The following is a 72,089-nucleotide window of genomic DNA, read 5'->3' as shown; positions in this document are numbered from 1 at the left end:
TAAACACTTTATAATCATGGTTTAGGGTTGAAATGGGCCTGTGTGAAGCTGGATCTGATAGGTCTTTACCCTCTTTAGGTATCACAGCTACCACCACTTTCCTCTTAAAATACTGTTTAACAAAACTTTCCAGATCTTTATCAGTTTTTTTCCCTCCTAGCTTCCAAACTTCCACAGGAACACTTTCTATTCCTGTGGACTTTCCTGTTGATTGGTTATACATTACTATTTGTATCTTATCACCTCTACCCTAACTATTAGTAATTGAGTCTCATCTATATGCAGCCTTGGCATATTTAATTCTTCCCTTAGCATTTCCATTTGTACCTTTTCTTGATCTCCATGTTTCTCTGCTGTATACAGACTTTCATAAATTTTTTACAAAATATTTGTAGTATCTCTACAGGGTCTCTTCTTATCTTCCTTGTTATAGGTGGCCTAAACTTGGTGACAACCCTTTCTAATTTCTGTTGCTTGAGCCATTGTGCTAAAAGTTCTTGCCTTTGGCATTATTTTCAAAAAACAGTTGCTTAACAGCAATCTTTCCAAACTCATGCATATTATCGAGGTAATCCCTTATTTTCTGCTTAACAGTCTGCAATTGCTCTTCTTCTTGTGTGAGATTCTCCCTAGTCTGCAATATTTTAACATTTGTCAGTCCTTCTAAATAATTATTGTTGTTTCCTAACCATATCTCTTTTTCTTTTATTTCCAACTCTATTTTAAAACTCCATTTTAATTTTATCCCACTCCCTAGTTATATTTTTAGAAGAAATTTCTATCTTCTCTAATAACTCCTAAATAATTTCCACTACCCATTCCTTAAATTCCTCCCTTTTTAACAGATAGATGGGAAAGTGCCAGTGTTTCATTTTAATTTCATTACTCTGCACTTTTATTTTAGTTATTATTGGCGCGTGATCTGAAATAGTTATTCGATGCATATAAAAACTTTCAATTAAATGCACATGTTCCTGTGAAATGTAAGTTCTGCCTAGCTTAGCCAAATTTTTGTATCTTGAGGAATAATATGTAAATTCACTATGAACTCCTACTACTGAATTCACATCTTACATGCCAAATATTTTCACAAATGTATTCAAAAATCTTCCATTTGTTATATTTTACCTTCTAGGCCCCCCAGCCATATCTTCCCTGCTGCAAATCTAATACCAGTCCCCACCTATAACTAATATTCCCTGCCGAAAATCGATTATTTCTCCAAGAATTTTCTCAAGCTCCATTATAGCAGTTTTAGGTGGAATATAAATGCATGCAAGTATAAGCCTCCTCACTTGCTAGTAACCCCTTAGTACTTTGTATCTTCCATTATTATCTTTTTTCCTCTTCTATCACTATTCAAGCTCCTCTTGCAATTAATATAAGTATTCCTCTTTTCCTTTGTAACCCAACCACTGGGGATGCACAAGTCAGTGCATTTCTTCATGCCAGTTCCAAGCCCGGATAAATGGGGAGGTTATGTCAGGAAGGGCATTCGGTGTAAAACTTTTGCCAAATGATATATGCAGACAACAATACAGATTTTCATACCAGATCATTTGAGTCCCAGGTTAACAGCCACTGGTACTGTTGGTGGAAATTGGGCTACTGTTGGCCGAAGGAGGAGAAGAAGAGGGGGAAGGCATGTCCAAAGGCAGGAGAGAGAGGAAGGTTAGGAGTGTGGTAGTGAGGGTAGGAACTTTGAATGTTAGCAGTATGACTGGTATAGGGAGAGAGCTAGTTGATATGATGGAGAGAAGGAAGGTTGATATATTGTGCGTGCAAGAGACCAGATGGAAGGGAAGTAAGGCCAAGTGTATTGGAAGTTGGTTCAAATTGTTCTATCATGGTGTGGATGGGAGGAGAAATGGGGTAGGGGTTATCCTGAAGGAACATTATGCCAAGAGTGTTTTGGAGGTGAAAAGAGTATCAGACAGAGTGATGTTTATGAAGCTGGAAATTGATGGTGTAATGATGAATGTAGTTAGTGCATATGCTCTGCAACTTGGGTGTAAGATGGATGAGAAAGAAACATTTTGGAGTGAGTTGGATGAAGTGGTGATGAATTTATCCAAGGGTGAGTGCATGGTGATTGGAGCAGATTTCAATGGGCAGGTTGATGAAGGGAACAGAGGGGATGAGGAAGTTATGGGCAGGTATGGTGTTAAGGAAAGGAATGCAGAAGGTCAGATAGTAGTGGATTTTGTGAAAGGGATGGAAATGGCTGTAGTGAATATGTATTTTACGAATAGGGAGGAGCATAGGGTGACCTAAAAGAGTGGAGGAAGATGCACACAGGTGGATTATATCCTATGTAGGAGGCCAGTCTGAGGGAGATTGGAGACTGTAAATTGGTGGCAGGGGAAAGTGTAGTTAGGCAGTATAGGATGGTGGTCTGTAGGATGATGTTGGTGATCAAGAAGAGGAGGAGGAGTGTGAGGGCAGTGCCAAGGATCAAATGGTAGAAGTTGAAAAAGGGTGATTGTGAGGTGGAGTTCAGGGAAGAGTTAAGACAGCACTGGATGGCAGTGAAGAGTTACCAAATAGCTGGATAACTACAGCGGAGCTTGTAAGGGAGACAACTAGAAAGGTGCTAGGTGTGACATCTGGACAGACGAAGGAGGACAAGGAGACCTGGTGGTGGAACAAGGAAGTGTAAGAGTACACAGAGAAAGAGGTCAGTGAAAAAGAAGTGGGATTATCAGAGAGATGAAGAAAGTAGACAGGAGTATAAGGAGATGAAGCATATGGCAAAGAGAGAGGTGGTGAAGACTAAGGATAAGGCGTATGGAGAGTTGTATGAAAGGCTGGACATTAAGGAGGGAGAAAAGGACCTATATCGATTGGCTAGAAAGAGGACCAAGTTGGAAAGATGTGCAGCAGGTAAGGGTGATAAACAATAATGAGGGAAACCTACTTACAAGTGAGGAGAGTGTGTTGAGCAGATGGAAAGAGTACTTTCAGGGGCTGATGAATGAAGAGAATGAGAGAAAAAAGGTTGGATGATGTGGGGATCATGAATCAGGAAGTGGAACAAATTAGCAAGGAGGAAGTAAGGACATCTATGAAGAGGATGAAGAATTGAAAGGCTGTTGGTCCAGATGACATACCTGTGGAAATATGGAAGTATTTAGGACAGATGGCAGTAGAGTTTTTAACCAGATTGTTTAATGAAATCTTGGAAAATGAGAGGATGCCTGAGGAGAGGAGAAGTGTTTTGGTGCCGATTTTTAAGAATAAGGGTGATGTGCAGAGCTGTAGTAACTACAGAGGGATAAAATTGATCAGTCACAGCATGAAATTATGGGAAAGAGTAGTGGATGCTAGGTTAAGAAGGGAAGAGATAATTTGTGAGCAGCAGTATGGTTTCATGCCAGGAAAGAGCACTACAGATGCAATGTTTGTTCTGAGAATGTTGATGGAGAAGTATAGAGAAGGTCAGAAGGAGTTGCATTGTGTCTTTGTGGAATTAGACAAAAGCATATGACAGGGTACCTAGAGAGGAATGTATTATATGAGGAAGTCGGGATTGGCAGAGAAGTATGTAAGAGTGGTACAGGATATTTATGAGGGTAGTGTAACAGTGGTGAAGTCTGTGGTAGGAGTGACGGATGTATTTAAGGTGGAGGTGGGATTACATCAAGGATCATCTCTGAGCCATTTCTTATTTGCAGTGGTGATGGACAAGTTGATAGACGAGATCAGACAGGAGCCCTGTGGACTCTGATGTTTGAAGATGACATTGTGATCTGTAGTGAGAGTAGGGAACAGGTTGAGGAGACCAAGGAGAGGTGGAGATATGCTCTGGAGAGGAATGAAGGTCAGCAGGACTAGGACAAAATATGTGTGTGTGAATGAGAGGGAGGATAGAGGAATGGTGAGGATGCCGGGGGTAGAGGTGACGAAGGTGGATGAGTTTAAATACTGAGGATCAACAGTTCAGAATAGTGGTGAGGGTGGAAGAGAGGTGAAGAAGAGAGTACAGGCAGAGTGGAGTGGGTGGAGAAGAGTGTCAGTAGTGATTTGTGACAGATGGGTACCAGTAGGAGTGAAAGGGAAGGTCTACAGGAGGGTAGTGAGACCAGCTGTGTTATATGGGTTGGAGACAGTGGCATTGACAAAAAGGCAGGAGTCAGAGCTGGAGGTGGCAGAGTTAAAGATGTTAAGATTTGCATTGGGTGTGACAAGGAGGGACAGGATTAGGAATCAGTATATTAAGGGTCAGCTCAGGTTAGACGGTTTGGAGACAAAACCAGAGAGCCGAGCTTGCATTGGTTTGGACATGTATTGAGGAGGGATTCTGGGTATATTGGGAAAAGGATGCTAAGAATTAAGCTGCCAGGTAAGATGAAAACAGGAAGGCCTAAGATAAGGTTTATGGATGTGGTGAGACAGGACATGCAGGTGGTTGGTGTGACAGAGCAAGATGCAGAGGACAGGAAGAAATGGAAAAAGATGTTCCACTGTGGTGACCCCTAACAGGAACAGCTGAAAGAAGAGGAAGACTCCTCTTTTCCTTTGTCCCAGGTATTTCGCTGAATAACCATTCTTTATCAAATTCACATGTTCTGTTCTTTCCATATGTGTCTCCTGTGGGTCTATATTACTTCATCAAAGTTTTATTTCTGCTAATACCTAATCATCGACCCCTTTACATTGAACATCTATTCACAGAATGTTCACATCAGTGAACGGTTTTCACAGGGAAGGGAATTGCTTGTCCACCACAGTGATTGTCACACACACTACATGATTTCAAACCCACCAAGGTGGGGGGCTGTGCCCCCCACACCACTAGTTATATGTACCAACTCTGAGATTGCACTACAATGGGGAAAAGGGCAAATTTCTAATGATGGTCAAGTAACAACTCCCTTCCCTATGAAAACTGTTCGCTGATGTGAACATTCGATGAATGGATGTTTGATGTAAAGAGCTCAATGATTAGCCATTCACAGAAATAAAACTTCGATGAAGTAATATGTCTCCTGTAGCATAGCAATTTGCATGCTACATTTTTTAATATAGTTCACTATTCTTTCTTTTTTTTATATAGCTGTGAAACCATTCAGTTTTAAAGATAATATTGAAAGGCTCATTATGTTAAAATGTATTATTCCCACCTTTTATTTGTAACAGTTTTTTTGTTGGAAATTTTGAATTGACAACACCACACTAAGTCAAAATACCATAAATGCCTTTGCTGTATTTTTAACATTGCTTGAAATGTGATGCACATGTTTCTTATGTAGTGGCACTATTTTAGTACTTTATTCTGCCTCTCTTTATCACAGTGCTGCTCAAGAAATAACTTACTGCAGTCTGACTTCTCTGTATTTTGCCAGACTTTTCCAGGATTATTTAGCACTGAAGGTCCATAACATTTCTTAAACAAGAAGGCTTTGTGCTTGGATAGTGATGTGTCATTGGAAATAGCTGCTAGACGTTTGCAATTCTTTTTTTTTTATTTGGTAAGGGCAAACAATATTAGTTTGCTGCTGTCTATTTGGTTCTTATTTTCAATAGCTTCTCACAGTGTGGGCAGGCCGGTTATGTCTGTGCTGAGGCATGCAAACTTTCATGTGAGCTTTTTTGCAGGCCCTGGCCTACAGTACTTGAATCGGTGTAATTCTAACACATGATAGGAGTTGCTGAAATGTCAGGGCCTGGCAATTCTTCCTCTCGAGAGTTAATAATCTACTTCTATAGTGCTTTTATAACTTAATCCTAATGATATCTCTGGCTGTCTGAGGTTGATGTTGAATCTGACTGATAAATGTTCCAAGAGATGCTTCTCTGCTGGAATAAAAGCCTAACTTTGTCATGCTTTGCTTTACTTTATCATGCTTTATTTCTCTTTTTCTTTCATTTGTTTTCGTTTACTCCAAATTACCCCTTATAATGAAACCCCACCACCATGGCAGACATAAACTGTCTTAAGTTTCAGACTATCGGCAGAACATGTAGTGCACTGGTCCCCAACCAGGCACTCGACTGTTCCAAAAAAAGTGTATGTGTGTACGTATGTATGTGTATGAGTGTGTTTATGTTTCTGTCTGCATGTGTGAGTGAATGCATGTATGAAAGCAGAAGAGACTGTGTGTGTGTGAGAAACTGAGAGAGAGTGAGAGCGATCCTGTGTAACTGAATGCATGTATGAAAGCAGAAGAGACTGTGTGTGTGAGAGATCAAGAGAAAGAGTGAGAGAGATGCGATCTTGTGTGAGTGAATGCATGTATGAAAGCAGAATGTGCGTGCGTGTGTGTGCGTGTGTGTGTGTGTGTGTGTGTGTGTGTGTGTGTGTGTGTGTGTGTGAGAGAGACAGAGAGAGTGAGAGTGATCCCTGGCAGCAACAGTGTCAGAGGTTTGCATACCTCTTGACCATGCCTCTCAACCTCTCCGCACAAGAAATCTGGACAGAGCCACAAATAATGAGGGAAAAATGACTAAAAATAAGGACAGATTTTAAAGGTTAACCTTCATATGTGTGTGATGCACATGGGCGATTACAAGAAGGCTGAAAGGAGGTTCCCAAATTTTCACAAACTTGAAAAAAAATTGTCCGAATGTGCAATGAGTGAATGCACATTGGCATTCGCTCATTGCAGATTTGAGATTTTGGGTGCAGATTGCACTATAGCGGGGATCAGGAAATGGTCCCTTTCCCCACTGTAGTGTGATCTTGGAGTTAGTATATTAAAGTAGAGGGGTGTGGGGGGTGCATGGGGGCTTGCCCCCCTGCATTACAATGTGTATTCGACTTTGTAGTTTGAAAATCATCAAACCTGGTTTTCCATATTTTGATTTTCGAACTTAGGTGATGTTCAGCGTTACATTTTTCTTGTTTTTCAGTCGCACAATAGTGCATTTGCATATGTAATTTAAGGACATATGAAGGTAAACCGATTTTAAATATTGGTATTATAACCTGAGAAAAAGTTTCTAGAAAAATAGGGTTTCTGCATGTATTATCTGAACAATATGAAGTCTGAAACTCAAATGCCTGTAATTAATTACTTCAACCCCCAGTTATTTGCCAGAAAACTGCACATTTTATGAGGATGGGACCAAACATACGAGCCAAAAATCTAGACATTCTGCAAAAATCTGGAGAGTTGAAAGGTATGCTCTGTTGACTCTTAGCTCAAGATATCTGGATAAACCTAAAATAAATCGGAGACAAAGGCTCAAAATAGGAATATATTTTCTGAAAATGAGGTGTGCATGAGAGAGTGAGAGCCACAGTAAAGAGGTTTGCATATCTCTGGACCTTTCAGCTGAAGAAATCTGGATAAACCCTAAAAATAAAGAGGGAACAAAGGTTAAAAAATGGGAACAGATTTTAATTGCTGCTCTTATAAAATTACAAACTTGCTTAAATAAAAGGATTTGTGTTAATATGAATTTTCTGAAGAAAATAATAGTCTGAAACTCAAATGTATGCCATTATTTACTAACTTCAATCTCCAATGACTGGTAACAAACCAAACATTTTAGGAGTAAGGGATCAAAAAATAAAGTAAATGCCTGGATATTTTTTAAGTGTTATATTTTGGATGTAAAATGCTTCCTCCAACAGTAATACCATTGACATATACATCAACTACAGCAAGTGTGACACATTATTAGGAGGAGGAAATATTTTACATCAAAAATATATACAAAAATAATATAGTACTTAAAAAAATAAGTACAACACAACAATTTTACTGAGAGACTATTCTCTAAGCACAATAATGCCTCATAACACCACTGGACGGGCATTAATTACACATTATACAATGACTGCCCATTAATATTTGAAACTGAGCATGCTAATTGGCCAGCCCAACCAGTGTGCCCATTGTAAATCCCAGAAGAATTTACCAACGGAAAAAGATCCAGTCACCCAGACTAATTTCCGTTCGTATATTCCATAAATTTTATTTATTTTTTTAACAAAAAGTAAACAAAATGTATAGTCTGGACTCCGGACATACCAGAGAGGCATCATAGAGGAAATACAAAGAAAATTAGGTACATTATTTAAAACTAAACACACGTACCTGATTTTCTTTGCATTTCCTCTATTCTGTCTCTGTCTCCTACCCCTAAAGTAGCTGAAACCTTTTTTTTAATAAAAAAAAAAAAAAAAAAAGAAAACAAAAACAGAGCAACAGAGACTTTCTTTTCTCCGTTGCTTCCTTTTCAAAGTAATGATGTACTGGGTATGTGTGGGAACGCAAGTCCCATATGCATGCACAGTACATCAAAATAAGGCAGCAGGATACCACCAGCCATGGCAGGACAGTACAGTGCTGTTATACAAAGACATTATTTAAGAAAAGTGAGTATTCTTTTCCATAAATAATGTCATTATATAATAGCAATAACTGACTCCGTGGTTGTGGTGTACTGAAATTTATCCATGGTTGGCTTTATTTAATCACTCGGGTTTCACCCTCGTGATTAAACCATGCTAACCATGGGTAAATTTTCAATATACCACACCACGTCATCAGTTGTTGCTTAATTAACACAGACCCTGTTGGGCATTATTGCTTGCTTATTATGCCCATGCGATGGCCAGTCCCTGGAAAATTGTCTTACATGAAACTGGTCCGTGGTGCAGAAAAGGTTAGAGATCACTGGTCTATACATTTCAGTCTAACTAACCAGATATAGGGAGGCAATTTATTTTGGGGACCGTTGATGATTCTCTTTTTTTAACATAACACACTGGCAGGGTCAACCAGATCGTAGTGGTCTATATGTGTTTTGGGGGCTGTTGATGACTTTTCTTATTTTTAATATAATAATACAATATAATCTTTTAATATAATATTCTGGTGCAAAGGAATGTTTCCTTTGCTTTGCTGGTAACTTTGCTTTGATTTGCAGGTAAAATGATATGGAATAAAAAAGGTAAGGATATTGGGAATTGGAAAGGCATAGTGTACTGTACCTGTTAGCTTGATTTACTTGGGAAGAAGATTCTGATGTAGTGTGAACTGTAGTATATGTGCGATTTCTTTTCTTTGTTTTTGGATTATATTTAGTCGTCTTACTGTAACATGCACAATAATCACATGGTAGTGTGGATTTTTCAGATTTAGACTCAGTTACATCAGCTGTGCTCTGTACTTGTTTTTTTCCTCTGATAGCATCACTTTCCTTTTGATATTGGTAGTCAATGGATGCTAGAAATGCTCTGACTGTAATGTAAGTTTTTGTTTTGGAAGAAACAATTTGTTGTTTTATCAGTATGAAATAAACGTATTCAAGGCAGGTACTTATTTCATACTTGTTCTCTTTGCTGCAGTTGTTTGCTTGGGCTTGGTATTTTTGTCTGCTTCTTGTTTAATCTATAGCAGCAGACCCAGGCTTTTTTGCAGCCTAGCTAAGTGTATGAAATGGAATATTTGAGTTGTGAGAGTAAAGCTTATTAACTGTATATCCTTGTATTTCTTTGGATATGACCAGCATAGTCAATGAGTTTGTTGGCTGCTAGTGGCCAATTTTTGATTCCCCATTAGGTGTTTTGTGAATGAATAAATGACAGGACAGAGAAGTATGCATGTGTAAGATGTTTTACTTAACTGTTAACATTTTACTGATTCAGGAAATGATCATGCAGTGATGGGCTTCATCACATCATCATGCTGTAGTGTAGAAAAACCTGTGCAGTTAACCTGTTTGTAGTTTTTGTTCTTCGTTGCTTGTTATACGACACTCTATATGACTGACATTTACTTGTATCTTTTATTTGTTGCCATTTAATAATATCTGTTTATGTTCATTCATGCAAATTTGTTAGTATTTTTCTGTCTGCTGAGTTCTATGTCTCCTTATTTATTTTTTATTGTTTTTTTTCATTTTATTCTGTGTCCAGGTCAAGGCTGAAAAGGATCCAGAGGAACAGTCCACTTAGTTTTTTACTTTTAAAACAGAGAGTTTGTTGCTGAGTGTTTTGCTTTTTTCACTTTTAATACTGTACACATGAAGACATTGAAGAGGCAATGGGTTACATAGAAGTTACTGTAAAGTGCTATATTGGTGGCAGTTGTGGAACAGAATAATAACTCCCTTTTGACCTGCCTGGGCTGCATTGAGTCTTTTTGTCTTGGGGCTGCATACTGGGGCAATCAAATAGAACTCCTGACTCTACTGTAGGTGCTTTCAAGCAAGGAAATTAACACAGCTATACAGAACTGTTGCTGTTTTTTTACTGGTGTATAATGTGAGTTGGACTGCATTTATCTTTCCAAATCCTTGTTTAAATTGGTTGCTAACTGATTAATGTTTTTATTCATCATGTTTTCAACATAATTTCAAATGAAAATAGAGCCAAAAAAAAGAAAATTGCAGGTGAAGGAAGTGTTCAATGGAAAATGAACAGATGAGTACTATTTTGTCGAGACAAATACTAAGGCACTATGTTTAATATGTAGGGAAATTGTGTCAGTTTTCAAAGATTACAATTTGAAAAGATATTGTGTGCAATAGCATGCTGCAAATTCAATGCATTTCAAGGAATCTTTCATAAAGAAAAAGTAGCAGAACTAAAAAACAGACTTTCATCTCAACAAAATATTTTTAAAAAAGTTACAACTCAAATCAACTCTATTATAAAATCTAGTTATGTGATAGCAAATCTGATTGCAAAAAATCAAAACAATTTAGTGATGTTGGCTTTATTAAGCAATGTATGGAAAATTTGGCAAATATAATTTGTCCTGATAAAAAAAAATGGAATTTTCTAAAATCAGTTTGTCTCACCAGACTACAAGCAGGCAAAGTGAAAAAAATAGGAAAATCTATCAAAAGAGATTTGGAGAGTAAAATTGCTAACTTCAAATTTTATGCTTTGATGATACATGAAAGCACTGATATTACAGATACAGCTCAACTTGCTATTTTTATTAGAGGTATTGATAAATATAATTTCACTGAAGAAATGGCTTCTTTGATGCCATTAAAAGACACAGCTAAATCTCTTGATTTGTATGAAGCAATAAAAATTACTTTACAGCAATTTTCTTTAACCTTTGGCAACATATCTGGTGTAGCTTCTGATGGTGCACTGGCATTTGTTGATAAAAAAGAGGGACTGATAAAATTTATAACAGAAGAAGCAGTTTCAGCCAGAAACTCAGGTTTGATGAAATATCACTTGCATTGTACATCAAGAAAATGTATGTGCAAAAGCTTTAAAAATGGATAATGTCATACAAACCGTCATCAAAAATATGAATTTCATAAGGGCCAAGGGATTGAATCATTGCCAGTTCCAGGAGTTCCTTAAAAGTATGGATGCTTATTTTGAGGATATTATTTATTTTTCTGAAGTAAGGTGGCTAAGTAGGGGTAAAATGCTGAAAAGATTTTATAATTTGTGAAACAAAATCAAGTCATTTATGAAATCAAAAGGAAAATTTGTGCCAGAACTTGAAGATGAAAAATAGCTCTCAGATTTATCATTTTTGGTGGATTTAACCACTCATTTAAATTAGTTAAACATGTGTCTTCAAGGTGAAAATCAACTTTTCTGGGCTATGTTTCAAACCATAACAGCATCTGAAATGAAACTTAAATTATTGAAAGCTTAAGTTATGGCAAATAATTTTATGCATTTTGCTACGTTGGCTAAACACAGTCCTTTAAACAGCGAAAAATGTGCAGCCTTGTTTTTCATTTTGATAGAGGAATTTCAGAGAAGGTTTCAAGATTTCCAAAAAAATAAATTTTTTGGTATATTTGTGACTCCATTTTCAATTGACATACATACATTATCTGCATATTTTTAAATGCAATCTATAGAGCTGGAATCAGACATTCAACTCAAAAAAAATTTTATCTTATCTCTTTACTAGACTTTTATAAGACTGATTGTCACTCTTCTTATGTGCATTAAGAAAATGTTGAGGCTTGGGTGTTCGTTTAAGTAGTTTATTGTAAACAAATACATCAGAATGGATGGCAGGAAAATTAAACTTAAATGAACTATCTAACTAACTGACTGACTACACATTTGCATACTCATACTCTGGCTGCTCACTCAAAATGGCACTCTTGCTTGCACATGCTCAATACTTATATGCATGTGCTGACTCAGTGGAAAGCTTCTTAAAGGTATATCACACACACTGATCTACACCTATCTTCCCAGAGAAAAATATCCCTTGCTTCAGAATCACACCTTATTCATGTCATTACTATTTAGCAGTATGTACATCTGTGAACAACTATTTTCAAGGATGAAGTACTTGAAGAGCAAAATTAGATCAAACATTTCTGATGAGCACCTTGAAAACTGACTAAGAATTGCAACCACTTCTATCGAACCAGACATTGATGCATTAGTTTCACAAAAACAAGGTCAAATATCCCACTAGTGATGACACACCTACTGCAATGGAATTGTAAACACAACAATAACTGTCAATGAACGTGAAAGAAATAAAACACCACCAACTGCCGATGATTAAATGGCTGATTATAGTCTCCTATGGGTTTATTTATTAATGGCCGAACATAAATCATAATTAAAATATATGGCTACTTGGACATGCATTCTGGACAGACATAAGGACATTAAGGACATGACAGAAGGCTTGGACATCTTTAAGCAGCCAGCAAAATCAAGAGGTATGATCTCTTGAAAATGAAAGGCTTCCAGGGGTCGGAACATACTAGATATTGTTTGTGTTCGCAAAGAAGTTATTGTAACTTCAAGTCAAGTTTTACCACCATTGACATGCAGTGAGCATGAGGTTATTAAGGTTAATTTGTCGCTAGATAATTCTGCTAAACTGAAATCTAAACCAATGCATAGAAGGTTAATTACAGATTATAGGGAAGCAAAACAGTTACTATATAAAACGTGGAAAAACTGCAGATGGAATGTGAAAAATTTTGAAAGAGAAATTGAGTGCTAAAAAAAGAAAAAAAAAATGTTTAACATCAGGATCTAGGCATACAACATCAGGGTGATATATTTCCATATGAACAAGATATCTGATTAAGGTTAGAGACAAAAAAATATAAGAAATGGAAAATAGATCGAACTACAACTTTGAAAACTGAAATAAACAAGCTGGACAAACAGATTAAGCATTGTGTGAGACAACATCAAGAAAAGTTTGAAGACAATTTATATAAAGATATTGAGCATAATAGGACATCTTTTTATAGATACATAAGATGTGGAAGGAGTAAAGACACACAAATTGATAAACTTTGTGCAGATTCTGAAATTCATTCTCAGACACAATAGATTATAGATATATTTACAAAATCTTATGCAAAGCAGTTTGGCTCCACAAAAGTGGTGATAAGTTATCCTAGTGACATCCAGGTAACCCCAGATACTGGAATCAAATTATATTATATCAAAAAAGAACTGTACAAACTGGATCCAAAGAAAGTGCAGGAAGGAGGCAGAATTAGTAACAATGACCTAAGAACACTTTAGCAAGAACGTACACTACCATTATATCTATTATTCACTAGGTCATATAAATATGGGGAGATTCCTCAAGACTGGAGACATGTGCTTATTAAACCTGTCTTTAAGGGAAAGGGGAGTAGGATAAACCCAGAATCATACAAACCCTTAAGTCTACTTTCATGTTGTGGAAAATTAATGGAGAAGGTAATATTGGATAAGTTATTGTCAGAACTGGATAGGTTGGGACTAGAAACCATATATCAGCATACATACGTTAAAAATAGATCTATTACCACCTGTAACACGATATTCTATAACGATATAATAACAGCTATGAATGAAAAATTGTGCTAAGATGTAATTTATATAGGCTTAACTTCAGCATTTGACAGGGTCATACTCAAAACACTGATCAATAAATTAGTACAACTAGGTATTGATGTAATCCTGATAAGATGGATAGCTGCATGGCTTACAAATAGGACATGGCAAGTATCATACAGCAACTAGACAGGTGAAATTCTTGGTTACAGTCAGGGTGTCCCACAGGGATCAGTCCTAGGCCCTTACTTGTTTAGATTGTATCTTTCAAACCTAACTTTTTCATCTGAGGTGTTCTACAGTCTATACGCAGATGACCTGAAATTAGGTAAACTGATTAGAAGTGTTACCGATAAGGCAAGTCTACAAAATAACTTGACTAAATTGACCATTTGGGCACAGGAGAATAATATGTTGATAAATACATCAAAAACTAAGCATATGATATTTGGGAGAATAAAATGAAAGGTGAATATTTAATACAGCACACAGTGACTGAAACTGTAGACTCATTTAAGGACATGGGTATATGGGTAGATTCAGCTATGACTTTTTCTAATCATATCAACCAATTGGTTAATGATAGCTATAGAACTATAGGTTGTATAAAAAGATTTATAACGTCTAGGCATTTAAAAATAATGAAGTAATTGTTTGTTAGTTACATTAGATCCAGACTTGAGTATGGATAACAATATGGAAACCCTATAAAAAGACAAGCATGAGTACACTGGAAATATTACAGCATTAATATACCAAGGGGATTCATGGATGTGAAAATCTAAGTTATTATGAAAGACTAAAATATCTGAACTTGTACAGTGTCTCTTACAGATATCTAAGAGGAGATCTTATTCAGGCATATTGGGCATTTAGGGACAGCTACCTCTGGGAATGTTTGGGGCTATCAAAAAGTACTAGAAGATCAGCAGACAACCTGTGTAGATGATTCTATAGGAATGAGAAGTGTATTGATTGTTTCTGTGACAGAGTAGCTGATGCATGGAACAGACTACCAAATTACATTAAAGTAAGCACTAGTTTAGATATTTTTAAGAACAGACTGGACACATGTGTCAAGTAACAAAACAAGTGTTTTGGTATATTGGCAAGCTAGAAGAGCATTTATGCCTGTGCTTGAAATATTTATATGTAAGTATGTATATTTGTTTATCTGAAAAAAATATTAACTAAGATGTTAGAGTTAACTGTTGGAGAATTAGAATTAGAATGAGAATTACAATATTAAGGCATTCATTATTATATTTATTCATTGCTTGAATGCACAGAAAGTAGAGCCATGAGGTCGACTTTGGTCATCCGTGACAGGGAAACAGTTAACTATATGATATATTTTATATGCGGACCCAAGACAATTCCTCTTCATTCAATGCAGCCCAGGCAAGCCAAAAGGTAGGACACCCTTGCTTTATAACATGCAGACATAATGCACTTTACAAATATTACTGTTAAGAACAAAAGTTTGTTTTACTTACAGTTAACTCTTTCCTTCCTCTTCCCCTCTCCTAAGTGTTCCTGCAAACAGTAATGACATGAAGTAGGGCATATGCTTTAGAGTCCCCTACAAGTTTAGCATAGTCAAAAAAGTCCAATATTTCCAGTTTTTCTTCCCTGTGGTTCTTATGTTTAGTCAAACACTCTGATTGTGCTGTGCTGATGAGGTCATAACAAGGCAGAAGTATGCATATCCACAGCTAGTGGGGTTTGGCTTTATTGGCCTGAAATTGTCCATTGAAGTAACTTAAAAATAAATAAGTCATGGGCATTCAGAATCGCCATATAGCTGAAACACCTGATGTTTATAAGTGTCATTTGCATATATCACATGCGCCTCTGATACAAGAGGTTTGAGAGGTCACTCGGTGGAAGTTCTAGTGTGGCTGGAGTTTTCATTTAGTTTTTACTGATTGGTTTTACTGTGTGACCTTCTCACTTTTTGTTTTAGTTTGTTAGTTGGGATATTTTGCAGACATCCTAATGGTAATGGACATCAGCTGGGTATAACAGCCCTGTGTTTCTTATACTTATTTAAACACTCTGCTTGTAATGTGCTGATGAAGTGATAACAAGGCTGAAATATGTATATCCACAGCTAGTGGGGTTTGGCTTTATTGGCCTGAAATTGTCCATTGAAATGATAAGTCATGGGTATTCACAATTGCCATATAGCTGAAACACCTGATGTAAATAAGGGTCATTTGCATATATCCCATGTGCCTCTGATAGGTCACCCAGTGGAAGTTCTAACTTGGCTGGAGTTTTCATTTAGTTTTTACTGATATGCTTTACTGTGTGACCTTCTCACGTTTTGCTTTAGTTTGTTAGTTGGGATATTTTGCAGACACCCTAATTGTAATGGACATCAGCTGGGTATAACAGCCCTGTGTTTATTATACTTATTCAAACACTCTGCTTGTGCTGTGCTGATGAGGTCATGACAAGGCTGAAATATGCATATCCACAGCTAGTGGGGTTTGGCTTTATTTGCCTGAAATTGTCGATTGAAGCGATAAGTCATGGGCATTCAGAATTGCCATATAGCTGAAACACCTGATGTTCATAAGGGTCATTTGCATATATCCCATGTGCCTCTGATACAAGAGGTTTGAGAGGTCACTCAGTGGAAGTTCTGGCTTGGCTGGAGTTTTCATTTAGTTTTTACTGTTCTGTCATGTTTCACAAATATAATTAATGCTTTATAATCCCAGATTTATTTGTCAATTTCTGAGTTGCTGGTTTTATTCCTGTTTATCTCCATCTCCCAGATCCAGTCTCTGCTTCCTATCCAACATACTGTCAGTTCTTCTAGTCAACTCTTGTGCTTTTTTTCTGTCTCTCAAGCATTTTCTGTTGAAACAGTGGAAAAAAAATCACTGGCACAGTCTCTCTGTGGTCTTTATTACCACAAGAACAAGAAGCAAAAACTCCTGTTTCACAGCTCACTTTTTGTTGGACAAACTTTTGTATTTTCCCCTTAGCATGTTCTGCATCAAAAAATGATTTTGTCCCTCCAGAAAAAAATATTCTGAAGATAGCTGGATACAGCCATTTGAATCTTATGCCTGCTTCTCAACCTTCCCTGATTAGTGGAATAAATTTACTCCTCTTCTGCCTGGTGTCCAGTGAGTAATCATGTTCCACAAATACTCTACTGTCTCACACTTTTAGCAATTTGTCCTTCTTCCACAGTTTTGTCAGAATCAACTCCTTCTGCTGGTAGGATTGCATCTTTGCTATTAAAGGTCTAGGTTACTTTTTCATGCCCAGGTTTGGAGCACACACACAATGTGCCCTTTCAATTAAAAACTCCTGCTGTGGAATACCAGTCCAGTTGCTTATTTCTGCTTTCATAAAATTAATATAGTCTGTTCCTTCCAGCTTCTCTGGTACCACAGAAAATCTCAGGTTTTTTTCTGCATGCTCTGTTCTCTAATTCTATTATTTTTTGAAACATCTATTTTTAAGCAGTCTCATATTCAGCCTTTTCTTCATTTCAGCTTCTGATTTTTACAGTTTTATCACCTTATTTGAATATCTGTTTAAAGCTTCTTCCATGTCATCTGAGTTGATATACTCCATCGGTATTTCATTTATTTTAATCAGCTCTGAGTACACTTGACTTATTTTTTTCCTCTTGGTTACTGGAAGTCATATCTTGCATCAAAGCTGGAGATTAAGCTGCTTTTTGTTGAACAGCTGCCAAATTCTTTCCAGTCAGTGTTTTTCCTCTCCTTTTGTGGTTGATTTTCTTTCCGGTTCTCTGTATTTCTTTTTTATTGACATCCAGGGAGTGCACTTACTAGCTAGTAACTGAAATTTACTCAAAAAAATGAGTTCACTGGCTCTCTCTTCTGAGTTTCTATTTTCAGACTGTGAGAGCTGAAATTAAGCTGTTACCCAATGTGCAGCCATCTGGTAAGTCAGCCATCTTGTCATTGATCTTGAACATAAGCCCCTTTTCTACTAATATTGCTGTTCTCCTTCCTTCTAGTCCCTGTGTAAGCATATCCAGCTGTCAGTTTAAATTCTTTCTTCTCTAACTTGCCATACTTCTTGAGTGTTAGATGGCTTCACTTCATACAGCTATATCTGGCTTTTATCTCCTGAGATTTCACAATATTCTATCCTGTTTAACTGGGCTAGTCAGCCCGTTAACATTCCAAACTAGGATAGTTATTCATCCCATTTAAATTAACTAGATGTTCCTTCTGGACATGATAGGTCTGTTAATGTTGATATCAACATTATCCTTGTTTTGTATTGGGCTATTTATTGTCATATTTATTGGAGCCGTTGTTGTTTCTCTCTGTCATGTTCTCACTTTATTGTCTGCCCATTTCTACCTTTCTAGCCACACATCTATTTCCAGCACATTTTTAAGACTGAAGCAGAGCAGTTAAACAATAACATATACCAGAACCTTTTAGTAAAAGTGTGAGATAAATTTATATACATTGAGTTGAACCAGTCTTCCAAAGAGTGAGTTCCCGAATTCATCTCCATACACACAATCCTGATTTATGTAGCCCTGCAGCTGAAATGAAGATTATCAGTAGGATTGTGTTGGTACCCCCCTGTCAGTCCAATTTAATATTTGAGATTCAGTGGACATCTGCATTATTTGTTAGGAAAGGCCAGTATTTCAATATCATACATGTGATACCCTAGATGTACCTGTTAAAACACTTGACAAAACGTGAGTGACCACAATGCCTTGTCACTATGAAAATCAAAGGCCTAAATCTCAAAAGATGCACTGATTGTCTCAAAGCCAACTCCCTCTTCTCAGTACCTGGTATAGTACTGAGGGTTGAACTTTGCCTCACTTACAGAGCCTTTACTGACCTCATCCTTTCAGATTTACTACATATTCACAACTCCAATAGTAGCAGAAACATCCGCTTAAGAGATTTCAACCTCTTTTGCAACTTAAATAGAACATGATGGAGAGATAGATATGTTTCACAGTCAATACCACTTCTCCGGAATTATCTTCCTCTCATTGTAAAGCAAAGTCCAATTCTTACTCTAGCCAAGCAAAATCTAGATGACTGGATGGGAAAACATAAGTTCACCTATGGACTGACATCCTTGTCCTAAATGGACCAGGGAAATATATAAAAGTCAGCCTGCTGTCTTGGTTATTCATACTTATAAGACAAAGGTCTCTGGGTTAAGCATACTTAAAATACTAGGGCTAGAAACATATTAGTAATGCATGGCTATGCTTCTGAAGATCCTCATGGATCATTAGCCTAGTAAGTGCCTATGAATTTGTAGATTACCTTCTTATAATGTTAGCATAAATTGTTAATACTACTTAAGCACAATCTTCGCATTTTCCATCACACATTGTTTAGACTAATCAGCTTTACTAGAAAGGCTCACCCAGACTCTGCTATACTTTGTTGTGACGGAAAGGTTAGTTTACTTTTTATTTGTTGTATTACTTTATTGCCTTTTTCTAGTTTGAGTACTGTGATTTGTTTTATTTACCTTGTGTTTTACTTGTATTCTGCTTTTAACTACATATTAAAACTTGAAAAGAGACCACAGCTCTGTCTCTTGTGAGTTAGGCAAAGATTTTTCCCTACCTCCCACCTGGTTACTATAGTGTTCCTAAACACCATTATCTTTCTAGTTGCCTTCCCCTTATGTTAATTTGACCATAGATCTCATTTCATCTCTGTTTCTACTGGCTTGTGTGAGTAAGCACAAAATTATCATTTTGTGAAATCACTCCCCTTCAACTATTTAAATTTATTGGCCATCCTACTGTATTCCATAGAACCAGAATGCAAAAGTGACCACCCCCTTTCACTCTATCTTGCTGTTTTAAAAATAGTGACTCTCCACTAAACCTTAGCTTTTTAGACAGGTAAAACTTAAGTTACCTACTTTCACATCTAAATCCTCTAGTGCACACTGCAGTGTTTAGGATAAACCATTTTTTCCATCTTACCTTTAAGCATCCCTGTGACTAGCACTTGCTTTAAAACCTGCTGGAAAGCACTAGGAAGTCTTAAACTGATACAAGCACTAAACTCTCCTTGTTAATAAGGAGAACTTAATCATAGGCACTAAACAGCCTATAATCGCAAAGTACCTTGCTAAGGTAAGGGAAAACAGCTCTTGTACTTTACAAAAAAAAAAAAAAAATCACCAAACCAGGCATGTCCAAGGAAAAGCTTCCAATGATTTCTCCTGTCCACCTGGTGAATCTGGGCATACTGGGGCAATGCAGCAATTGCCTCATGTACACAGACAACCCTCTCCTCCTCCCACCTACACTACAACCTGTGAGAGATGCACTCACATAGCCAAATTGGAAGCAAAGTTCTCTCCATCCAAGATTGTGCTAGACAGTCAAGAGGAGAAGGTTAACACCTGCACTACACCTCAAGCAACACATAGCCCTTCTAAACCCACACCACCAACACCCACACATAGCAACACTAAACCCACATATGTGGAGGCCCTTAACAGTAACCTGCCCAAGCAACAAGGACCTCCAAAGCTGAAATGCAAACAAACACCAATCACAACCAAAGTATCACATAGCTCACAACACCAGTGTGCCACCCAACAACAGGCCCCTAAGGCAAGACAACTTATCCAACACTTTAGTCATAGGTGACTCTATAGTCAGGCACCTTGATGTCCCACTCACCAGGCTGAACAAAGAGAAAATTAGTCAGCTGCCTGTTGGGTGCCAGGATCTGCCACATAACACATGCACTCAAGTCACTCCACAACAAGTACAAATATGACTCTGTCATTGTCCATGTTGGAGTGAATGACTTGAGACGTACCTCTGAAAAGAGACATGGAAGAGCTCTCGGATCATATGGCTCAGGCAGGTACGTCCCTAGCCCGGAGTAGCATCCTGCCTTCATCCAGAATGATACCACAGTATAAGGACAAAATGATTGACTTCAAAAATTGTCTAAGCTTCATTCAAAGGGGATCCAGTATCTGTCTACCTTGGATGACATGATTGACAGACCACAATGCATTGCCAGAGATGGTCTGCACCTGTCGCCCCTGGGTTTTAGGTTACTGGCTAAGGCTCTTTTCATCCCTATAGTGCCTTTTTTAGGCAAAGTTCAGAGTACAAAACCACCACCGTAACAGGTACAAGCATGCAAAATCTGAAGGTAATGTTACTCAATGCCAGAAGTCTAAATCTCAAAATGCACTCTCTCGAGGCACTCCTGAAAATGGAGAATATCGATATCTGTGCAGTAACTGAGACCTGGTTCAAGGGTCCAGAGAGCACCCCTGCAATACCAGGCTACAACTCTTATCACACTTTTTGGCCACCAAACCAGGACCGGAACACTAAAGGTGAAGGAGTGTCCATATTCACCAAGGATATTCACAACACCAGGCTAGTTGCCCAACACAATGTGTCTGAAATCTCCAGGTGCAACTAACAGTAGGTAAGACTGCAATCCAAATTGTAGCTTGCTACAGATCCCCCACCATGCCCCAAGATTCTCACTACACCTTTCTAAACATATTGGAAAATATTAAGCTACAACCAAACACTCTAATACTGGGTGATTTCAACTACCCTGCCATTAACTGGAAAAAATACTCATGTACCAGCACCTTTGCCCAACAGTTCTTGGAATTCATAAATTCCAATGCCCTGGATCAACTAATTCTTAGTCTTACCAGGGGCTCCAACATCCAAGACCGGGTCATTACCAACATGGGAAAATGATGCTCCACACCTACGGTCACCCCCTTGTTGGTCAGGTCTGACCATACGCTAGTCACCCTTGAGATCCACATCCCACCCCCCAGTGAGGAAACCTCCATAAAAAACTTCTCCAAAGCCAACTTCATGCTACTGAAGTCAGAAGTGACAAACTTCATGATACCCCTGCAGATGGGAACTGAAAGTTTGACTGCTGAATCCTACACTAAGGCACTGTATGAGCACATCCACTCATGCATGAATCATGCCATCCACAATAGAACCAAGACACTCTCCTCCAAAAAACGGAAGCCAATCTGGTGGTCCCCTGCTATAAACAAACTATACAACAAAAGGAATAAACTGCTGCAGAAAAGAGGAAAATCTCAGGATGCAAAAAAACTCCCTTATCAGCCTCAGTAAGAAGTTGAGATCCCTCATAAAATCCTCCAAAGTTAGTTACAAAAATAAAATTGCCAAAGATTCCAAAGACAACCACAAGGCATTCTATAGCTATGTCAAGAAACTAAATGGCAATATTCAGATCTGCTCTGAGCTACAACAGAATGGCATTAAATATACTGATCCCAAGGATATTGCCAATATCCTGGCAGACCGATTCAGTGCAAAGTTCACCCTCCTCTCACCCCCTAAAGGGCCCATCTCAATACCAAAAGATTGCCAAATTCCGGTAATAATGGGCATACAGGTAAAAAACGCACTCTCCAAAGTTAAGAATACAGCATCCATGGGACCAGATGATATCCCAGGCTATGTACTACATGAACTACAAAATGAACTGGCACCTCACCTAAGTGTCATGTTTAATCATAGCCTCACCTCAGGCTTCGTGCCCACTGAGTGGTGCACAGCTACTACCACCCCATCAGTCTGATGAGCCTGATCTGCAAGGCCATGGAACGTATTATCATGTAACTTATAAACAAAGACATTAGCAACCTTCAAACAATGGACCCATGCAGTTTGGGCTCATGAAGGACAGATCTTGTCTCCTGAACCTGACTGACTTCTTCAAATCAGTCTCAAGAGCCATAGACAAGGGTAAGGTGGCCCACACAGCCTATCTGGACCTCACCAAGGCCTTTGACACCATCCCCCACTCTGGAATCATAGATAAACTTACTAAGCTGGGCATTAATCCCTACATTACTCGATGGGTTGCCAACTGGCTTACTGACAGAACCCAGACTGTAAAAGTAGCCGAATCCAAATCCAGCTCCAGACAAATGACAAGTGGACTACGTCAGGGTTCATTCATGGGACCGTTCTTGTTTAGCATCTACTTCTCTGAAGTACAGACCAACTCTAAAGGACTCTGACTAACAAAGTTCACAGATGACTGCAAACTGGGAGCCATTATTAAATCCCCAAATGATGTGGATATTCTACAAAAGGGCCTTACAGAAACAGATGCTTGGTACCAGAGCCATGGGCTCAAGTTCCGTACCAAAAAATGTATAGTTATCCCCGTTGGGAAAAAAACATGTACCCGTGAATTACCACATAGGTGGCAGTACACTAAACACCAAAAGTGTGATAAGAGACTTAGGGACACAGGTGGACAGTGGTCTCACCTTCGATAACCATATTGCCACAACAGTCAGGAAATCCTTCTATGTGGCACACCTCATCACTAAGGGCTTTTCATCCAGAAAAAAGAAGGTCATTGTCCCACTGTAATCATCCCTCATTAGACCCATTATAGAATACAATGCCCAGTTTGGTATGCACAGCTCAAGACATCTGCAACAACTGGAAAGGCTGCAGAAATACCTCACTAAAAGAATCACAGGCCTAAAGCAGATGCCCTTTGCTGACCATCTAAAAAAACTCCACCTATGCTGTGTCGCATATCATCTACTCAGAGGCGATATCTGCTTAACATACAAGGCCATGTCAAACCCAGAGATGTTGGACATACTACATTTAAAGAAATCCTAATCCCTCAGAGACACACACTCCAGGGATTTAAACCTTGTCATCACAATGAACAAAACATGCTGGAGGGATAGGTTCCTGACCCAGAGACTCCCCAGACTCTGGAATAGACTGCCCATAAATGTCAAGCAGAGCGCCTCTTTGGCCCTCTTCAAAAGGAACCTTGATGATTGGATGGGAGATAGGAAATTCACCCCGGGGATCACATCAGTTGCCCTGCTAGACAAGGGTCCAGGGAAGTAAATACCGTGGAAAGAAATATCCAGGGAATTGTTATGGTTAGGCTTGTATAGGCCCTAGGGCCGATAGCCTAGTACCAACCTATGAACCTATGTGTGTCATACATCCATTATGGTTTGTTGTAAATAATACACGATCCTGTTACTTCCTTTTAGTTCTTTTGACACACAAATATATTCAGTAATACTTCCGTTAATATCAGAGGCATATCTTCTGCTTAATTTGTTGCCCCTTCTTCTCGATGATTGCTATGTTGTCTGGGTATTTCCAATCTTTCTTTCAATGCTTAAACTCTTTTAATCAAATGATCAATTCTTCCCTGGCTACCTGTAGGACCATCTTGCTCCCCTTGGTTATGTGATGCATCTTGTTCCAACTTGGTGAACTGTACAGCTGCAGAGGCCCTCTCTGAACCCATCTCTTTTCCCTCCAGACACCTGAAAGCTTCTTTCAGATCTTGTGCTGTTTTAATATCCTTCTGTAGGAACACCTTGCAGATAGCTGAGTAAATCATCTTTGTGTTTTGCTAACTTAATAACAGGAAAAATAGCAACTCATTTCTTCCATTTCTCAGAGGAAAAGTCCTGGTTAATAAAGATCCTGGTTTATAACAGACCTACTTGGCTCCTTAGTTTCTAAATGAGAGAGAACTCTTTCTTTCACTTTAGAGGTTCCAAAATCATTTGTTATTTGCCCTGGGTAACAGTTATTTTCATGTGGCCATCCTGTCCTATGTGTCTGCTTCAGTATTAAATCCTGTACCAGTATCTGAGTCTGTTCTGCCAAATGGTTTGCTATAAGCAGTGCAACAGTCTCTTCTCTTAACTCTGTCTGGGAAGCTATTGAAATAGATATTTTTCCTTATAGCTCAATCTTACTGGTCCCTTAAGATTTCCTCCACAAGGTTCAATGTGAATTCTGTGGCATCACCTTGCAGCTCTAGTTGTTCAGTCTCCTGTATATTAAGTAAATTGGGTGGTTGTCCAACACTCCATTGAACTCTTGTGTCCTGATTAGTGTTTTAGACATGAATTTTCCAGCACTGCATTTATTTTTTTTATTTCCACAAGGATGTCTTTAAGGATAACCTGCATGAAAGCTTCTGGTTCACCCAAGCCACTCATGTTCCACTTCTCTTTTTCCCATCCATTGGTTATCACTACACTCTGAATATATGGTCTTGTGTTTACTTTCTACATTTGGGAAACACGCAGGAGGTCATTCTACCAGTCTTGCTTCTGAAGTACTTAAGATATATCCACAATACCTGAAATTTAAACTTTTAATGTTTACAGTACTAGTGGATGAGGAGAAGATGCCTTCCTGTGCATAACCACACCCAAAGTCTTCTCCATCATGGTCTTAACCACATTTTCATGTGTCTCATTATAGTATCATTCTGAAGTCCAGCATATTGACATTTTCCCATGATTTTTTTTCCAAAACGTATTTTAATTCTTAGATACTATATCAATACATGGTCATCTATCTTTCATTCCCCAATTTATACTTCATTTGCCCTTTAATGGACAACTCATTTACCAATAATCTTCAAAAAAATCTGATTTTCAGTTAGTTTTTAAGATCTTTTGACTTTCTTTTATTGTTTTTCCTTCCCTTTCACTTAACCCTTTCCAAGATTTAATATAATTTTCATCCATTATTGTTTTATATCATTCTTTCACTTTAACATTCCAGTCTGATTTTTCTCACATATTCATCTATCAAACTTGTATCATACTTCATCTTTCCTTTACTTGTTTTCATTTCTATCCAGATATCTTCATATGTTTTTCCAAAACATATTCTCTACCACATCTTTTCATTTCCACCATATTTTATGCATTACCCAAAATAACTGCAGAGATGCATCATATACCACGAGGTTTGTTAAAGCTAACCCCTACCTAAAACATAAAAATGTACTACTTTTCCATATATGACATTTGAAAAGCCTACAGCATGCAGGATATATATTTTATTTCTGTCATCACTTCTCTTTCCTGTTCCTTTGTTATTTCTTGTTTTCCAAATTTAATCCAAAAAACACTTAACTTCCTTAGTGAAAAATATGCTACTCCTATTTTCATGGTGTCTCCAAACCCTTTACTGTTTTCTTTGCTCAGCTTTAACCCAACTGTCTCAAACTCCTCTTTTACATTTATTAGTGCTTTGTTTGATTTATACCACATGTTTTATTGTTAAAGTAATGTTTTGTCTATAAGAAATAAGTAATCACACATAAATTCCTTTATATATTTCCAGTTTGCCTCTTCTAGACTTCTCTAACAATTCATAATGACTGCATTCATCATCATCATCATCATCATAAACAAAGTCTCACTCATTGGATATCCTTATTTAATCTGATTTTAAACCTGTCTGCTTTAACCCTGCCATCCATTCACCATTACTTTATCCCATTTATTTTTATATATTGACTCTAAAACATATCTTGCCTTGTTACTTACACAGTACCCTTTCAATATGCTCATACCACTATGTTCTAGACTACAAATGCAAACTAATGCAACAATGCAAACCACAACCTTACCATACTTCCTTTGTCAAGCAGTATCAATCACTTTTTTCATCACAGTGTCATATCTTTTACTTGATTTCCCTTTATTCTATACAGTCTCTCCTACATTCTTTTTTCTATTACTTCATTAAATCTTTTCTATAAAAAAATCAGAAACATTTTATTCTATGTGTTTCCCTTCACAATAGGTTGCCAGTTTATCATATATTCTTTTCCCCATTTTCTGTCTCCTTATTTTGTGACCGCCATCATTTCAGCATCATTTCATTTGACTTTGATTTGCAGTCTTCTGCTTGTGTTATGTATATAAGCCTTAAATGTTTAGCCATAAAGTATCCCTGCCATTCTGGTAATCTTAAGCCACCTTGTTCTGTGGGACAAACAACTTATCTCACTTAACTCTTGCCCTCCTTCCTTCCCAAATAAATTTCTGCAATTCTTTGCTAATTATGGTTCACAACTTCTTCTCTGGTTGATAACAATATGCTTGACCTGCATACAATACTAAAGGAACTGGAAAAATTCACTTATTATACCTTACTATCCATATCCATAGTGAAGAGTTTCATAGTTCTCAATGTTTGTATTATCTTTTGTTTAGTCTCTTAGCACATATCCTTAGCTGCCATCATAGAATAATTTTAATCCAGTAACCTAAATACTTTACCTTATCATGTTCTCAAAAATATGAGTATTGCTGAACCAATTCATATGTGAGAACATAGTTAACTGCTACAGACTTTGTTTAATCTTGATTTATTTTATATTCTGAGAGAATTAGAAATTGTTTCAGAATGTTCCACAGGACACTGAAATATCATTTTTTTGGATTTATCAAGTATAAAATAAGAATAGATATGCAAATATGGCTAATTTATCTTGATTACCATAACAGTTATACCTCTGAATTTGTGAGTCCCTTATTTTCTTTGACATTGGCTCTACGTATAAGGAAAATAAGGAACAAAGGGGACACCCCTGCCTGGTTCCTTAGGTCAGGCACATCTTGATCGAGAGTAACCCTCCCACTTTGATAGTTGACTCTGACCCTTAGTATGTTTTCCTAATTAATCTCATTATTCTATCAGGAGATGCAAATGAATTAATTGCTGTTTTCATAAAATTGTAGATAACTCCATCAAATGTCTTTTTTGCATCAAGACCCACCAACAACAGCAGGGTCTTCAAATGTTTGCCTTCCTCCATAAAACCACATTGATTTTGGTATCACCTTAGCCATTCTGATAAGTTTGGATAGACATAAATGCTTTATGATCATGATTCAGAATTGAAACTTCTCTTTATAAAATTGGATTTAAAGGATTTTTGCCATATTTGAGTAGTACAGCCACTACAACTTTTTTCCAAGATGCTGATACTGTCCTTCTTTTAAAATATTGTTACACATGACCTTCCAGATCTTTATCACTTTTTCCTTCCTAACTTTCCACAGGAATACCATCTGTTCCTGAGACTTCCCTGTTTATTGATTATACATCACCATTTTTATATCATCCTCTCCCATCTTGGCTATTAATTCTTGAGTCTTATCTTCCTCCAACTTTGGAATATTTAAATCTTCAGTGATATATCTCTGTAGGGTCTCTGGTTATTTTTGTAGTCATTGGCTCCCTAAGTTTGGCAATATCCCTTTCCATTTTCTGTTGCTTGAGTTATTGTATTAACAGTTTTTGTGATCTTGAAACATTATTAAAAATACTTGATTAAAAGTGATCTTTCTAAACTCATGCATATTATCCAAATACTCCCTTGTTTTCCCCTAAGCACTCAGCAATTGTTCCTCTTCTTGTTCTGTAAGATCCCTGTTCATTTGCACTACTTCAACTTTTGATAATCCACCTAAATAATTCTTAGTACTTCTTCCCCATATCTCTTTCTGCCTCATTTGTACCATATTTTTAAATTCCATTTTATTTTATCCCATTCCTCAGCTATCCCTTCTGAAGGAATTTGTATAGTGCCTGGCAAATCTTGAATTATTTCCACTATCCATTCCTTAAAATCCATTCTATTTTTAGGAATTTGTATAGTGCCTGGCAAATCTTGAATTATTTCCACTATCCATTCCTTAAAATCCATTCTCTTTTTAATAGGCAACTAGGAAAGGGCCAATGTCTCATTTTTACTTAATCACACTTCATCTTTATCTTAGTCTTTATTGGTTCATGATCTGACATAATTATTGGTTGCGTTTCAAAACCTTCAATTAAACTTCATTTTGTGTGAAATACAATTTCTTTTAAGTCTAATCCAGTTAGATAATATAATCATAAATAATATATAGAATACCATATAAATTCTATCTGAGCTCCTGCTAGGAATTCTACATCTTCCATTCCAAATATTCTCATATCTTTTTTTTCAGAAATCTATCCTGTTTTACTATACATCTTCACTATTTTTTTTTCAAATATAATTTTTATTGATTTTTCCAAATTTTATAATAAAAATAAACCATTGTTGTACATAGTAGGTAATAACATTGTGAATAATTATACATACTATAATTCAGTAACAACATATTGAGCTAAGAAGAGACCAAAAAAAAAAAAAAGAAAAAAAATTCTAACTACTAAGCTAAAGTAAAAAAACAACCTACAAACTATGGTAAAACATCTACCTGAAGTATATAATATAATACTGAAATTTCCATATATACTCAGGTGCAGTTACAAGACAGGGTATAGTCATCTTTAGTTAACAGAAGAATAAAGAGAGGAAAAGAGAACTATGTATGTCTTACTTATGTGAAAATTGAAAGAGAAAAAGAAGGATATATTACTAGACTAACACTATATACACTATTTACAACATTAATGTCATTGTCAATAAAGGGAAATGTCTCAGACTTATATATTAATAACTAGTATATTCCCTATTCATCAAGTAAGGAATTGAAGAGTTTGATACAGGTCTTCACAAAAAATACATATAATAGTACATATTACATGATAATTAGTTTGCTTTAATTAAGTCAATGAGACTGAACCAGTAGTTCTGGAAATAGTCTTTTTTATTTTTGCTGATAGAGCAAAGTTTGTGAGCTGGTATATATTTCATTGCCATTATTTTGAAATTCTCCCAAGAGATATCTTGAAGGGTTTACCCAGCAATGAAAAACTTGATAAGGGGGCACGTGGTCATTAGAATGTGTTTATGGACAGCAGTTAGATCTTTAGAAGTTATATTTAGGATTATTGTTTGCCAGGAAAACATACTTTTTTCATATCACATTTTCTCCATTTGGATTCTGAGGGAGCACCATAATTTGTATATATTTTTGCAACTCCAGAAGATGTGAAGTATGTCTGCATATTGTAATGAACAAAAAGGACAGGTTAGGTTTTTGTTGTAACCAAATTTTGATAAGACTGCTGGAGTGTAGTATGGGTTGTTATTAATCATAAGCTGGGTATAAATCAAATTTTTAAAGGCGGTTAAATTTAGAGTGTTGTGTATTGCTTCATACTTGGACTTTATAGGGATTTTGCCATGTATGTCATCCCAATATTTTGAGTAAAGAAGCGACTGTTGATAATTGATATTAGTTAAAAGCTTGTATGTATGAGAGAGCATTTTGTTTCTAAGGGAAAGGGTTTTAATAATTAAAAGTGTCAGGGCTACATCTTGTTCCTTCATTTTAGTGTTAGTGAATTTTTGTTTTTTTAAGGAGTTTAGTTGTCTTAGCATAGGGTCATAGCTATATGGAGCCCCAAAGTGTTTTTTTACTGCATTAAAATTTGTTAGCTGATAAAATTGCCATACTATGGCATGTTTAATAATGGATAGGTCTATCATTTTGTTATTGATTTTTATATTAGTGTTGAAATGGATAGGTTGAAGGAAAGAGAGAGTATCCTGGAGATTAAGAGAATGCAGCAGTGCTTGAAAAATGTTTATTTTGTTTTTTAATGCAGGTAGAATCTTAAACTTGTTTACATTTTTGGGTGTTAAGTATGGGATAGAATGATGGTTTTGTTTGATTGACTGTATATATTTGTGCCAGATTTTAACCCAGGTTGGGGTCCATGTATCTACAGATGGTTCATGGTTTGCTATTTGGATTAGGCGGTTTGCATTTATTATGCTATAGTAAAGATTAAAGTCAGGAAGGCTCAACCCACTTTTCTCCTTTGGGAGTATTAACTTTTTGTAAGAGATTTGGTTTGATTTAGGAAACCAAAGGAATTTTGAAATGGTGGTTTTAATTTTATTGGAAAAGTTTTTGGGTATATTTAGGCTAATAGAGTTTAGATGGAAAAGTATCCTAGGTAAAATGCTCATTTTAACAATGGCAGTTTTTTTACAACAGGGATAGGTTGATGTTTTTCCATCTGGATTGGTTATTGTTTATTTGGTCCCCAACTTTAGATGAATTTGCCTTCATCAAATCTTGATGCGTGTGCATAAAGATTATCATCAAGTATTTGATTGTGTATTTGACTGGAATGTCAGACAAGGGAAAATAGGATTCTATGTGATTATGTGGAGTGAATGGAAAGATTTAAGATTTTGAAGAATTTAGTTTGTAATTAGCCACAGAGGAAAAGACACTTATTGATTTATGAATTTTGTGCAAATCACTATTCGGGAGCTCAAAATAAATATTTAAATCATCTGCAAATGCTGAGTATTTTAACTCTATGTTAAAAACTCTGGGTATATGATGATACATTTTCTGGCTGATCAAAAGTAGGAGAGGTTCAAGGTAAATAATAAAAAGATATGGTGAAAGGGGGAAGCCCTGTCTAGTACCATTTGTGATATTGCTAGGTTGGGACATTGTTTTGTTAATGTATAGGGAGGTAGTTGCATTCTTATATAACATTTTTATAATATTAATAATATAGTCAGAAAAGATGAAATATTGCATGGTTAAATATAAAAAGTTTAAGTCTACATTATCAAAGGCTTTAGTGGCATCTAGCATGAGTGCGTATCTTGGTTGGTTGTCATTTTTTAGAAATAAAATTGTTGTGCCCAAAGTGAGGGTGCTGTCACAGAGTTGTCTTTGTTTCATGAATCCAGTTTGTTCTGGGGAAATAATTGAAGCCAAAACTTTCTGCATTCTACTTGCTAGGATGGACTCCAGAATTTTAAATTCTATATTAATGAGGGCAATGGGTCTATAACTGAGAGGGTTATGTTTGTCTGAATTAGGTTTCAAGATGAGGATTGTTTTAGAGATGTGCATGTACTTGTCCATGATTCCATTAAGGATGATGTAATTATATAGGTTGAGAAGAATCTTGATTAATTGATCACTAAAAGTTTGGTAAAATTCACCTGTGAATCCATCTGGGTCTGGTGCCTTGTTAGGTTTGAATTTTTTTATAGCCAATTTTATTTCATTTAATGAGATAGGACTAGCTAAAGAGTTTTGTTGTGTGTTATTTAGTTTGGGGAGGGATAACTTATCTTTATAGATGTCTTTGAGTTTGATTTTTATTGTTATATAACTTGTAAAAGATATATGTAAAGGAATTAATAATGTCAGAGTTACTATATAGGGTATTGCCTTTGTAATGTATTTCTGATCTATAATTTGGGCCATTTTTATGTTTATTAGTTTGGTTAGTGTTCTGGAGGGGGTTTGTGCCCATTCCAAATATCTATGCAGGAGTCTTAGTTCAGCTAAAGAGTAATTTTGTTGCTGGAAGGAGTATATATTTTTTTGGGTCTCATGAAGTTTACTCTCCAAGTCTAGAGAATATTTGTTTTGGAGTTGTAGATCAATCTTCTTGTATTCATTAGTGAGATTAGTGATATATCTATAGGGGGCGGCGCAGTGGTACAGCGGTTAACGTTGTCACCTCACAGCAAGAGGTTCACCGGTTTGATTCTCGGCTGGGGTACCTTCTGTGTGAAGTTTGCATGTTCTCCCTGTGTTCATGTGGGTTTCCTCCCACATTCCAAAGACATGCATCTGGAGCATTTCTCCCCAGGCCTCCACTGAAAACAGGCTCTGTGGAACCTAGTCGGACTTTCCCGGTCAACAAATCATAAATAAAATAAAAAAAATAAAATAAAAAAAATATCCCTGTTCCTTCTTTTTATAGAAGGATGCCTTTTGAATAAGTAACCCTCTGATAACAGACTTGACAGCAGCCCATTGAACGTCAAAGGGGATGGAACACGTGGAGGATTTGAGTTAAAAATGTTTAATATATTGATTAATTTTTTAAGGATGTTAGTATGTAACGTCCATGTGGAACTGCTGCCATTGCTCTTATGCTGTTGTGTTGGGTTGATATTAGAGTGATCTGAGATAGAGCTTGCTTCAAGAGCAACATTATTAATTTTATTTGAGAAGACATCAGAGATTAGGAAAAAGTCAGTTCTAGACCAGACTTTATGAGATGCTGAGAAGTATGTGTACTTATTGGCTGCTCTATCATGATATAATATTTGGAATGGGTCAATTAAATTGAAGTTATTTATCAGGTCTTGAATAGATGCAGTTAATTGGGGGGGTTGTTTCCTATTTTTATTTGAGCTATCACTCAAGGGGTCGATAAGTGCATTCCAGTTACTTCCTATAATAAAGAAATGATTGGTATATTGTATTAATAAATAGTGAATTTCATAGATAAATAAATGCTGGTTTGTACATGGGCTATATATGTTTAAGAACATAATAGCACAGTTTAATTGAGGGTAAGAACAGGTAAATAGACACCACCGGCCATTGGGGTCTGACTTAGTGGTTAGGATTTCCCCAGGGAAGGTTTTTTTAATTAAGATGGCAGTGTCTTTTGATGAAAGGCTATTTCCAGCTGATATTATCTGTTCAACCCAGTTTCTTTTCCTGTCATTGTCCCATTGGTCATTTTTCAGGTGTGTCTCTTGCAAAAAGTAAATGTTAGATTTGTTCAGGTAAATTAGGTGCATTATCATTTTTTTTTCATAAACACCATTTATTTTCCAAGAATTAACTTTAATCATTGTGTTTAGAATATAAGTGTAGGATAGTAATATTTGGGTGATTTAGAGAGAATGAGTTGTTGAGACTTGACATCTAGTAGTTCTAGCTCTAGTTAATGTATTATTAAGTGAAGCAGTTAATCTGAGTGACATGGCATCCATGAACTCTACCACAATCCTAGCGCCTAACCACAAATCTCCCTGAAATTATCTTATACAGTATATAAAGGAATGTATATTAACTGTACAAAGTTTATTTTGCGTATGTACAATAGCATCATAATTTAGCAGGGAGACAGAAATAAAAATCTCAATATTCCAAGTGTCGGCAAGCATCAAACAACCACTCCCTAGCTGCTCCCAGAAGGTTAAGTTTAACCTAAGACTGAGCAATACAGAGAAAAATAATGTAACTTTCTGCAAACGTGCAGTAGTTAATAATTAATCATAGACTTAAAATGAAATTTAAGGCAGTCTTTTATAGTGTAGGATACTAGTGTGCTAGCTCCTTGTTTAACACTAAAACATGAGCAAGGTGTGACAGGTTACTGCACTAGTTATTCCTTTAAGAAACAGGAATAAGGACAAGGAATGATTACTTTAATTGGTCATTAGAGTATGAATCTTTATGCTTATGGATATGCCTATTACAATAAACACCTATCTAGTCTAAGTCCAATAACCTTCTCAAACATAAAACAAATATTGTTTTCATTCAGCCTACAAAGTGAGTGTTAGAGATGGGTGGGGATATTAGCAGTGGCTGTAATTATAGTATGCAACATCTGAGGAGAAAAACATCAGTTAAGGAGAAAAAAAATATCATTTGCATCATTATATACTATATCACCTACTAGAAAGGAAGAGCAACATGCTTATTATTAGAAACATTTGAGTAAAAAACATTTTAATATAGCTCCTAAGGCATCTTATGTTAAGGAAAATGCAACCATGAAAATAATACATTGCAGTAAATAATGAGACAAGCATGGGTATAAATATGTGTGTGCGTAAGAAGTGCAAGTGTGTCAGTATGAACCAGTATATAAATTTTCATTGTTTGATCTAAGTATAAATCAAAAAGGTAGAACCTTCCATTTTATATGCTTTGGATCATATTATTATCTTTTAAACAGCAAGGTAAGTCCTTGATCTGAGCAGTACTTGCACATGCTGAGAAATAAAAGTATAAATGGAAGGAAGGTAATTGATGCAAGCAGCTAGAGTGCAATAGAAATGAAAGTACATTTTTTTGCATATATATGTATATCTGCTCCCCTCTAGCCAGACCTATGCCCTTGAAGCATTCAGTAAGCAACAGAAGACTGCATAAGTGAGGGGGGCTATTAGTAGATTTGCATTGTATATATGTGAAAGCACTTTGTGAATCATTGTACAGAAGGGGATATTAACAACACACATTTATAAACTTCAGGACATCACAAATTACGAGTCATATTGTGTTAATTGACTACTGAGATAGCTATTTTGGACCTAATAGCTTGATCCCAATTGAATCAACATCCAGATCATTCCCAGTAATGCAATTCTTCATTCTTGGCAACCTCCTGACCTCATGATGTCATCCGATTATATTCCTGTTGAATTATGGGTAATAGAACATTGCAACTGTGCTGAAAGGCTGTGAAAAGGCTTGTAATGCAAAGGCAAGGCCCCAGGAAAGCCGCAGGTGATGCTCCCTACCAGGAACAAGCAGGCCTATGCACTCCAACTACGTCGGAAATGGGAAAAAACATCCAGGAGAACCATGAAGCCCCCCCAAAAAATCCAAAAGTACTCCAAGTAAGTAAAAAGTAATTAGAACTGGTTTCTTTTGCTAGATTTTATGAATATTGTGCTTTATATTGCTAACTTTTACTGAAAATTTTTATTTTAACAAGCTTCTAGTTCTATTTAAGTCAATACATATTTTGGAATGCAGTGCTCCCAGAATTTTAAAGATACTAAGGCAAAGAGATGATACCTTTTGTTGTATTTTTTCTTTGGCTTATCTACTATTTGGGAAGTTCATTGAAGGCTCTCAGAAATGCTTTTTTGCTTCATCAACTGTTTGAATAAAATATTTCTGATCATTGTGGTAGAAAGAAAGAGTAGCTGGATACCTCATTTGGAATCTAATTTTCTTTGTCATTAGATAAGCACAGAAAGGAGTGAAAGCTTGCCTTTGAAGCTTGATGGGCTGTGGCAGATCCTGAGAGACTGTAATTTTATGTCCTCTCCATGAAATAGTACCTTTCTTTTTCGCAGCCATAAGAATTGTATTTGTATGAGCAGCGTTTAGTAACCTGGCATATATTTGTCTAGGAATCACTTCATCTTGTGCTCTGTGTAATGCTCTGTGAACCCTCTCAATTACGATGTCTTTAGTGAATGTTTTATTCTCAGTTAATGCTTCATAGATTTCTGTTAGTATAGCCGGTAACTGAGCTTGGTCAAATTTTCTGAGATGCCACTTATTATAATATTATTCCTTCTACTACATGCTCCTAAGTCAATTATTTTATGCTGTAAATCACAGATAGTTTTGTCATTTGAACTTACTTTTGCTTGTAGATCTTTTATTTTCTTTGCATTTTCTTCAGTTTTATTTTCATTGAGGCTTAGTCTTGTGATTATTTGATCTTTATTGGATCTAAATGAGTTAAGCTTGTCTGAGAAGCTTTTTAAGACATCTTGAAGAGGTTGCAAGGCTGATTTGATGTCTTCTACTGTAAGTGCAGAATCCCCTTTAGCTTTACATGCTCCTTTAATAGGTTCCTGTATTGGTTTATTTGTTTTTTGTCTCTTGGTTATTATTTCCTTCTCAGGGGAAACTATAGAAGACAGCTTGGTCTTAGATGTTAAAATTTCCATAGATTCTTGCTGAGTAGTCATCTTCATCTAAATTCCTTTTATAACTGAAAGTAGCCAGGGCTGAATGATTAAAACGCCTTTTCTTTTACTCTTCTTGTTTCAGGATTGCATTCTTAGAGAGAGGCCTGTCACCATGCAGCTGCAACTATACAGTCAGAGTCTGTAGTGGTAAACTCCAGATAAAACCAGATAAAAAATACAGTGCAATCTCCAAATGCTGTTAAATCCTTTTTCTTTGTTTGTCTATTGAGCAGTAGTTTTACTTTGATGTAACGATTAGTGCCAGATGCAGGTTATATTAAGCAGATGAGATTAGCTGTTATGGAAGCAGCAGAAAGTGTGTGCTCAGTGCTCGGTGGCCATCTTGGAATCTCATATCTTCACTATTACATATTGAAAAATTAAATGCAGATGTGCTAATGTCTGTGCTGAATGCTGCTTGCCTTGTAGAAAACCAATGTCTGATCACTGTACTGAACTTTGCAGACTGTTAACCTTTTTAACAGCATATTATTAATTTTCTTGCTCAGTACTAATACAATAATGTGTCTATATAACAGAAGACACATACAATACTGTGCAGTTTACAGCTTTACTGTTTCAGGTTAAGCTTTTCAAACAGCACAAATGATCTCCAGTATACAGATCTACAAAAAATCAGATCTAACATCATACACTTTTAATGTCCTTATATGCACTTTTTATGAAAGCAGTCTTTTGATGTTGATGTAATGCTGTCTTTTGTTAAATTACTTTGTGTTCTGTTTCAAGGTGAATCTAGTGAGTCATTTCTTTTCCTCTTTCCATCCCAGTAGGGAGTTGTTCATTTATTGCACCTTGGTCTAAGGAGTTATCCTTATCAGCATTTTTCCTTGAAGTTGTACCAGACACATTTGTATTACATACACAGCTGGATGTCTTCGGCTAAGAGCAGTCTAACTGAATATATTTTGCTGCATATATTTTAGCAAACAGAAGTGTACATGCATTTAACTAGCTGTATTTTCTTTAGCAAAAAGAAGTGTACATGCACTTAACAAGCTATATTTTTATACATAGTTTAGCAAACAGAAGTGTACATCCATTTAACTAACTATATTTTTTCTAGCAAACAGAAATGTATGTGCACTGTTATAAATCTCTCTCTCTCTCTCTCTCTCTATATATATATATATATAAAACAGTTCTTGCTTTTTGTTTTAAAACACATTGGGAAACAAAACTTTTAGTTTTGTTTTGGTACAGCAAGTTAACATACAATTCCATATTGTCAACACAATGATATAGCATTACTATTAGAAATGAATGTATAATCCAGTCTAACAACTTTTTTTTTCCTTTTAAAGACCATTCTGCAAAAATGTCCCACCAGTTATGAGCTGTATAATTGCTGAATTAACTATTTGCTTTTATTTATGACTTTATACAGTAATACTCTATACAATGATTTTATTAAACATCTTACATTAGTATGGACAATGCTTGTGGATTTTATTGCAAAGGTATTACAGCCTTGTTTCCTGAAATAAACACATATGTCATAAATATTAAGCTTTGATTTGTTACTATACATGCAAATGAACTGAGAAGCAATTTTTTGTGAACAGTGAAACATGGTTTATGTACTGAAAATGCTGTTTACACATTAAACCATTTGTTGTACAGCATACACCAAGCATATTTATTATTTACCATCAGTTTTGCATTTGTACATACATGGACTGTAATGTACACTTAGTTTAGTTTACAAACCTATTAACATTTAATATCAAACTGAAGCCTGCTAGTTAAACATTTACTAAAACATTAAAATATACTACTGTTTTCTAGTATTTTTGTCTATTGTACATGTTGATGATACCCTAATCACTTGATGACAATAGTAAGGCAAGGTTGTCTTTTAATAATTACTGAATCATTAACACAGACCAATATGTTTTTTTCTTGTACCTTTATTTTAGTCCATTCTGCAGTGTTGTTTGCAAAGTCAGTGTAAAACTGAGAGTGCCCTTCCCCCTGTAGTATGCAGCATTTTATTTCTGTACTGTTTATTTGCTTCATGCTGTGAGAATTGAATGTATGCCTACCCTCTGGCTGTTACCCAGACTGTGAAACTCTAGTCTAAGGAAAGATTTTATTTGTTGAATTTTTAACAGATTACACATTTGCTTTATTAGGTCACTAGCAAACTGTGGACCATTGTCTGATTTGATAATTTTTGGCCATTTCCAGTAACAGAAAATATTTTTCATAAAACTTCTGATGTTGCCGTTGTTGTCATAGTTTTAGTAGGTATTGCCTCTACCCATTTTGAAAAGACATCCACTAATACTAGTAGGCATCTGTACCCTTCCTTTGTTGTTGGCAATGGACCTGCATAATTTATCTGAACTGCATACCATGGCTTATCTACTGGCTGTACTTGGTGTAAATGAGTTTTTTTAACTTTTACCATTTACCTGCAAACAGATTATTAATAACATGCATGCACAATTGTGACATTTTATTACAATTACCAAATAGGGTCTCTGTAGGCTCTCATGCTTTTTGCTTAGTGCTGCAAATGAACACTTAACAATTATGTTTTAGTAACAATAATGTTTTAGAAAAACACAAGCCATCTGGCCTAGAAACCAGTCTTGTTTTGACCTTGTAAATTTCAGTAACAGTAACATTTTATCTCCCCAACATTCCTTGTATCCTCTTACTTTTTTTCCTTCCTGGGCATTCCAGACTCTGCAGAACAGTGCATCCCTTAACTCCTTCAGCACTTTTTTGCCTTCAGTCATCTGTTAATACACTTGTAACTTGATATTAGAATGCAGATGCAAAATGCTTAGAATTATAATAAGTATTTGTAATTTGCATAATTATCCATACATTTTAAACTTGGGTTTTATTTGTAGTATTATATACTCAGTACAACTTTATATTAGTAATATTACTTTTGTATACCTTTTTTGCTAGTGTCCCTGCTACTCCTGGTGCTATTATACAATTATAAACTTTTGTAGTAAACAAAAGAGATATTGGCTTAACTAACACACACTTATATTTACATTATTTATATTTGCTGTTGTCTGCCTTTTGCTAAACAAATGTATTTTAGGTGAAAAGAAAATACAAGCATGTCAGTCTTGTGACTTCAGATCTTTATTCCTTTTAAGTACTTTCATTTGATTTTCATGCACTAGAACCGTTCTGTTATTTGAAATGGTGATTTTGAAATTACCTAACAGCTTATCTATGGGAGGCTGTCCCTATGTGTATGTCATAAGAACAGCTATTATACTTCTTAATTTACTGTTTAACTGATAAGTGTCTTGCTTTAACTGAATTAAAGTTTTAAAACATTTGGGAATTATTTGTTCATACATTAGATCCTGCTGTGTACACTAACCATTTCTAAATGTAGATTAGTATGCCGTAAATTATTTTTTGCCAGCTTAGCTAATTGCTGTTGCTTTAACTCTCTACGAATCAGATTCTTGTTGTCTTGTGATTCTGCATGGGCTGCCTGATATGTCTCAATAGTCTGTTGTGCCGACTCTAAAGCTCTTATGTACTTCTGAAAAAATGTTTGTATACATTGTCTAAACTTTCTGAAATCACTCTGCCTTTCTCTTAGAAGTTTATTAAATTCTTCTGTCAGTTCACCATGAACCTCAACTCTGTTTTTATCTGTTTTGTATGTGCAGTGGCTTTATTTCACTTTTGTCTAAAGGGTGTAACAAGATGTACAGAAGATTCTGTCAATAACTGATTTGACTGCTGAGTAACTCTGAAATTAACCTTTTACATGTGGTGTCATGACATAGCTGTTTAACATCTGGAAATAATGCAAGTGTATGACCCTTTTCTGGTTGTTTACTATTAACAATGGTCTGAACTGTACTTTTATGACATTGCACACAGAAAGCAGTTTCATATGACTTGCACAATAAACATTTACTGTCATACCACAGATTTTTCTGTTTAAGATACCAGTCAAATGTAATCCATTTACATAATTCCTGACAGCTCGCCCTAATGTTTTACATTTGCTAATATGTTGCCCATACCAATTTCATAATATCTCCCAAAGTTTATCTGGTCTTTCTAACACATTAAGAGTAAAGTTCTGTTTACACTTTTTACTAGCCTGATTAACAGCATACATGCCGTCATGTAACACAACAAAAATGTTCTTACCAAAGTCCACAGAAATACAGTTGGCCAATCTGATCACCGTAGATGGTTTGAGAACTTCTGTAGTTACCTGAAAAGCTGGTGAAATGAAGCTGGCAGTTACAGATTTGAACCTGAGAATTTGACCTGGAGAATTTATGGCACTGCTTACTTCCTGCACGGCAGTCTCACTCCAGATTCAGACATATGGGGAACTGTACTGCTGCAAACTGTAGAAATTGAAGTGCTCTTATTCAGGACTCAATCAACTACATAAATGTTAGTTACTGCACTTGTACTGAAGTGACCTATTCAAAGCACCACTCCCTCTGTGTTCAAATACAGACAAGGCTCGCCACTGAAAAAATTAAAGGCAGCTGTACTGATGTCTATGCTGAATGATGCTTGCCTTGTAGAAGACCAAAGTCTGATCACTGCACTGAACTTTGCAGACTATTAATAACCTTTTTAGCAGTATATTATTAACTTTCTTGCGCAGTACTAATAAAATAACTTGTCTATATAACAGATGACATATACAATACTGCACAGTTTACAGCTTTACTGGTTCAGGTTAAGCTTTTCAAACATCAGAAATGAACTCCGGTATACAGATCTACAAGAAATCAAATCTAACATCATGCACTTTTATTATCCTTATATACACATTTTATGAAAGCAGTCTTTTGATGTTGATGTAATGCAGTCTGTTGTTAAGTTACTTTGTGTTCTCTTTCAAGGTGAATCTAGAGAGTCATTTCTGTTCCTCTTTCCAAGCCAGTAGGGAGTTATTCATTTCTTGTACCTGGGTCTAAGGAGTTATCCTTATCAGCATTTTTCCTTGAAGTTGTACCAGACACAAAATTTTTTGTATTACATACATAGGTGGATGCCTTCAGCTAAAAACAGTCAGACTAGATTTTACTACATATATTTTAGCAAACAGAAGTGTACATGCATTTAACTAGCTATATTTTTTCTAGCAAACAGAAGTGTACATGCACTGTTATAAATCTGCAAATATATATATCTAACACATATCAGGTTCCAGTCCTCACCCATGAATAATATTTCCCTGCTAGAAGATAATTACCTGTCACATACTTGTCTTAAGATCCTTAATTGTAGTTTTGAGTAGAATATAAATACGTGTCAGTTTAATCATCCCTCCATCCCAGTAACACCTTATTACCACAAATCTACCATTGTTGTTTTACTTCTCTTCCTCTGTCGCTATTGGAACCCTGCTCACAATCCAATTTATTACTCCCCACTCACAATCAAATTTGTTACTCCCCTTTTCCTTTGTCCCTGATATTTTGATGAATAATCATTCTGAGATTCTTTCTTTGCCAAAGTCACATGCTCATTTCTATGTATGCCTGTCTCCCATAATGTTGCTATCTGTACCATAAACTTAATTTAATTCAATACTGTTTGCTTCTTGTTTATACCTACAGTACCATTCACGTTTCATGATATGATTAATAAGGCAGTTATTCTGATAAGATGTTACTACTTTCACATATTCTACATAAAGATGTTGAATATGTGTTTCCAACTTGCACCTTACATACTCAAATTAAAGTTTGGTAGCCTGATCTTACATGCAATTGTAGCTTTTTCTCTCTGTTTGGACCAATATCACATTTCCCTATTATTTTTGTTTCAATGAAAACATTCGGAAAACAAATAACTATGTACATTTTAATTTTAACCCCCAATCTCTTTTAACTCTTAGCAAGCAGACACAAAGTATACATTTTTCAAAAGAGCACTAATTTATTATACACATATTACTAAAAAGAAAAATAATTTATTTTAATTACAGTTACATATTCAGTTCCTTGATTATTCTTTTAAACATTAATGACAACGTGAGAATTACAAATATTAAGAACACAAATGTAAGGCAGTTCCCAGCCTCCTAGTAGTCATACTTTTACCAAGAAGGAGAATGTACTTAGTAACCCATCCATTGTTGACTTCATCACTAATCATTTTCAGAAGTGGGTTGGGATAACCTTTTTCTGTAAGTATAGCCAACAGTCTGTCCCTTTCCAACTTAAATGTATCAAAGTCAGAATAAAAGGTCTTTGAAGTGGGTCTGTATTATAACATTGAAGTCTTAAAACTTCGAATGTTATAATATCAAACCCTATGCACCAAACGGTGAAAATAGCAAGGTTGCAGAATATCAAATACTTTCCTAGGGAAAGTATTCGGTGGGCTGTTTCTGCAGCTTCACTATTTCCTCAACTGTGGAGCGAAGGTTACCGACCGGGTTAAGATAAGTGTTAAGTGTGCATACGAAGGTGAGTGTGTGATAGGGACCTTAGGGTTAGGGAGCAGGTAAGGTGAGTGTACGATAGGGACTTTAGGGTTAGGGAGCGGGTAAGGTGAGTATGCTATAGGGACTTTAGGGTTAGGGAGCAGGTAAGGTGAGTGTGCGGTAGTTACGGACCTTAGGGTTAGGGTTGGGTGAAGGTAAGTGGATAGCTAGTAGTGTATGTATGGTTTAGTGTAGGGTTTTGTGAAGTGTATGTGTGTGGATTATTTATTTTGGTGTGCTTGTGTTGTGTGTATGTGTGTCGGAACAGCAAATTATTTCCCTGGGAAAAAAAATCGCTATTCTGTGTGTTCGCTGTTCTGGTGTTTTGATGGAAATGGTTTGATTTTATAACATTCGAAGTTTTAAGACTTCGATGTTATAATATAGACCCCTTTGAAGTTGGCTGCCAGTTCCAATAATTTAAAAGTAAGTAGATATTTCTGCACGGCTTTTGTGATAGAATATAATCCATTATCCAAGGAAATAAATATTGGATATATTTAAGGGGAATCAGGAATTATATAAACTATTTGGTGATACACTCTGTCTGTTTATAAAAAAGTATTACTGTGAAGAAATTACTAGAAAGAACTAGTTCTGAAGTAAGTAGTCCAGCTGTTTATAGTTAACTTAAATAAAGGCACCTGCAAGTGTGGGAAGTGCAAGCAATGCCTGCATATTTTCAAGGGTGATAAATTAGTAATACTGAGAGAAACATGGCCTATCATTTTCCCTGTGGACCATAATTGTTTAACCACAGGATTAGTGTATTTAGCAGTGTGTAACCAGTGTGTAAGGTTTAATATGAGGAAAACAGAATGGATTTTTAGAAAGAGAATTTATGAGCATCAGAATGACATTTGGAACAGAAATTCAAATAGTGCATTATTTAGGCATGTGATGAATAGTAACCGTTTTAAATTATTTCAGTTCATTATCTTGGAAATGGTACCTAACAGCTGAAGAGGTGGTGCTTGGGAGGACTGGATGGAATATAGGGCATTGGTAAGGCAACTCTGCCTTAATGCTACATCTTTAAATGATAACACATCTGTTTCCAGTGTTTTAAAATTAAGAGCTGCTAAATTGTAACTCTAATGAAGAACCACATTTTTTTAATCAAAGCTGATTGAAAACATATGTTTTGGATTTTGTGGAAGTATTTTACATGATGGTCATATGTAAAAGTGTGTATTTGTCACATTTTAGACAATGTTTTACTGATTAATTAATTATTTGTTATTATGTTATGTAGGGTGAAGCAGTGATTGGATATTTTTGAGCACATGATTATGTGAGGGATAACTTAAATGTTGGATGTAATTGACATTTTAGTTCTGATTAAGTCCATTGGTTTACAAACACAGGACAAAAGCACTTAACTAAGAATTAGAAACTTTGTGTACATATTTCACACTAAGTTTTTGTGTGACTTTTTACTGTTTGTATCTGTGTACATTTTCACACTAGTTTTTGTGTGACTTTTTACTGTTTGTATCATATGGTTTCACAAGACTGGGAACTGCCTTGTGCTTGTGTTCCTAGTATTTTTGCATTTTGTTACAGAAGTGTTTCACTGAGTGTTCTTTAAAGTGGGAATTATACTTCAGAGCCCTCCCACTAGTTTAACATAGTCCACAAACTTCCAGTCTTTTTTTTCCTGGTTCTTGCAGAAGCTCAGTTCTCATGTCCAACCTACATCTTATGGACACTCCACTTTATAGGTCATCCATTTATTTCCTACTTTTAGATTCTTACTGGTCCTCTTCATCATCTTTACCATCCAACACCTGTCGCTGGTTCGAGTTCAAGATACACCTGTTATTTTCTACTCAGCTCCTGTGCTTTTTCTTCTGTCACTCAATCATTTACCATTGGAACACTGGAAAAGGATTCAGTGGCAGATTCTATCCACTGGCTGTACCTTTGTCAGAAGAATAAGAAGCAAAATTCCCTTTCAACTTGCTGGCCCACTCTTTCCTCAGAGGAAGAAACTGAAGGAATATATCCTAGAAGCCATATTAAAAGGAATGGAAAAGTAAGATAAGGCTATACATCTAAATCAGTGGAAATGAAATAACTACAGATTATATCTATTTCATACTAACTATGAGAAAGTAATTTTTGTCTTCCATAACTGTGGTTTATGTACCATAGAATGCTGGTCAGAAAATTAAATGCATACAAAGATAGCAAAATAAGAAAAAAAGCAGAGATCTCTAGAACTAACCAAACAAAAAGATGAAGAATGGATCAAAATATTAATGCTGGGTTGTGGATATGGTAACATTACTGCAAGAAATGGTGGAATGAAGCAAATAATCCTTTTTAGAGGAGAAAAATACTATTTCTAAAAAATGTAGTAAACAATATAGAAAGTGCAGAATATGGAAAGAAAGAAATTCGAGAAATTGACCCCAGAAAATAGAAAGATTAACAGGAGCAAAGCAATTGAGTAAGAAGTTTGTTGTAAAGCTTAAGCAATCATTCTATGAGCATTCTCATCAAAATGATATAAAAAAGATCCATTATAGTATTAGAAATGAAAAATACATAAAATAACAATAGTAGAAGGATGTCAATGAAACTGAAGAAATAATAAGAATCAGTGACTCTGCAGTAAACATGTTTTGCCCCAGGCTATGCCCCAAATGGAAAAGGTTCAAATAATGACCCAGCTGATATGGGATAAGACTGAATAACTATTGCTGGCTCACCTGTTATTGGGGAAAGAGCTAGCTGAATCCCACCTCAGTGACACAGCCTGGGGAGGAAGCCTGGAATTACAGTTCTAGAGACAGGGTATGTGGTAATCATAAGCCCTCTGAGGAGTGCTGAAGAAAGAGGTCGTCATCCCGCTCTACTCTTCCCTCATTAGGCCAATCATCTAGTATAATGCCCCATTTGGCATGTACCTTACTAGATACATGCAATAGCTGGAAAGGCCACAAAAGTACCTCACGAAGAGGATCCTAGGCCTTAAACACATGTCCTACATGGACAGACTCAAAAAACTCCAGCTATTCTCTGTCTCATATCTTTTATTAAGAGGCAATCTCTGCTTGACTTATAAAGTCTTGTCTGACCCAGCTCTGTTAGAAATGCAACATCTAAAGAAATCCCAATCCCTCCACACCACATGCTCCAGAAACCTTAACCTCATTACCACAATTAACAGAACATGCTGGAGGGACAGGTTCATAGCCCAGAGACTGCCCATGCTCTGGAATAGACTTCCCATACATGTTAAGGAGAGCACCTCACTGGCCCTCTTCAAGAGAAATCTTGATGAGTGGATGGGAAATAGAAAGTTCACCCCGGGGATTACTCCAGTGGCTCTACTTGATAGAGGCACTGGGAACTAACGTCTGGCGGCATGATGCCAGGGCACTTTTATGGGCTAGGCTTGTAAAGACTCCAGGGCCATTAGCCTAGTACACACCTATGAACCTACATTGGAGTGTGAAAGTGTGTACCTGCACACTGGCTTATAAAGAGTATTGTACAGTGCTGTCCAGGCAACAGTGGGTGATATCAAGCTTCCAGAAGAAAGAAAGGAATATACCTCCCACTGGATGATGGCTGCAGATCCTGTCTACTCCCTCAAACTCCTACTGTTCTTGGATGCTGGGAATAAAGTGAATTGATTGGCTATTGCAAATGAAACATTATCTTGTATGCGTTTTTACTCTCTGTTGCCAGAGCAACCAGCATCCTACTTTCAATGTATGTTTAACTATTGATATTGCTTATAATATTCTTGCTTTTGCTTATAATCCTAGTTAAAAATCTATGTAATTTTAATGTATCATTTTATCTGTTCTATTTTTTATTCTGTAATATTGGTTTTGACTCAGGTGATGGCCAAAAATGTCTTTTCCCCAGACATATCACTCACCAGGTTAACAAACAGAAAATTAATTAATTAAATTAATTAATTAATTTAATTTTTCAATTCCTAAAATATTGGAAACTATGTGGTAAGCTTCATGCATTATAATATTCTTGGGAAAGCAAACCAAACATGCTGAGAAGAAATACCTTGTATTTTAATAAAGCAGAAGGAGATTTGGACTTTCTGTTACCATTGGTAATTCTTACAGTCACTTGTATGGATTACCATCTTGAATCACAGTTTCTCAAGTATATTAATAAGCTGATATGGCAGGTTCTTATGTTACACTGATTGCTTCACTCTGGATCAACATCTTAGCACTCACATGCTAGCGATTTATAGGTTCATAGGTTTATAGGTAGGTACTAGGCTATCAGCCCAAGGTCCTAAGTAAGCCTAGCCAACAAGGTTCCCTGGCTTATGCCACCAAAGAAAGTTAATTTCCTGTGCCCCTGTCAAGCAGAGCCACAGAAGTGATCCCCAGGGTGTATTTCCTATTTCCCATTCACTCATCAAGATTTTTTCTTGAAGAGTGCTAATGAGGAACTTTGCTTGACATAGATGGGTAGCTTGTTCCAGAGTATAGGAAGTCTCTGGGACAGGAATCTATCCCTCCAGCATGTCCTGTTTACTATGGTGACAAGGATTAGGTCCCTAGAGCATGTAGCTCAGAGGGATTGGGATTTCTTTAGGTGTAGCATGTCCAACAGCTCTGGGTTTAACATAGTTTTATATGTTAGGCAGAGATCTCCTCAGAGTAGGCGATATGCTACAGAGTAAAGCTGGAGTTTTTTGAGACGGTCAGTGTAGGGCATCTTTTTGAGGACAGTAATCCTCTATGTGAGGTACTTCTGTGGCCTTTCCAGCTGTTGCATATGTCTTGTAAGGTACATTCCAAAAGGGGTGTTGTACTCTATAATGGGTCTAATGAGTGCTGTGTAGAGGGAAACAATTACCTCTTTTTTCCTGGATGAAAACCCTTTTGTGATGAGGTGTGCCACATAGAAGGATTTTCTGACTAATGTGGTGATGTGATTATCAAAGGAGAGACTACTGTCCACCTGGGTCCCAAGGTCTTTTATCACACATTAGGCATTAAGGAGACTGCCGTTTATTTGGTAGCTCATGGGTACAGAGTTTTTACCATAGGAGATGATAATGCACTTTTTGGCATTAAGCTTGATGCCATGCCTCTGACACCAAGCATGTGTCTTAGTGAGGCCCTTCTGTAGGATATCCACATTGTTTGGGGACTCGACTATGGCTCATAGATTGCAGTCATCTGCAAACTTCATTAGCCAGAGGCCTTCTGTGTTAGCCTGTACTTCAGAGAAGTAGATACCAAACAGGAGAGGTCCCAGGACTGAAGCTTGTGGTACTCCACTTGTCACAGGTTTGAAGTCAGATTTGGAGTCTGCAACCTTTACAGTGTGGGTTCTGTCAGTGAGCCCTTTGGCAACCCATCTTGTGATGTAGGGATTTATGCCTAGTTTAGTGAGTTTAGCTATAATTCCAGAATGGGGGATGGTGTTGAAAGCCTTGGCGAGGTTAAGATAGGCTGTGTGAACCACCTTACCCTCATCTACGGCTTTCATGACTGCCTCAAAGAAGTCAATCAAGTTCAGAAGGAATGATCTGCCTTTCACAAACCTGAACTGGGAGGGATCCAGAGCTTGGAGGTTACTAATGTCTTTGTTTATGAGTTCCATAGCCTTGCAGACCAGGATCATCAGGCTAATAGGGTGATAGTTGCCAGGATCAGTGGTGGCTCTCCCTTTGTGGAGTGGGATAACTGTTGCTGTGCTCCATTCAGTGGACACAAAGCCTGATGTGAGACTATGATTGAACATGGTGCTTAGGTGGGGAGCCATTTCGTTCTGAAGTTCGTGTAAAATGCAGCCTGGGATGTTGTCCGGTCCCATGGATGCTGTGTTTTTGGTTTTAGAGAGTGCAGCTTTTACCTGCATAGATGTGATTACAGGGACTCCGCATTCCTGCTGTATAGATATGGGCCCTTTAGGGGGTGAGAGGGGGGTAAAGTTAACACTCAACCTATCTGTCAGTATGTTGGCAATATCAGTTGGTTCTGTAATGTTCATGCCATTGTGCTGTAACTCAGAGCAGATCTGGGTGTTGCCATTGAGATTCTTGACATAGCTATAGAATGCTTTGTGGTTGCCCTTAGAATCAGTGGCGATTTTGTTTTCGTAGCTAGCATTGGAGGATCTTATAAGGGATCTCAGCTTCTTACTGAGGCTGACCAGGGAGCTCCTCCACTCATGAGATTTTACTCTCTTTTGCAACAGATTCTTCCTTCTGTTGTAGAGTTTGTTTGTGGCAGGGGACCACCAGATTGGCTTCCTTTTATGGATGATAGCGTCTTGGTTCTGTTTGGGACAGCACAATCCATGCACTCGTGTAAGTGCTTATAGAGTGCATTTGTGTAGGATTCAGTAATCGTAACTGTATTGTCCATCTGCATAGGTGTCATGAAGTTCGCCACTTCTCTCTTAAGAAGTATGAATTTGGCTTTGGAGAAATTTTTTACCATGGTTTCCTTAATGGTGGGTGGAGGCGGGATGCAGATATCTAGGGTGATTACTTTATGGTCGGATCTGACCAACGAGGAGTTGATTTCAGGTGTGGAACACCGGTCACTCATGTTGGTAATGACTAGGTCTAGGATATTGTTGCCCCTGGTGGGGGTGTGGATAAGTTGATCCAGGGCATTGGAATTTATGAATTCCAGAAAGTGTTGAGTGAAGGAGTTGGTACAGGAGTAGTTTTCCCAGTTAATGGTGGGGTAGTTGAAATTGCCCATTATTAGGGTGTTTGGTTGAACCCTAATATTTTCCAGTATATCAAGAAAAAAGCAGTGAGAATCCTGGGGCATGGTGGAGGATCTGTAGCAAGCTACAATTTGGATTGCAGTTTTGCCCAGAGTTAGTTGCACTTGGATAGCCTCTGATGCATTATGCTATGCAACTAGCCTAGAGGTGTGGATATCCTTAATGAATATGGACACACCTCCGCCTTTGTGTTCTGGTCCAGGTTAGATGGCCGAAAACTGTGGTATGAGTTATAGCCTGCTAATGCAGGGGTGCTCTCTAGAGCATTGAACCAGGTCTCAGTCACTGCATAGATATCGATGTTCTCCATTTGAGGGTAGTCTGGGGTTGCTGTGGAGTGAAATAGGTGTTACATTGCCTCAGAGGTGCAGTGACATCAGAGTGAGGGCACTAAAGTAGAGAAGACTAAAACAAAAAGACCCAAAAAGGGCTAAACTGATAACAAAAAACAAAAAATAAAATCCGAACTTCGGTAAGAAAAACTCCACTTTAATCGTAAACAATGCAAAACAACTTAGTGCTTTTCCTAACAATTATATCATGACTTCTTCAGAGTTATTTGCTGAATTTAAATGTCAACATTTAAATATGACAGCCTCCCTAAAGTGCAACCAATCAGCAACAAATAAATAGTAAAAAACCTTGCCGAAGTGATAAATACATGTGTTCACAATATATACAATATGCATTCAACAAAATAAGATAATACAATACATAAAAGCACATAATATATGTTCAAAAAAGCAAAAATCACAATATTAAATAGTTAAATTTTAAAATTTAAATAACATTAGCCCTTTGTTTTAAAAAAGGCATCAGAGATATATTATCATTTAAGCCAGGCAGACAAGTTGCATTGAGCCTAAGCTGCCAACTACATTCCTTATTCTCAACATTCAATTTGTCATTCCCCCCTCTTTCATAAGGAAACACCCGATCTACTACAAAAAAATAAACTTCTTAAAATCAGTGCAAACAGCACTATGTAAGAACAACGCATTGTGCCTATTTTTATTTTTGATGGCCCTCAGGTGTTCTGCAGTCCTGTCACGGAGTCTATGAGTGGTCTTACCCAGTTAGAATCCTTCACAACTTGTGCAGGTTGCAATATATACTAAATTAGTTATATTGCAACAAAACCTTTCTGGGCAAGGAAGGGCATAATCACAACTTTGTATAGACACATAAGGTCCATCGTTTATGTATTTGCAGTATCTACATGCCCCACATTTATACATCAAAGAACAATGACGATTAATTTTAGGGCTCTCTAAGATGTTTTAATGTTCTTTCCTCTACTAAATACAATCCTAGGCTTATCCCCCAATTTTTCTCTTATTTGTTGCTCAAAACATAGGTTCCAACATTTGTTAATAGCTGAAACAATGGAGAGTGTCAAATGATTGAACCTTAAAATAAATGCAACTTTCTCATTGTCCTGTCTTTTACTTTGTCTAACCCCTCCACCACCCCATAAAATTGGTGGATAAGAAGATTCTGTCTTCATAATAATCTCTTGTCAAGTTTTAAGTTACATTTTCAAGGGACAACCTCTCTGCAAAAACATCCCTACAAGGGTGTACAACTCATCCCTGAATATCATGTTATTGCTAACTAGACGGGACAGTCTCACCATCTGTCCCTTAATTATACTCTTCTTTTGGTGGAGAGGGTGACAACTCTCAAAGTGCAACAAAGAATTTGAGTAGGTCTTTTTTTCTAAAGATGTTACTTTGCAAACCTACCGCTCTCTTCGACAGATGAATGTCCAGAAAATCAATTTCAGTAGAGTGCCAATAACTGGTAAATTTAAGAAATGTAGTAGTGCTGTTTAAATAGTCAACAAAATCATTTGCCTCATGTTCATTTCCCCTCCAGAGAATAAGTAAATCATCAAAGAATCTATTATATAAAATGATTTTACTCGTGAATGGGGAGGAAAAAATAAATAAATTCTCCCACTACAACAGGACAAGATTGGCGAACATTAGGGCACATTTTGCCCCCATTGCCACACCTGCAATCTGATGAAAAAACTCCCCTTCAAAACTAAGGAAAATGTTCTTGAAAATTATTTCCATAAAGTCCACAAGGATATTAATTTTGGATTTATCTAAATTTACACTTTTGAGAAGGCTTTTCTGAAAGTAAACAAGCCCCTCATTATGGGGGATGACAGAGAATAAATTGACCATGTCAATAGTAAGAAAAGAAAACTCATGACTCACATTTATTTCTCTTAGGTGTATAAGACAATGCCAAGAGTCCTTAAGTATATGTTCAGCTTCAGCGACCACAATACTAGCCCATTTGTCCACGTATGCTGCAAGAGGCTCCATTTTGGAGGCTCTGGCTGCCACTATATTTCTAAAAGGTGGATTTGTCATGCACTTGTGGACCTTGGGTATTCCAAATATAACAGGGATTATAGGGTGGTTGACCTTAAGAAACTTGAGGTCAGTCTCATCAAGGGTTCCCTGATACAATGCATCCAGGAGATGTAAATCAATGTTTTAGTAGGCCCTATTTACCTCATTTTTAGAGACTCTGGTGTAGATGGAGGAGTCATTTAAAATTTTATACATTTTGGACACATAATCTTTTTGTGCCATAATAACTACTCCTCCAACTTTATCAGGTTTCATTAACCTAACTTGTCTATTCTTGGCCATCTCGAACAAAAGATTTATTTTTTTACTTTTAAAGTTATCCCTCTTGGCATTGCCTTGAACGCCTAAGAGAAATAAATGTAAGTCATGAGTTTTCTTTTCTTACTATTGATGTGGTCAACTTATTCTCTGTCATCCCCCAATTATTTTTTATTTTTTGTTAAAGTAGAAAAGACTGGTTGAGGTGAAGTCTCATGGAGATTTACCCCTACAAATCACTTTTTGTATTTCTCACTTGTTCCTAAAATAGCAAGCTCTAGTATATGTGTTATGAGAATCTATATATGCAACCTGTAATTTACAAGATGTAGCTGAGGCTCTGTGACTCAAGCTCAAATGGGTCATGGAGACATAGCAGGTCCAGTTTGGTAAAAGTTCTAGAAAGCTGTTTTCAATTTAACAATTTCTATAGAGATATTCTGAATAAATCTCAAGCTGTTTTAGGTTGAAATAAGGAGATTTTTTTGAAAACAGAAATAGAGAAGCTTTTGAATATTATTATGAATTTTTCCCAAGTTGTGTATTTTTCCTTGAATAAATGGTGCATACAAAACAGATAAAAAAGGGAGCATGGAATTTAAAAAAAAAAGCAAATGTGACAAAGCAGAATGCACAGTACTAATAACAGGAAAGTAGAAGGTGTTGAAAGAGGACTTGATATACTAATGTTAAGTCACTGAGAAAGCTTTAGAAATAAACATATTATTCTTTTTGCAGAAACTTGGCATAAGGGGAAGTCACCAGCATAAAAACAGAAAGTTGGTACTTGATACCTGGTTGCATAAATGATTAAGAAACATTCCCTGAGATTCAGAAACATTTTTCATGTTGCAGCAGACAGTTGTGTATGAGAAGCAGCCAGCCATGTGCAGTGTTTGAGCAAATCATAGATGCAATGTGTGTAAGCTGGACAGACCAAGCAACATAGTTCCCTGTATTGTATGCAAATGGTAGTATAATGACATGGTAATGAGCAGCATTATTAAAATTATGGACTTGGCATATGCAAATGAGGGTAAAACAATATGACAGAGCAATTCAGGACTGTACATATTCCATGACTAAAGGTGCTTACTCCAGAAGAATTAAGTTATAGGAAGAATATAGTCAAACAAAGTTAGGGGTAGCTGCAGTATTAACAAATGTGGACCTGTAACAGGCTGTACTCACCACATGGTAGTCATGATGTTGCACACTGTCACTCTCAGATGTTACCATGTCATCTGACTGTTCTTAATATTTAATGTCCTTCATGACATTGAAATTATAGACTGCTACTGTGTGGTTACAGTCACCATGCAGGAACTGATCTGGATGTGTCACCTTTATCTGCAGGCCCATGAGAATTGTGGAGTACCTTTCCAGTAGATCCCAAGATATGTGTAACTTTTCATTAATCAATGGGGGATGCAGTGGGGATTTCCCAGACATCTACCTCAAGGATACGCCACCAGTTCCTCGATACCATACTATAATAAATGAGGAAATATAGATGGTTTCCTCATGCTATAGAGGAGAGAAAGAAAAACATGCAAGAATTTTGTGACATAGCCTGTTTTCCTGATAATCAACTGAAAGCACTGTTGAGAGGAGATACCAAACACTGGTCAGCCCCAGGATAATTCCAAAAGTTTAATGAGCCACAATACACAATCCAAAGTGAATATAACGTTAAACGCTTATTGAAACACCGTGTTTTTCATCTAAAACTCAGACTTCATCAGACATCAATTGAAACACAATCAATTAATTAATTAAACATTAAAATATATAGGCAAACACTTTTTCAAATAATCCAATGAGAAACCAAAATCATGAATAATTAATCAAGGTCTCTGAAATGGAGCAAAATTCTTCATATTGCATAAAGAAACATCTGACTCAAAAAATCATGTTGCAATCTAATAAAAATTATTATATTACCATTATATCATTTATCGAAAGACATAAAATAAATGAGTGAATAAAAACTGCATACAAATTTAACTTAATAAATGAACACCCCTATGCAATGAGGAAGGAATATATGTACAAATACTTGCATTTGTATTGTAACACTCCCCTCTAGTGGTCTCAGCCTGAAATAACAAGTCCGACTAAAAAATCCACTAAAATATTTGAATAAACACAAGAATATGTTTCTATAAATATATGTTGTTAAACTTGTGATATAAAAATATACAAAATCTTGAATATTCAATATTAAAATTCAACCTAATATTCAAGCTTTTCAATAATGTTGAAAATAAAACACGTGTAAAAATTGATTATAAATAAATTAGTGAATGTAAGAATAAATAATACATAAATGTAATAAATATTGTAAAATATTATTTCATTCTTGGAATGGATATGAATATTCTATATTGTATGTTAAAGTTAAAATGTTAAATATATATTATAGACTACTAGATCCCAAAATTTAAAAACTAAAAATGAATAAAAAATGGTAATGAAGTAAGCCCAAAACTAGAAGCCAAAAACTGTATTATAATCTAGCAGCCCTCATTTTGAGGACAGGAGCAAGTGAAATATAATTATTAAGTCCTGGGAATCTGTTAGCTTCCAAAACAATTTGCCAGTATAATTCTCTATATTCGATCCTGGTTTCCCAAAGACCACCCCTTTCATCACGCTGGACTTCCTCAATCACAAAAAACTTGTATTTAGCTAGTGGGCAGGAAATGGTGTGTCTATATAATGCTTTAGTAATTTTTTTATTTTTAATATCATTTGTATGTTCATATATTCTTCTTCTAATTTTTCTCTCCGTTTTCCCTATATAGAAACTAGAGCAAATCTCACATATAGCAATATATATCACACCATAAGAATCACAAGTACTAAAAGTATTACCGGCTATTACTCTTCCTCGAGATTCAATGTGAACCTGATGTGAATTTGCCATCAAAGGGCATTGGGAACACATTTTACAAGAGAAAGTCCCTGGCACCTTATTTCCCTTCTTGTTGACCTTATAATGTGTCGACAACCAATCCTTAACATTCCGCCCCCTTCTAAAAATAATCTTTGGTGGTCCGTTCTCTTTACAACCAAGATCAGTGATTCTGGCAAATTGGTCCCATTTTTTGAAAAAAACATTTTGTATTACTGTTGCATCACCACTAAAATCTATTGTAAAAGCATTGTTGAATTTCTTATTATTATGCTGAGTTGTAGTATTAGAACCTATTCCATCCTGTAATTCTGTACTATTTAGTTTAATAGGCTCTTTTCCTAAAATCGGCTGGAATCTATCTATCCTACCTTTAGATACTTCTTCATATATATTAGAACAAAGTTTTATAGGGTAACCCCTTTCTAGGAACATCTGAATCAAAAAACTACACTCCTCAGCAAAATCAAAATCATCCGATGTCATCCTAGAAATTCTCACGAACTGCCCCTTCATGATACTTTTTTTCTGATAGATAGGGTGTCCGCTACTGAAATTAAATAACTATTGGGAAATGTGTTTTTTCCTGTATACCTTAGACTTAAAACTATCAATTTCCTTAATTAATGTAATATCTAAATAATTAATTTCTTTAAAACTGATAACATGGGTAAATTTTAAAAAATCAGTAGTGCTATTGATATAATTTATACAGTCATTCAATTTTTCATAGCTATCTTTCCATAAAATAACTATATAATCTAAAAATCACTTATATAAGTACCAGCAATCATTGTATATACTATTGTAAATAAATCTTGCTTCCCAAGTGTTTAAAACCAAATTGGCGAAAATGGGGGCACATCTTGACCCCATTGCTACCCCCTGATTTGTTGGAAATATTCACCTTGAAAAAATATATAATTATGTTTTAACACCATTTCCATTAGTACCAAACATAAATATACCTCATTGTCGTTCACTTCTCCCAAATATCTGATGGCCTCTTCAAACCATTCAAGTCCAATGTTATGGGGAATGGACCCAAAAAGGTCCACAACATCTATAGTTACAAAAATTAAATCACTATGAAACATATGGCTTTTAACATTATAAAGGAAGTCCCAAGAATCTTTTAAAAAAGCTGTATCTCTCATAATCAGTGGTTTTAATTTTACATCAATATGTCTGGCTAGTGGGGAGATGACTGACCCTTCGGCAGCAACAATAGGACGCAAAGGTGGGTCTAATAGATCCTTGTGAACTTTAGGAATCCCAAAAATGGAAGGAATTTTAGGCCTTTTGACATGTACAAACTCAAATAGTTCTTTGTCTATAAATCCTTCCAAAATTAAATCATATAACATACTATATATTCTCCTATAACCTATATTGATCTCATTTTTAGAAAGGTTGCTATATTTAGTTTCATCAAGTAAAATATGTAACATTTTTGCCTCATAACTAATATTATTCATTAAAACTATCCCACCACCCTTGTCAGGTTTCATAACTCTTAAGTTAGCATTGTCCCTTAAGTCTTGAAGAAGTGAATATTCACCAGGTGAGAGATTAGGGGCACATTTATTTTTCTTTATTGCCTTTTTAAATTCCCCTTCAACAATATTCTCAAAATTCTTGAGTTGAGTATGAATACGGGGATTCCAAACACTCCTCCTTTTCAATTTATCATGGACCCCACCATCTGGTATTCTATCCTCACAAATCAGTTCTAAATTGTTTTTTCTTAAAAACATCTTAAAATCTATTATCAATCTACTAATATCACACTTGGTTCTAGGTACAAAATTTAAACCTTTCGAAAAAAGGCTAAAATATGTATTATTAATATCCAAGTCAGTATAATTAAAAATGTTAACATTTTTATATTCATCACAAATACAAACCACAGTATTTGTATTATCTAAATTTGAATTCTCAGTTTTCATGAAAAATAGGACCATCTGCCCCGCCAAAATTCTCAATTAAAATCTCCTGCCTCTCCCTCTCCCTCTCCATACATTCTATTGGAAATTCCCCTCCCTCTGGTTTCTGATTTTCTCTGATCTCCAGAGCGGGGGAAATTCTAAAGGGTCTAAATTAACTTGATTAGTTGTTTCTCCATTATAATTTTCCCTACTATCTACCTGATCACTCCAATTACTAAATTCACTAGTATAGTTAAAAATAGATCTAGGCTTAGGATACTGGAGATGGTGTTCATATTCAAATACATCTCTGTCTATTTTCTTTTTCTTTTTTTCCAAAATTCTATCACATTTTTTATCAATGACTTTCCTCAATTCAAAATATTTCTTGTTTTCTTCATCCACTGTAAATAACAAATCATGGGTAATTTTTTCATTAACTATATCAATATGTTTCATTAATAGCTCCATTTCCTCCTCATTATTTTTAATTATAGCCCTGAGAAGGTCAAAACCCCAGTTATCAAACATTTTAATTAAAGTTACATGAAAACGTGTGCCTTCTTTTACATTATTAGGGAATTTATGTACCCTTAGCCCTTTCGGTACAAGTTTAGCTTGCAAACATTCTCTAAGATAAATATTGTCAATATTCAAAATTTTATATTTAAACAGTAAATCATTCAGTCTATTTAAATTACTATCGTAACTGAGATCCTTGTCATTATCTTTCAGGCGATAATTCTGAAGCTCAACTTTATGGTTGAGCCAATCAGCTCAATAGCCTGTTTTCCTGAGGTACTAGGGTCCACAGACTGCATCTGTTTTGAAATAAAGGCCTCATCAGGTAAGTTGGGGACAAAGTAACATTACCATAAAGTTCACCACTCCATTAACTGTCAGGTGATCTATAATGCACAGTGTATAATCTACAATGTACCTTCAGGCCACCTACATACCCATGACTCCCACAAATGGCAAATGTGCAACCTACATCAATGGCTTGGGAGGGGCAATTTTCTGAAAGAGTATCTTATTGGTGTTGTTGGACATATCCAAAAAACACCACAAACAAAACAGTTGTTTGTGAAGCAAATTTTAGTAACACCAAAACACCATCCTTGAACTCTCTCTTCAAAGTTCTTTTCAACTTTCCCTTATGGTACTTGTCCACTATCGGTCTCGTGCTGGTGTTTAGTCTTAGATGGAGTTTACTACCTGCTTTGAGCTGCATTCACAAACAACCTGACTCCAGGAAGACCTGATCCTGATGCGCCATGGGCCGCCACCGGCCTCACACCATCCTTGGGCTGAGCCTCGATCACAAGGACGTGGGCCCCCTGGGTGGCGCCGAGGAGACGGATTTCCGTACACCACATTTCCCTGCACCCATCGCCCAGGTGGGGATACAGGGCTGGGCTCTTCCCTCTTCACTCATCGTTACTGAGGGAATCCTGGTTAGTTTCTTTTCCTCCGCTTAGTAATATACTTAAATTCAGCGGATCGCCACGTCTGATCTGAGGTCACGGGTCAGTTCAAGGATGGTGTTTTGGTATTACTAAATTTGCTTCGCAAACAACTGTTTTGTTTGTGGTGTTTTTTGGATATTCTAGTTGTTGTTGGATATACCCTGGAGCCATGGTTAATGACACCAATCAGAAATCCACGTACTGTGGCAGACAATGGATACAACTATGCCATGCCACAGACCTGATTCTTTATTGAACACGTGTTTGGGCTGCTCAAGGCATGCTTTCACTGCCGAGATGTATCAGCTGCTGCCCTGCAGTATGACCATGAAACATACCCAGATATTCTCAGTATGTGCAATGATACATAATATAATAATGAGGAAACAGTTGCAGCAGGGCATACACATACAGAATGAACATGTCCCACCATACCAGGCTGTGAAGGATGAGCAAGATGAGAAAAAAGTGAGTGAGTCAGCAGTAGGGTTAGGCTTTACCAGAGAGTGCACAGTTATCATCATTTGTATAGGTGGGGCCCATAATGTAATGTGCATTGTGTTCCAAAGGAAAATGATTGCTGCTGATATGTAAACATCATAGATTACATAGATATTCCAAAGTTACTAAGATTATGACCATTCACACCTTGTCAGTACTCTTCCTTATACTGCTTCTCCTTTTTCCAAGACAGCTATATCAGTCAATCCCAGGTTAGTGTTTATGCATTACACTACTTAATATGCAGGGGAAGTTTATTCCCAGAGGTTTGGGAGACACTGAGTTATAAATCTATCCCTTCACATTATATTATTTACCTGTTGATGAAGATTTAGGTCACTGGTTCTAACACTGGTGGGGATACTGGACTTGCAGAGATACAGAAGGTTCAAGACAACTTGATTTTTAGTGGTGTGGTATGTGACACATATATCTTTTCCCTCAAAAGTCTGTGAGACACCGAATAAAAGGATAGCACTTCCAGCCTTTGGCTGTGGCTTACGGACTTTATGCCTGTGATGTTTTTTGGTTAGGAACCTTTGGGGTCCTTCTAATTATTTGATATGTTTGATGAGATACATTCCAAAAGGGGTGTTATTGCCAATAACTGGTCTGATCAATGTTGAGTATAACAGAAAGATTACATCTTTAGACCTTGATGATATTCCTTTCTTAATTAGCTGTGTGAAATAAAAGGATTTCATGTCAGCCATTGTCATATGATGATCAAAAGGGAGGGAGTTATCAACCCAAGTGTCTTGGTCCCTGACTAAATTTTTGTTTTGTAAGAGTGTGTTTTCTAAACAATTTGATGATGGGAGTGCTCATCTACCAAAAGGTATGATTCAACACTTTTTTAGCATTTAGCTTTAGCTCCTTTTAGTATATCATGAGTGAACTAGGGAGAGTTCATTCTTGTGGGTCTGGGACTTAACAACAACTTGGGAGCCCAGAGGAACTCCACTGGTTAATTTTATACTTTCTAATGAGGCATCTGCAACTTGGACTGTGTAGGCTCTGTCTTTCTGCCAGTTTGCTATCCATCTTACTACATATGGGTTGATTTTTTAAAGCATTAACTTCTGTATGATGCCAGCAGTATCGTGTTGAAGGACTTGAACAGATCCGCATATACCACCATCTTGGTAAACATGTGTAAATAAATGAACAAATAATACTGCATGGTTACCACCTACAGCCTCTGAAACCCTTTCAAAGAAGTTCACCAGATTCAGCAGGAAGGATCGACCCTTCTAAGAACCAAATTGTTGGAGGTCAAGTCTAATAGGATTGTTTTTAACACCTTTATTATATTATCACTTAAGACACAGGCAAACATACATTAATATAAAAGAAAACAAACCATATTAACGTTTCCAGTTTCATACATTATGCATCACATGCTCTTTTTTATAACTATCATTAGTCCATTACATAAATTGCTCAATTCCTGCCTTCTCTTAAACCTCATTTTTCCTCCTGAACATTATTTGGCATGTATTGTTCCCACAATTTCCATTTATTTATACATAACTTGCTCCTTCCCTTTTCTAAAGCTCCCACTTCCAGTTCTTTTATCTTTGTTACCATATTCAGTGCTTTAAATACAGTTGGTTTTGGCTTTGATTTCCATTTTTAGTAATTGTTTTTTGGCAGCCAACATAATTAAACTTAACAAGGCCTTTCTATTTCTAGGCAATTCATATCCTGAGTCCCAGCTCAAAAAAATAATTTCCTTGGTGAGTTTCCAATATGGCCGCACATCAATCAACAGTGCAATTTCATATTTTTCAGTGTGAAAAAAGAAACTGAGAGATAAGGGCCAGTAACGCTAACAGTTTTGGTAAATTCAATTACTGGTTAGTAAGTATACTTCCTGGATGCCAGCAAAAAAGAAATGTAGAGAGCCTGAAAGAAAATCAACTAGAAAAGGTGAAGAGAAAACACTGACTGAAGAATCATGCAGCTGTTCAGCAAAAAAACAGTTCAAGCTCTAGCTGTGGTACAAAACATGGCTTCCAGTAATCTAAAGGAAAAAAATAAATGCTGTCAGAGTTGATTAAAATAAGCAAATTACTGAGCAGAATATCAACTCAAATAACAAAAGACTAGGAAAAAAGTGGAAGAAACTTTAAACAGCTATTCGGGTGAACTGATAAAACTCTAAAAATCAGAGATCAAAATTAAGAAAAGCCTGGCTGAGTATGAGACTGCTCAGGAAGAGCTGCTTCAAAAAATGGTAGTGTTAAAGGCTAGACCACACAGGGAAAACCTGAGATTTTCTGCTATACCAAAGAAACTGGAAGGAGTAGACAGTACTAATTTTATGAAAGAACATATAAGGAAATGGACTGGTAGTCCACAGCAGGATTTATTAATTGAAAGGGTACTTCATGTGTATCATCCAATCCTGGCCATGAGAAAGCAGCCAAGACCTGTATTAGAAAAATGCAATCATACAAGCAGAAAGACTTGTTTCTGACAAAACTGTGACAGAAGGGCAAAGTATTAAAAATTGGAGACAGGAGAGCATTTGTGTAGAGTGGATTATTCACTCTACACTGGGCAGTAGAGAAGAAAATTTATCCCATCAGTCAGGGAATGTCAAGAGGCAGGTGTGAAATTCAAGCTACTATATCCAGTTGTCTTTGAAATATTTTTCCTGGAGGGTTAAAGTCATTTTTCGATGCAGAACAGGTTAAAGAGGAAGTACAAAAGTTTGTACAACAAAACATGAACCATCGAACAGAACTGGGATCTGCATTTCATTGTTCTGATAATATAGCTCATAGAGAGACTTTGCCAGTGAAACATTTGACAATGTTCCAAACAAAAATTATTGAGAGGTTTTAAAAAAGCACAAGAGTTAACTACTTGAACCAGAGTCTGGGGTTGAGAGATGGAAATGAACATAAAGAAGAGCAGCAACACTGGAAATGTTTTTTTAAGAAAAAAGTGGAAAGACTGGACTTTTGTTGACTTTGTTAAACTTGTGGGGGACTGAAAAGCATACACCCCACTTCATGACATTAATGTTTAGAAGGACACTAAAACAAAAGGGAAAAATAACTGTAAGTAAAACAGTTTTTCTTCTTAATAGTACTTGTATAAAGCATTTCATGATATAAACTGCATGTTATATAGTAAAGCATTTCAGTTATTTTGTCTGTGATAAAGATAATAAAGTAATCAAGTGCATTTTTTTCTTTTTAGTTTTAAGAAATGTAGGAATTACAATGTAAAAAGAGAAGAAAGGCTGGACAAAAGCACATGTAAGTTACTATGATGTAATCTTGGGTTGTTGGGGTAGGGGATGGAGTGTAAAAGCACACGGACTTTAATAAATGTAGAGTTGATATGTTTTCTCTTACTTTTGAATGGGTGAATATCTGGATTAAGGTTCTTGGCTTAATCTGATGACATGTTTCTGTGCAAGCAAGTAAATAAGAGAACACTGAATGTAATGAAAAGTTTTCTTTTAACAAATAAATGTTCAGTGTGAATTGAGAAGTCTGCAACTGAGGGCAGCTGTACCTTTTGTTCTTATGTTTCCATGAAGACAAGTTGACCACAGGGGCAAGCAATAAAAGCCAGAGCATGTTTTAAGGCTAAAAGTTAATGTTTTCTTCTGAAAGCATACAAGTCATTTTTCACATCTGGAAGTAGAATAAAGATGAGACAAGAACAGACAGCAATTAGTGCAAGTAGGAGCACAGGCTGTATATGGGTAACCTTAATTTTAGAGTAGATAATGCCTGTATGTGCAGCTTTTGGTTTGGGACAATTGTTTCTTTCAGGAGGGTTAAACTTCATTATTTGGAGAAGTACACGTGTTGGTTTTAAGTTAATAGGTTATGGAGTGTTCTGGGGTATATTTATTTATTTTTTTATTTGAGAGTTTTCATTAAAACAAAAAGTCTTGTAAAATGTGACATAGGTTCAAATGGAGAGAACAAGAAACACCTGTATAAATGATCAACCTGCCAAACATTAGTATGTACACGTAACACAAAAGCTGGAAATAGACATTTAAAAAAGTTGCCATATATAATAGGTGGGAATAATAAGCTGTTATCATAATGGCTACACTTTTCATATTATTTTGGAATATTAATGGCCTCACCAATATAGACAAAAATGAAAAAATATTCAATTATATTAAGGAATGTACAGTACAAATAGCAATGTTACAGGAGACATATTTGGAAAGAAGTGAGTATGTGAATTTGATAAGGAAAGGATTTCAGGATGGATATTCAGCAGACAAAGGAAAATGAGAGTAGTTACCATAATTGCTAGAGGAGCTCCAATAATGATAGAAGAGGAAAAAAAGGTAATAATGGCTGATTTTTATGTAGTGATGGGCTACTGACAAAGGAGGAGGATTATGCTGACATGTATTTACATTCCAGCTAAAATTGCTACTATGGGGCTTAAGAAAATTTTAGGAAAAATAATCAGCTTTCAGCGTGGACTATTACTTATAGTTCTGGGGGAACTAGATTTGAAAATATAATAAAAAGATAGATTTCTGAAGAAGGTTATGAAAATATCGGCATGGAAGATGTGGCTACATTAGTAGGAACTCAGTGAAAATTTACAAATTATTTCTTAAGGTACAATAACTAACTTCCGTGGTGGTGCAGCAGTTGCATTGTTGCCTCACAGCAAGAGGTTCTCCCGTTCGATTCTCGGCTGGAGTGCGGGGAGTGCTTTCTGTGTGGAGTCTGCATGTCCTCCCTGCGGTTGGGTAGGCGTTCGAAAGACATGTGTAAATGGGTGGGCCTTCGTTGAAGGTTGAACGTCGAGCTGGCACCTCGGCATTCCTGAAAATCTACTGCCAATCATTAGCAGACTGGAGTTCCGCTGTGGCGACCCCTAACTGGTAAAAGCTGAAAGACGACAACATTTCTTAAGGTACAATAACTGGACTAGACTAGACAGAAATTATATTTCACAGAACATGTGCATTTAACTGAAAGCTTCAACACACATCAAATGACTGCTTTCAGATCATGCACCATTAACAACTAAGATAAAAATGCAGGAAAAATGAAGTAAAAACAAGACACTAGTGCTTCTCACCTACCTGGTAAAAAGAGAGAAATTTAAGTAATGGGCAGTGGAAATTACTTGGGAGTTATTAGGGAAGAAAGAAATTTCTCCAAAACATATAGCTAGCAAGTGGGATAAATGAAAGAGATATGGTTAAGAAGTAATAGGTGTTATTTAGAGGGGTGGACAAGAGTTAAAGTACTGCAGAATAAGGAGAATCTCACAGAACAAGAAGAGGTAAAACTGCAGAGTGCTAAAGAGTAAATATTGGAGTCTCTAGATAATACACGTTAGTGTAGAAGGCTTGTTGTTAAGCAACTGTTTTTTTTATATTTTTTATATTATATTATATTTTAATACCTTTATTGAATTATCACATATGTAAAGCTGTGGTGGTGCAGCGGTTAGCATTGTCGCCTCACAGCAAGAGATTCGCCTGTTCGATTCTTGGCTGGAGCGCCTTCTGTGTGGAGTCTACATGTCCTCCCCATGGTCGAGTGACGCTAAAGACATGCAGGTAGGTGCGAGCATGAATGGGCATGCCTTTGTTGAAGGTTGGGCATTGGGCTAGCACCTTGCCACCATAAAAATCCACTGCCAATCATGAGAGGATCGGAATTCCGCTGTGGCGACCCCTAACCGGGAAAAGCTGAAAGACTATTGAATTATCACATATGACGTAGGCAAGCATACATTTATATAGAAGAAGACAGACTATATTAACATGTTCACAGTTACAGACACTATACATCACATATATTCTTTTGTGCAATTATTATAAATCCAACATTACATAAATTGCTAAATTCCCACCTTCCCTTAAAACTCACTCCTCCTAAACATTATTCTGCATGTATTTCTCCCACAATTTCCAATTATTTCTATGTAATTTGCTTTTATCATTTTCTAAATATCTCGCTTTCAGTTCTTTTATCTCTGTTACAATATTTACTACTTCAAATATGGCTGATTTAGACTCTGATTTACATTTTCTAGTAATTGCTTTTTTGGCAACCACCAGAATTAAACTTAACGAGGCCTTACCATATCTAGGCAATTTAGATCCTGTTTCTCAACTAAAAAAAAAATCCTGAATTACACCTATTTGTTCACCCAATATTTCAGAGAGAGTACTCTGCAGGGAATTTTTAAAGTCTGCCAACTCATTACACCCCCAGAACATATGTTCCCAGTTACATGTTTCATCCAGCTTTTGTCATCTACCTGAAAAATTATTTGGAGTCTGCTTGGGGTATAAAAATACCTATATAAATGTTTCCAAGCAAAACATTCTAAATCTTCTAGACTTTGTTGCATATTTGGGAACCACACATATGTCTTCCCATTGTTATCCATTCATGTTTTTTGATAATAACTCCAGAGTACAAAAACTATTAGCACAATGACTTAGGCAACAGAAAGTAGAAAGGGTTATTGCCAAATGCAGGTAGCATATAACAAGAAAAATCGCCAGAAATCCTGTAGGGGTATTAGAGATAATTTGGAAATTTTATGAAAATTTGTATAAAGCAGAAAAATTTGGAAATCAAAAAAGAGAAAGAGCACAAATGGAAATATTTATGGAAGACTTAAGTATGCCAAAGTTAGAGGTAGATTAGGCTCAACAATTAACAGTTAACATAGGAGTAGATGAGATAAAAATGGTGACATACAGTCAGTCTACAGGAATATCTCCAGGAATGGATAGTGTTCCTGTGGAAGTTTAGAAGCTGGTTGGGAAAAAGTGATAAAGATCTGAAATGTTCTTTTTAACAGTATTTTAAAAGGAAGAGCAGCATCAGCATCCTGGAAGAAAGCTGTGGTGGTTGTAATATCTAAAGATGGCAAAGACCCATCAGATCCAGTTTCATATACACCCATTCCAATTTTAAACCATTATTAGAAAGTATTTATGTCTATAATGGCTAAAAGAATGGCAAATGTGTTGCCAAAACTGATATATATGGATCAATGTAGTTTTGTGGAAGAGATGTAAACATTTGAAAACATTAATAGATTAATGATGGTCCAGAGGGAAGCAGAGTGTAAGACATGACCAGTATTGTTGCTGGGTCTTGATGCAGAGAAAGGCAATGAGTAGGGAAATGGAAGCATTTACTTTCCCTGATACAATAATAGGGTTAATTAGAAGGACATTTGATGGATTGGAGGGAAAATTAAAGTAGGAGAGTTCCTCTCTGAAAAGTTGTGTCTGAACATAGGAACAAGACAGGGGCATCCTCTTTTTCCCTTGTTATTTGATTTATATTTAGAATCATTGGCAAGGAAAATAAGGGACTCAGAAATTCAAGGATATAATCAGTATGGTAATCAAGAAAAGTTGGCTTTATTTGCAGATGATAGTATTTTGTGCCTGATAAAAACCAGAAAAGGACATTTCAGTGTTGTGGAACATCTGGAGAGTGTCAAGTCTATACATGATATAAAATTAAAGACGATAAAAGAAAAGCTTTAGCTATAAACTATTTCCCCACACATGAATTGGTCCAGCAATACCCATGTTTATGGGGACACGATAGAATGAACTATTTAGGAGTATGGATTAAAAGGGATTCTTTATTGGCAACTAAGGATATGTGGGAAGAGACTAAACAAAAGATAATACAAAAACTGAGAAACTAGAAACACTTGTTTATGGATATGGACAGCAAGGTATAAGTGAAAATGTTTTTAGTCCCTTTAATTTTATATACAGGTCAGGGATATTTTTATTAACCAGAGGAGAGGTTGTGGACAATAATTAATAAAGAGTTGAAGGAATTTATTTGGATGGGGAAGAAGGCAAGGGTCAAATGTGATAAGCTGATCCTTCCAACAGAGCAAGGTGGTTTAGGATTAACTGATTTGAAGGGATATTTTAGAGCTACAGAGTTAATTCTCATATACATAACACAAACAGAAAGCTATAATTCAAAGTGGAAAAGGATGATGATGAAACAGGGAGAATTCAAGAAATAATGAGAGAGTGAGATTTTGGATGGATACACTTAAGGATAATAACAACGGCCATACAGAACAGAAGGATAAAAGAATTAAAAGAAAGAAAGAATAAGAAGTTTAAAGGTGCAGGATATGAAATAGGATGAAGTAACAGCCAGAGAGACTGAGACAAAGTTAAGAAAAGTTTCTAATTGGAAACCCCGGACCCAGATGCAGTACCTAACTTTTGGTTAAAAGTATTAACATCTTTGCACGATGACTTAACCAGCCATGAGTAAGACCTATTTATATGCACACCCCAAACAGACAACAACCTGGCTAACAACAGGCAAAACAATGCTCCTTCTTAAGAGTGAACCTGCAAGCTACCCTAAAATTATAGACCAATAACTTGCCTTCCGATTACGTATAAACTATACACAGAAATTGATGCCGACAGAGTTTATAGTCATTTAGAAGAAAACTCAATTATGGCAATAGAACAAAAGGGCGTTAAAAGAAAGTCATATGGAACAAAGGATCATTTGTTGTCAGATAAAGTCATACTGGAGAACTGTAAAAAGGGGAAGAATTTAAGTATGGCATGGATTGACTATAAAAAAATCATTTGATAGTATCCCACATTCATGGATAAAATGTATAAGATATACCCTACACTGATTGACTACATTACAGTGACCATGAAAGAGTGGCAGACCACTTTACAATTAAACCATGATAAAGGACAGATTATTATCCCATGGATAAAAATTCAAATGGGGATATTCCAGGGTGACTCTGTCACTGTTGCTATTCTGGCTTGCCATTAACGCATTAAGCTGTTTACTTAACAACTTAGGCCATGGCTACAATTTGGCTCCTAAAAACAGCAGTGTACAGACTTCTCATCTTCTCTTTGTTGATAATTTAAAACTGTATAGCTCATCAGACGAGGAACTGAAAGCACAGTTGCAGGTTGTCATTTGGTCTTGATAAGTGTGCAAAAGCAACCTTTAAAGCAGGAAAACTGCAGCACCAAGAAAACATAAGTTTGGGACAAGAATGTGATATAAAAGAACTTGAGCAAGAGGGAGTTTATAAATATTTGGGAATTGATGAAGGATCAACAATAAAACATGAACAAATGTGAATAAAACTTAGTAAGGAATACTTTAGAAGACTTAAATTAATTCTGAAAACAGCGTCAACATCTATGAACAAAATCCAAGCTATAAACCAGTTTGCTCTTCCTGTCCTAAGTTACAGTTTTGGAGTGACTGACTGACCCCAAAATGTGTTGGATAGATTAGATAGGAAAACAAGAAGGATGTTTCATGCTCACCAAATGATTTATAAAAATCATTGCATACCAAGATTATATATTCCCCATTCCGAGGGAGGGATGGGCATCCTTGAAATTGATTATACGTATAGATCTGCAATCGTGGGACTCCACACATATCTGCTGACCTCATAAGATCCAAATGTAGTGAAAGTTTTGAAACATGAGGAGAATAAATCTAAAATGACTTCCCTGCTTAATTTAGCAGAAGCATATCGGCATCAAGCAGGAATGGAAATCAAATCAGAAGTAGATAAAAATCAGGCAGCAACTAAATGTGCCAAAAAAACTAAAGAAAAAATATAAGGTGAAGGACCAGATGAGAAGGCAAGAAATGTGGAAAAAGCATAAATATAGTTGCAAGTGTAGAAAACTTCTGGAAGAACCTCATGTTGATCAGGAATGAACACATTAATGGTTAAGGTGAGGTGAATACAAACCAAAAGATGAAAGGTTAATATCAGCAGCCTAAGATAGTGGGCTATGTATACGCTGGTTTACAAAGTCCATTGAACATGTGGGAGAAAAAGACAAATGTAGGTTTTGTAAAACTGAATTGGAAACAGTCGCACACCTCATTGCTGATTGTGACCTACTAATGGCAGAAGGACTATAGACTGAAAGGCATAATAATGTGGCAAGACTGTTGCACTGGGGATTGTGTAAACATTTTGGTATTGAAGTGGCTGAAAAACATTGGAAACATGAGACACAAAGCATCATAGAAAATGATGAAGTTTATATCACATGGGATCACCCATTACCAACAGTTCAAAAGATAGATGCTAGAAAACTGGATATAGTGGTCCAAGAAAAGAAGACAAGAGTAACATTGATCATTGAAATTGCTGCACCCAGTGACTACAGTGTCTTGCATACAGAGAGACACAAAGTCATAAAATATCAGGATCTGCAGGCAGAAATGACAGCAATGTGGAAGAAAGATACCCAGACAGTTCCAATAGTAGTTGGAGCAATGAGTCTTATAAAAAAGAATCTACAATTGTATACTTATTGCAGAAGGAGTCATTACTGGGCACATTGCAAGTGCTGCAAAGAGCACTTTTGGCTGACATCAAAGACTGAAACAATACTAATTTCATGAACTTTAATCACAATTTGACTTAGGAATGGGGTTCATTCCCATCATGGTATTAGAAACCAAAAAGATTTGGAGAAATTTAAAAATATTATATTCATAAAGTAACCAAAAGTATTCTCAGAACTAAGCCAACACAGGAATTGAAAAAGGAGATTTTGCCGATAGGACTGACTGCAATTAAAGTTACAGAGAGTAGGCAAGAGGGGGCTAAAATTTATTGTATAAACCTGGCAAAGGAACCAAGGTATTGGGAGCAAATAACTGGAATAGAAAAGGTAATAGAATGGGAACACACCAAAAAGACATTTGTATTTCAAGCTACAGACTGTCTTCCCTATCAGGGATTGATATCACAGTATAGTTAAAGACAAAGGGATAGTGGCATCCTAAGTAAAAGACCTACTCTGGTAGAGTCTTTAGATGAATTTAGAACAGGAGTTGCTGTTAAAAAAGGGATAATTAGTAGCTCATATAAAATATTGCACGATAACTATAGAAATCAATCAGAGGAGGTTAGAAAAGGTTGGAAGGAGAGATTGGATAAGCAATTCACAAGGAAACAATGGGAGGACATATATATGGTTCTCAAGTATGCAAGAAAGTCTAGAAGATTTAGGGTTTTTGGTTTGAATTGTTTGCATAGATATTTTTATACCCCAAGCAAACTCCAAAGATTTTTTCCATAGGTAGGCAACAAATGTTTGAGGTGTGATGGAGAAGAGAGAGTTAACTGGGAACATATGTTTCTAGAGTGTAATAAGTTGGCAGACTTCAAAAATTCACAGTACTTTGTCAGAAATATTTGGTGAGCAAATACGTGTAACTAAATTATTTATTTATTTATTTATGGATCTGGGATACAATATCCAAACTGTCTAGACTTAATAAGGCCTTGCTAAGTTTAATTCTGGTGGCTGACAAAAAAGTAGTTACTAGAAAATGGAAACTGAAGTCTAAACCAAATGTATTTGAAGTAGTGAATATTGTAACAGAGATGCAAGAACTGGAAGTGGGATCTTTAGAAAAGGGTAGCAGCAAATTGCTTAGAAAAAATTAAAATTATGGGAACAATACATGCAGAATAATGCTTTGGAGGAGGAGTGAAATTTAAGGGAAGGGAGGAATTGAGCAATTTATGTAATGTTGGATTGATGATAGTTACACCAAAACATTTTTTGGGGGTTGGTATAATAGTTAAGGTGTTTACTGCAGGCACACAAGGTACAAGGGTTGATTCTCACCCTTGTAGAAAATTTGTAAGGGTGGGAGATTAGCACAGTGGTTAAGGTGTTCACCTTATAGGCACAAGGTGCAGGGTTGATTCTCACATGGGGTAATTGGCTGAGCTTGGAATGGCACACAAGGACAATTAGCCTGATATTAATTTATTTTGACAACTGGATGGGAGACCGCAAATTCACCCCTGGAGTGGCACCTGTGTCTCTCATGGACAGGGGTAGTTGATGCTAATCACTGATTTGCTCTGCTAACAACGACCATCTAACCATGGTCAACTAGGGAACAAGGGTATTACATGGCTAGGCTTGTTAAGAACCTAGGGCCATTAGCCTAGTAACCTCCTATGAAACTATGTTTGTGACTAAGAACATATTAATATGGTTTTCTTTTATATAAATGTATGTTTGCCTATGCCTTAAGTGATAACTCAATAATGGTGTTAAAAACTAAAAAAAAATATCTACTTGAAATAAAAAAAGAGAATAATGTTCTTAGTTATGCTTATCAGGGTCGGCCTTTGGCTAACTGATGACCTAGGCAAAAGGTCTCCACAGTGCCCCCTCAACACCACCAGGTGCACCCATCATGGTCTACCTGTACCATCCAGATTACTAGAAAGGCACCCCTGCTACAGCGGCACTCTAGGCGGCCGTCTAGTAGGCCTATGCCTAAGGCCAGCTATGATGCTTATTTACTCACCCAATATTTCTGACAGAATTCTCTGTAGGGAATTTTTTTAATCTGCCAATTGTTTACACTCTGAAAACATAATAGTTTATAGTTAGTTTTAATTTGTTCCACAGGTTTGCAAATGGGGCTTGAAAGGCTGGTAGGTCTTTAATTACCTGGGTTAGATATAGGGCCACCCTTATACAGGGGCATTACCACTGCAGTGCACCACTCATCAGGGACAAAGCCAGCAACTAAACTTTGGTTAAAAAGTTCAAGGAGTGTGACAGCAAGGGCATGTTTAACAATATAAAGCAAATAAGCATTATAATAAGAAAAATAAGCCATTGCAAAAGAAAAGGACCTTGATAGATCAACAAACTATCACTTCAGTCATTATTTGTGAAAGCTCACAATTAGGATATGGTGCTGCTTCTTTAAATTGTGAGGCATTTTTATGTGGGCAAAACTAGTAGAACATTTTCTGACAGAATACTTGACAATAATTATAATATAAAAATCAAAGATAATAGGAATGTTTTGCGTAAATATTCTGTGGCATGTACAACTTTTAAAATGTTCATATTTTGGTGTGGATTGTGTTAATACTGCTACAAAAGGTGGAAATGATAATAAGTTAGAGGATTTGTAAACAGAATGACAGATAAAGCTTAAATTGGACAGTTTTCCATGGTTAAATGGTTCTTTAAATATCAAATGTCTTCTGAAACACAAACAATTATTTGATTTAAAAAGTCCATGATGATTGCTTATTTTTTATTTGTTGTTTTCCTTATTGTTTCATTATATAGATTGATTTTATCTTACTCACTATATTTTAGTGTTTTAATTCAATCATATGATCTGTTTGATTGTCACATGTTGTTCCAGTTGATTTTATATTTATTATACAAACATGTTTCCTTTGTATCTTTTTGTTCTGATGAACATAACATTTTTTATGAAAGCAGTTAAACACTGATAAATAGTGATTAAAGTG

Source organism: Protopterus annectens, chromosome 6.part0 (genome assembly GCF_019279795.1).
Source record: "Protopterus annectens isolate FY-2018-M chromosome 6.part0, PAN1.0, whole genome shotgun sequence".
Classification (NCBI taxonomy): domain Eukaryota; kingdom Metazoa; phylum Chordata; order Ceratodontiformes; family Protopteridae; genus Protopterus; species Protopterus annectens.
This window is presented reverse-complemented; position numbering follows the sequence as displayed.